The 66,513-nt window shown below is 34.6% G+C and overlaps 1 protein-coding gene across 1 annotated transcript; it reads right to left on the reverse strand.

Moving 5' to 3' along the window:
- Positions 1-407: 407 nt before the first annotated feature.
- On the reverse strand, positions 408-49,171 carry LOC129232370 (LIM domain-containing protein jub-like). Its single transcript, XM_054866521.1, has 7 exons — positions 49,069-49,171; positions 40,249-40,316; positions 31,787-31,849; positions 21,542-21,672; positions 18,744-18,795; positions 10,877-10,945; positions 408-609 (listed from the first exon to the last, which is right to left on the reverse strand). Exons 1-7 carry the CDS (start codon positions 49,112-49,114, stop codon positions 487-489), a joined length of 552 nt encoding a protein of 183 aa, XP_054722496.1. The 5' UTR covers positions 49,115-49,171; the 3' UTR covers positions 408-486.
- Positions 49,172-66,513: the final 17,342 nt, after the last annotated feature.

A 66,513-nucleotide genomic window follows, 5' to 3' on the forward strand; every position in this document is an offset into this window, starting at 1 on the left:
AACACGGTTTCGATGTAACACGATACATCTTAACCAAATTATTCTAATGCATGTGCATACTTAGTATTAAAAATAAGTAAAAATGCTATTTTTGAAAAAGTCTGGTACAGCACGGTTTCGATATAACACGATACATCTTAACCTGATTTTTCTCATGCACACAAATTAGTATTAACAAAAGTAAAAATGTTATTTTTAAAAAAAGTCTCGTATAACACGGTTTCGATATAACACGATACATCTTAACCAGATTATTCTAATGCATGTGCATACTTAGTATTAAAAATAAGTAAAAATGTTATTTTTGAAAAAGTCTCGTGCAACATGGTTGCGATACTACACAGAACGAATGAACCGTGTTATAGGAGGGACACCTGTACGTGCCACAATGAAAAATCAGACAAACTCTGTATTTTTACCACGGCGAGCACAAACAAAACAAAAGGCGCCGTATTCCTTCGAAGTCCGCAGATTCAACTTCAAGGATCAGGATAGGTCGAGGGAGGAGCCCACTTCCAGCCTGCGCAGGTGACAGTCCTGGCAGAGAAGCCTGCAGTCCAGGGGGTAGCAGCGTTTGTCGGGCTCGTCGGTCAACTGCAGCCCACAGTCCTGCGAAGGAAAACAGTCCCGATCAAAAAGGTGTACGAAACTACAACTAGGGTCCAGAGTTAGAAATCCTCGTAGGGGCTGAAGGAAGCATTTCAGCCCTCGGAAATAATTAGCAGAGTAGTAGTTTAAATAAGCACATGACAAACAAAGTCCTGAAGAAAAAATATCCTTTTATTTTAGCAGGGCTAATCCTCAGACAATGTATTTTACTTACATTGAATCCAGTTCAACGGAACATTAAACCTAAAACATTTATACTGAAGCGAACAACATCTCGTCAAAAATGGCTAAAAACTTATTTCGAATTACTGTAGAATAGATGCATCTACACCAGGGTTGGCAAGTTTCTGCCAAGGCGGTTGAAACCATTGGTAGAAAGCGGTTAAAACCGGCATGGCAAAAACCAGTTTCTGCCACATTTGCGGCAGAAACTGGCAAAAACTCACAAAATGGCAAAAAATTATTGACACACAGTAGAAAATACATGGAAAAAATAATTAATTGTTAACAAAAGCACAATCAATTGCTACATTGCAACAAATGTTACATTGTTTGGACCATGCAGTTGCCTCTTAGAAAAGGTGGTTTCAAAAATCCAAACAGTTTTCTCAATTTAATGAGCACAAATGAGGAACTTAAGAATATTCTTGCAACAGAAGAGCTAGCAGGCAATGCATCAAGGAACAAACAATGTTCGTGAAACTTTCATCTATTGTATATTTTTTCTAACCGGTCCACCATCTAGTAACTGGGAAAGTGGTAAAAATTTGACTGGAAAAAAAGTTTCGAGAAATGCGGCCAATTTGTTTTGCAAAGCTGTGACATTAGGTACATACAAAATCTAGGTTAATACTGGCAAGTAAAATTCTGACACTTTCTTCTTGGAGCACGAGTTAATTTCAATCACAAGCAGTTTAGATGAAGCATATAAAGCGAGCAAATTACCATCAGTAATGCCTATTTAGTTTTGTTACAATCGGGTAATTTCCTGTTTTTAGTTCTGTATGTCACTCCTCTTGCCCAAGAACCCATATGATTTTTGTCCTTTGTTAGATTAATGCAAATATTACAAGCATCTGCAGTTGAAAAGTTCCCTTTCTAAACTAAATCAAGGGAATTAGCATAGGATTTTATTTTTTACAATGATGAAATGATTTTTGATATCTCAGTTTATTCAAACGAATATCATTCAGTAATTACTTTAAAAGTTAAGTAAAGTTAAAGTTCTTAAAGACACTTTTAAGTTATTGCCAGTTTCTGCCAGTTTTCACCGGTTATAACCAGTTTCTGCCACTGGCAAGGCAAAAACTGGTTTCTGCCGGCAGAAAGCCAACCCTGATCTACACGAAATAACATTCCAATATAATTAAGCCATTTTCATCTGAACTGGATAGGACGACACAAACGTGCACACAACACACACAACAAAAATAAGGGAGAGAGAGAGAGAGCTCTCAAACCTGCAGCAATAAATACCGTGAAACCACACGGTGGAACAACCGACAGTCAGAATTTTAATCGCTTATGCAAAATAACAAGCACTGTTGCCACTCACGAAAACTTTAGAAAAACACCTCACGGTCATCACATGCAGGAACTGACCAATACGCAATCTAGATCAAATGAGTGAATCGCCCGAATGACGTCACTGCCGATTCAATGTTGTTTACATCGGAGCAATTTGTCCGAACAACGATCTGCGATCTCTGTGCGATCTGCATGGGGCAAAAACGTATTTTAGAAGGGAACTACTTTGATATACCCCCCCAAATCGGAAATTTGGCGACTTTTTTCTCGCCAAGCGAAATACCTGTTTTTGGCGTTGGCGCAAAATACCTGGTTTTCAACAACACTATATACAGTAGGCATATTGAAAGCTAAAAGATAAAAATAATTAACAAAAAAAAATATAATGGGAAAATGCAACCAGATTTGCCGCAAAATACAGCAAGTCAGACATCTGCTTGATCACTTCACAAAGAAATGGTGAATGAATGAAATGGCGCTAAAACATATATGAAATCCAAAAATTGTTGCCACAAAACTTTCAAAAAAAAAAAAAAACTCAAAAAATGGTACAAAATACAAGAAAATACTAAATTTGGCAACAGCAAATACCTAAAAGCTGAAAAAACCTAAATTGGCAACACCAAAATAAGAAACAGCAACCCTAAAAAGTCCGTAGGGAGTGCCAGATTTGGCGCGTAATTTTTTTTTTTTGGGGGGGGGGTATATCAAAGTTATACCTTTAGAAGAAATAACAATGGGTTATTTCTTTTTTTTTTATTTATCTAAATGAAAACTGACTAAAATACTAACAATCCTAAACTTCTGGTGGTCGGCAAACGAAATAACTGAAGAGTTTGGAAGCCAGTCAGCTCCAACTGAAAATAATTTCACAGGAGAGACAAAAAAACTACCGTACTACCCAGGGCCGGCAAGTTTCTGCCGGGGCGGTTAAAACCACTGGTAGAAACTGGTTAAAACCAGCATGGCAAAAACCACTTTCTGCCACATTTTCGGCAGAAACTGGCAAAAACTCTCAAAATGACAAAAAAAAAAATTAAAATATACAAAAAATATTTTTTGATGAACTCACAATCGCCCCTGGTTTTTGGAAGCTGATGATTTTTTTCTGGATTTTTGTGAAAGTACCTATTTTAAAATCAGATTTTTGTTAAGGGCACTGAAAAATGGTAGTAAAATCAGCTCGTATTGGGGCCCCTGGTAGAGGTGTCCCTCAAAGGAGATACTACTGTACTATAAAATGGTAACAGTGTCAGGGACAGATACAAGGGAAGGACGATGGGGACGATCGCCCTCGAGGGACTCTCCACCGGTAATTTTTCGAAAATGAAGTTCAAAAAAGGCAAATTTAGACTGACTCAGGGCTGGCAAGTTTCTGCCGGGGTAATTAAACCACTGGTAGAAACCGGTTAAAACCGGCATGGCAGAAACTGGCAAAAACTCTCAAAATGACAAAAAAAAAAAAAAAAAAAAAAAAAACTATTAACAGACAGAAGCAAATGCATGGAAAAACATAATTAGTTGTTAACCAAAGCACAGTTTAATTTACAATATTATCACAATTCAGAATCAAATGTTACATTGTTTGGACCCTGCAGTTGCTTCTTGGAAAAAGTGGTTCCAAAAGTCTAAGGACCCTTAACCTTCAAAATTTTTGATTTTCTGGAAAAAATATATGTTATGCATAGTTTAATTCTGAACAATTTGATACCTTATTTATTACCATACGCCAAAACTTTTCAAGTTATCGTAAAAATGCGTAAACTTTCCCCATAGAGATTTATGTTAACAGCAGCTCTTTAAGCCTCTTTTTCTCAGGTGCCGGTTTCTTCGTTTTTCTGGTTTTGCGCGCATGATATCTCAGAAAGTTTCTGAAATATTTCCGTGAAACTTTTCATGCATGTTTTTCTGGTATATGATTATGGTCTGAACCTAAATTTCAACTAAAAATAAAAGTTATTATTTAAAAAAAAAAATATTTTTGCCCAAAATTTTGCAAATTTTTGATATTAACTTATAAAATTTCAAAAAAATGAATAAATAATTTAAAATAAATAAATAAATTTAGCTTCAGGTCATAAATATAAACTAGATAAACATACATTAAACGTTTTACGGAAATATATAAGAAACTTTCTGAGATATCACGCGCGCAAAAAGCCGAAGAAACCGGCACCTGAGAAAAAGAGGCTTAAACAGCTGCTGTTAACATAAATCCCTATGGGGAAAGTTTACGCATTTTTACGATAACTTGAAAAGTTTTTGGCGTATGGTAATTAATAAGGTGTCAAATTGTTCAGAATTAAACTATGCATAACATATATTTTTTTCAAAAAATCGAAAATTTTGAAGGTTAAGGGTACTTAGATCCCTTAATTTAATATGCACGAATGAGAAACTTCAGAATATTCTTGCAACAGAAGAGCTAGCAGGCAATGCATCAAGGAACAAGCAATATTCATAAAACTTTCAAATTGTATATTTTTTAAAACTGGTCCATCATGTAGTAACTGGGGTAGTGGTAAAAATTCTACTGGAAAAACGAGTTTCAAGAAGTGGGGCGAATTTGTTTTGCAAAGCTGTGATATTGGGTACAAAATCTAGATTAATATTGGGAAGTAAAATTTGACACTTTCTTCTTGAAGCACATGATAATTTCAATCACAAACAACTTAGATGAAGCTTATTTGCAAGCAAATTACAAACAGTAATGCCAGTTTAATTCTGTATGTCACTCCTCTTTCCTAAGCACCCATATTGTTTTTTGTTAGATGAATCCAAATATTACGAGCATCAGCAATTGAAAAGTTCCCTTTCCGAACTAAATCAAGGGCACTAGCATAACATTTTATTTTTTACAATGATGAAATGACGTTTAATTTTTTAGTTTAAGCAAATATCATTTAGTAATTACTTTAGTTTTTCAAGACGATTTTAAGGTTTTGCCAGTTTCTGCCGGTTTTAACCGGTTATAACCAGTTTCTGCCGGCAGAAAGCCAACTCTGGTACTACACCACATGTCGCTGAATTTGGTGGTCGCCAGATTTTCAGCAACACTTGCCCAGTCAATTCACGCATGCCAGAAAAATCGAGGTGGGGAAAAAAAGTAATACTATAAAAAACATATGTTCAGCCTAAAAATGAATATAAGTCCTATACAAATCTTATTAGTATTAACAAACAGTTTCATTTTGTAAAAATATTTACTAACAATGTCATTTGTTATTTTAACAACAAAAATATTGTTTAAGAACGAGCAGTTGTATAAAAATTAAATCCAAACTAAGCAAACATTTAAACAGTAAGTGACCGCCCCGAAACCAGTGTTAAAGAATTTACCATAGCTTTTCAATAAATAAGAACAAAACATACTTCTCTAAAAGGAACCTATAATAATTTATTTAAAAAAATTATCAACAAATCGCAGTAACGATGATTGTTTCTGAATTTACCACTATCCCTATATGGTGGACCAGTTAAAAAAAATATGTATGTATACAATTCTAGAGTTTCTCATTTGTGCACGAGAAACTATTTAGATTTTTGAAACCACCTTTTCAAAGAGGCAACAGCAGGGTCCAAAAAATGTAACATTTGATTTTTAATTTTGATAATATTACAATTCAATTGTACTTTGGTTAACGGTTAATTATTTTTCCATGCATTTTCTATTGCATGTCAATAATTAATTTTGTGTCGTTTTGTGAGTTTCAGCCAGTTTCTGCTGCAAATGTGGCAGAAAGTGGTTTTTGCCATGCCGGTTTTAACCGTTTCTACCAGTGGTTTTAACCGGCTCGGCAGAAACTTGCCAACCCTGGTTAATAATAATCTGTTATAAATAACAAGCACAAATTATACATACAATACCCATTTATTTTTTTAAAGAAGGTTACTTTCGGGATTTTTTTTTTCCTTTGTGGTTTGCTTCCTGATTGGAACTGAATGGGGAAATTTACTTTTGTTTTGTTGCAAAATAAACCTCGAATTATCCGGCATGCCGGAAAATTCGAATTTCCCGGCATGCCGGTCAACCTCGCTTTTTTCCGGCATGTCGGATATTGCGGGGTAGTACGGTAAATGGTTCAATACTCAAAAAACACCGCCAGCTCAGTCATTTCCAGCCGAGGACTGCAGTTTCGTGCTTCTTAGCACTCATTAGCCCGGCATAGGAAGTGACTGAGCTGGAGGTGGAAAACCTCTTAAGGAAGCCAAGAGTGCCAAACAAATTGGTAGCTAATCACGGGCGCAACCAGAAAATATTTTTAGGGGGGGCACAATTTTTTTTTCACAACACTCTATCGTGTTCTCTCTCTCTCTTTACATCAATATATATTTATTCTTATTATTAATATTTAGTAAAATTGATTAAAATTGTATAAGTTTTGCAATTTATTCAAAAACTGTTGCAAAAACATTAATTGTTCTTATGCCAGAATTGAATTCACGTTAAGAATAAACTTTAAAGTACTTGAAACAACAGTATGGTGGTAAGATGTTCAAATTAATAAATGGAAATCGATACTTGTTATTACTTCGTTTACTATATTAATGAAAAAAATCAAAATGCACACGAATTTTTATCACCAAAAACTCTAAACTATTCATATTTTTAAGATCATTCAAGGAAAGAAAAAAAAAAGGAACAAATATAAATGGCATGAAATCACTTAAAAATACTACAAAATAATCAAGAAAATCACTTACACTTGATGAGTTCTAAATACCCACATTGCATATGTACACTTATAAAATTGTCTTATTGTCTACAATACAAAGTTTAACTGTCGTTGTTTCTTGGTTAGTTCTTAAATAACTTCATCTGGTTCTACAACTATATCTTTGGTGATACAAAGCTGTGCCAATCTATTTAAGCGTTCATGCATCATTCCTAACTACAGAAAAAATAAATGCAAAAAGGAGAGAGGGAGGGGGAAGTTTTAAATGACCTCTCGTCGTCCCTGCTTACTTTGGGACCACTTCGTTTTCTCAAAGCGCGTTCATCTTCGTTCGAATTAAAAAAAAATAGTGTTTTTGAAAATTGTTCAAACTAGCGTTCTGGGGGAGGGGGGGGGGCAAGGGCCCCCCTCTGGTTGCGCCCCTGTAGCTAATACAGAATCAGCACTGACCGAAGCAATGGTTTGGTTCAACTCGGATATTGAGGGCAAGGCAGGTATGTTCATTAAGCTACCGCCCTATAGCCAAGGCTAAGGCACAAATACATGAAATACACCACACTGCAGTTTCGTGCTTATTAGCACTCATCAGTTAAAAGTATTTTCTTTATTTTTCAACCAACTAAGCTGAATTTGGAATCCATTTCAAGCCAATACTTTTCTCTCTCAGTGTGAATGGCAGAAAGTACAGTTGGCTCTCTGTTTAACGACTTTCAAGGGACCACAAAAAATCGTCCTTAAGTAGAAAGCGTCCTTAAATACAGGGGTCGAAGTGGTCCTATATATCCTATATTTCCTATATTTTCAAAAATAGTATGAAAATCGTCCTATATTTCCTATATTTTTGGAAAATGTCCTATATTTCCTATATTCCTGTTTTTTATCCAATTTATTTCTTTAAAACAACAGTAAACAAACTATCTGACTTCGGATTTTTAGTCGAAAGTACGTGTGTAAACAAATTTCAAATTAAAAAACACAACTCACTAAATCCTGCAACAGGAAACTTCTCTCATTGGTCACAGCAATATGACGTCACTGTAGTGGGTGGAGTTTCGAGAACGAATTCTGAAGTTGGTTTTAGAATTTTGCGTTTGGCAACAGCAGTTTGTTTTGTTTTCCAGCGTGGTTTTTCTTTGTTTTTGTTTTCGTGGTTTTTTTTGGTTTTTGTTTTCACGGGTATATTTTTGTGTTCAGTGCATTTTCTGATCGGAATGTTATAATAGTCTTTTTGCTATCTTTTCTTTTTGTGGAATTTTATAGAACAAAATATCTGTATGTTTGTGCTACAAAGCATTGGTTATTTCCTGTTAGTTCTCAACACAAAGACGGTTTTTATTTATTTATAGAAGCTATGTTTGTGACACTTCTATCCCTGCAAAAAGTGTGAGTTGCCGTGTTAATTATCAATAAATTTCACGTTTTTTTTTTGTCTACAAAGAACACTTTTTTCAAAAATTATTCTTTCAACTACAGGAAAGTCATTTTAGGTGTAAGTTATAATTTTGTTTGAAGGTTTTTTTTTAAACAAAATCATTGATAAGAATAAATAAATAATATGTAAGTATTATTTCTTTTTTCATAGCGAAACTATTCATATAATGTGTCCTATATTTGTCCTATATTTTTTGTGGAAAATGTCCTATATGTGACAAGTCGATCACTTCTACCCCTGTTAAATAGAATGCTTTTAACACTACAGTGGACCATCTGGGACCATGAAAAGCTGTCGTTAATTAGAGAACGTCGTTAAATAGAGCGTCGTTAAACTGAGAGCCAACTGTATTCTGTGAGCGGTTGGGTGTTGCCACTCTTTATCTAAAGTCAGATTTTATGCTTTTTCGATTGGGAGATTGAACGAGTCTTATGTCCGGAGTACCTACTAGGATCTGCATCAAGTTTTCTTTTGTGGCATATTTAAATCAATCTCTTGCTCTGTAGAAAAAAGAAGTTGTTGTTTTGAAATAAAAAAAATAAAGTTTAATTTGAAAAAAAATACAAGTTTTCTATTACTTTAAATCCCTTTTAAGTTTAAAAACTTTTCAGAACAATTAATACTGGACTGTCAAACAGGGTTGGCAAAAACCCGGGTTTTTTTTTAAAAAACCCATGGACCCAGGGTTTTTTGGGTTTTTTTTAAAATAAAACCCAACTAAAGCTGGGTTTTTTTAAAAGAAATGTGGTTTTATTTTTGGCTTTTTTTTACGGAAAATGTGGGGTACTTGTAGCATATTGTAGCGTAAGTATATGAACAAAGTGTAAAAATTGTCTTGGGGTAAAAAAAGCTAGAAAACTAGTTAAAATTCAGCGTTTTCTGAAGAAAAGTATAAAAGACGACGAAACCCAAGAATGGTGAAGTTTCAGATTTTTTAGTTTCCAAGATTACATTTATTTTTTAAATCTTAGAAGTATTTTTTTAATGCTGTTAAGAGTTAAGAAATACTATTACATTTCAAAATTCATTTTTTATGTCCATTGTCTATGGTGCAGAACAAATATAAAAAAGTCTAAATTGTAAAAGTATTTAAATTAATTATTCTTTTTAAAAATTTGTCAGAAAATTTTAAAAAACCCGAAGGTGGGCTAAATAATGGGGTTTTTTTTAAATGGGGTTTTTCAAAAAAATCCATTGGGTCCAACCCAATTGGGTCCAATACGACCAACTCTGCTGTCAAAGGATTTGTATCAATAGTTCATCGCTAAAAAGTTGTTTACTTTGGAAAAGAATAGCGCAAAAACCTTCGTTTCAGAGTTCACAAAAACGCTTTTGATTGAAAATATACTAAATATTGACATAATAACAAGAAGAATGGTGTAAAAAACATTTCTGAGGGCATTATTTTGCTTATACAAAAATGACTAAATTTACATTCATCCAAGAGTGATCAAAATGAAAATTTAAATTGAAATTTGAAAGCAAAATCTTTTGTTAAGTACCCTAAAATCCCGAAAGTAACCCCCCTATTGATTATAACCCTCCCCCCTTTTCTGTGGAAAGTGAAATCACTTTAAAATCCTGAATATACCCCTCCCCCCCCCCCTTCACCTGAAAATTTTCCGATCATCTTCATTTGCCACTCCCTCCAAAAAAAGGACAACATTTTCTGCTTTACTTAGAAAGCATTTACAAAGGTTTAGTTTCCCGCTCCATGTGCAGTTTTGCTTTTCTAAAAAAGAAAGAAAAAACAATGATTTAAACAAAAAAGAAAAAAATGGTCTCCACGGTTTATTCCTTCCAAAATGTCTAGACTCCTTTTCATGCAAGGGTGCCTTTTCTTTCTTTTTTTTTGTTCATAAGTATTACAAAAGAAATTTATACGATTGTACTGCTTTTTCGTTATTTTGGAAGGAGCACTTTTGTTCTGATTTGTGAAACTGAAGATCTTCAACACGGCGCCATTTTGAAAACATGTTGCTTAAAAAGTAGCGCGAAACTTAAAAATAACCTTTTTAAAAGGAGAAATGATGTAATTGAAAGAGTTTAGGATCACCAGAAATTTAAATTTTACTAAATCGAGTAAGAGATTTGTCTGTGTTTGCGTTCGCAAACTTTGTAAAGCTCAGTTTTCGAAATTACGATCTTCGTAACGAATTCGCGGCCGTGATTGCAATTTTTGCTTCCATTCTGAAACAAGAACATTAAGATTTTGCTTCTTTTACTGTAACCTCATTACATTCAGTACATAATGAATTTTCAAGCGATAAATTATAGGGGTTTTGCCAACTTAAGGTGCAAAATCCTTTCTTTCGAAAAAAAAATGGCGCCCTCACGCAATTTATTACTTTTAGAAAAATATGACAGGTTTTTATTAATTAATTTCTCTCTTCATTAATATTATTTCTTATTTACTTATTATTTCTTTTCTGCACTCTAAAATTAATACTACTAAAAACAATTATTTTGGCTAATTTTTCAGAAAAATCTCGATTATAACCCCCCTTTTCTGAAATCACCAAGTTTTGTTTTGAAAATAGGGGAGTTGGGGGGGTACTTTCGGGATTTTACGGTATGCAAAAAAGCAAAAAAATGAAGTAAAAAGGTGAAAATTTCCGAACGAGTCACATACCTCACACACGTAGCAATCCACATGAAAATCACGATCCATTGATACAACTCGTACCGTCTCATCCGTGCCCTGAAAAAAAACACAGAAAGAAAAAAAAGACATTTAGTGTTCTTTCATTTGTTAATTTTTTTACTACTTCAACTCATTTAGAATGTCATATAAATAGGCAGGGTGTAAAATCAGATTTTTGATCATTTTTAGGAGATTTTAGGAAACTTGTCTATTAATTTTTTTATAATAAATACAGTGGCAGCCACTCACACAAATCACATTTGATCTAAACAGTGTTGATTTCATAAAAGAGGCAGATTCAACGAAGTGGCTAGTTTGGAGTATGCTGTTCAGTTTTGGTCTCCTTATCTTAAGAAAGATAAAAATACAAATACAAATACAAAAGTGACGACCAGCAACAGGCTCTGGGCCCAGCTAGACTGGTCCTAGTCCATTTACAATCCCCAGTGAAGATCAATGGCCCTCTTAAAACTATCTACTCCCTTGCTCACGACCACCTCTTCCGGTAAACTGTTCCACTACCCTGCTAAAATAATGATTTTTCCTAACATCCATGTTAGCCTGGGATTTAAATAGCTGAAAACAATGACCCCTCGTCCTGTTTTCAGTGCAAAACTTCAGCCCCGTAACATCTTTCATTTTAATAAATTTAAGCAACTGAATCATGTCCCTTCTTTGCTCGAGACTATACATTTTTAGTCTTCTAAGCCTGGAATCATAGTCTAAGTGAGAAAGCCCATTTATTAGCCTTGTAGCCCGCCTTTGAACCCTTTCCAATACATTAATGTCTTTCTTAAGATAAGGAGACCTTTCAAATGTATTGGAAAGGGTTCAAAGGCGGGCTACAAGGCTAACAAATGGACTTTCTCACTTAGACTATGATTCCAGGCTTAGAAGGCTAAAAATGTACAGTCTCGAGCAAAGAAGGGACATGATTCAGTTGCTTAAATTTATTAAAATGAAAGATGTTACGGGGCTGAAGTTTAGCACTGAAAACAGGACGAGGGGTCATTGTTTTCAGCTATTCAAACCTCTGGCTAACATGGATATTGGGAAAAGTTATTATTTTAGCAGGGTAGTGGAACCTCGGAACAGCTTACCAGAAGAGGTGGTCATGAGCAAGGGAGTGGATGGTTTTAAGAGGGCTACAAAATTCAATTTCAAAATTGCTTTAACTTCAACTCCTTTAGGGTGTCATAAAAATAGGCAGGGTGTATACTCACTACCAAACAGCACGAACTTGAGGGTCACGGATTTTTACAAAACTCTAGATATAGGTCCATTCCTATGAGGTATGAATCCAGGTAAAGCGGTTTGACTGCATAGGCTCTAGTTCGGCTGCAACAGGGGTCCTAAGTTGATAATTTGAATCCAGAAATGCAACGAAGTTTCCTTTAGAATTTCCATTTTTACACATTTTTCTGCTATTTTACTGCAGTATGGGCCATTAACATGCACTAATCTTTGAATTAATTCAGTTATAAGATAATTTTTAATAAGTGGTTCTCTAATTTAGGATACTACTTTTAATTTCAAAAACTTGAATGCCAAAATAGCATGGTAACAGTATATTTATCGTTTGCAAATGAAACTAATTATTTTTGTTTTAATATTAATCGTCTGCTGGAAAAAAGTATTTATCGTTTGCTAGTAAAAAAAAAACTTACTTTAACTGGATATTTATCGTCTGCTATCCAAAGATATCCCACAATGAGAAGCAAAAAATTGGAAAAGAGAGAAAGCTTTGATTTATAGCACATGGCACATAAAAAAACAAAAATACAAAATTGTTTCAACTTTATAAGTAACTTAAATATAGCTCATCAATAAATAGGTATTTTCACTTCCACTCGTTGTTCTAACAAAAGAGACCAAATATGTTCGGAGAACGAACATTCTGCCGTAGTCTGAACTTCCAATGGAAACGCCATTTCATTTCTATGGCCAAACTAGAAACTTTGGACCCTCGTTTCAGTCAAACTAGGGCCTATGCAGTCAAACCAGGGTTGGCAAAAACCCGGGTTTTTTGAAAAAAGCCCATGGACCCAGGGTTTTTTTTGGGTTTTTTTAAAATAAAACCCAAAAAAAAACCCAACTAAAGCTGGGTTTTTTTAAAAGAAATGTGGGTTTTTTTTTTTTTGTCTTTTTTAGGGAAAATGTGGGGGGTACTTGTAGCATATTATAGCGTAAGTATATGGACAAAGCGCAAAAATTGTCTTGGGGTAAAAAAGCTAGAAAACTAGTTAAAATTCAGCGTTTTCTGAAGAAAAGTATAAAAGACGACAAAACCCAAGAATGGCGAAGTTTCAGATTTTTTAGTTTTCATGATTGCCAACACTTAAGGCAAAGTTACTTCTCAAGTGAGAAAATCTATTGTTCGTTTTTAATTGCTACTACTTTTTTTTTTTGCATTTTACTTTCCTGTATTTCATTTTGTTATGCAAAACTACTGTAGAACCTCAAGTAGTTTTTACTCCCTTTTTACTGAATTCCAGCTTAATCAAGATATTTCTTTCAATTTTATGTTGCCAGTTTTTCTATTTCTGTGTACAAACTAAGAAATATTAAACTTTTTCGTAAAATAATGAAAATACTGTACATCCTGTTCTGTTTTCTGCCCGACCGTTTGAAAAACCTGTTAATTTCTAAAAAATATACCTTGTGTTTATTCGAGATTTGCGACGTGTTTGTTTGCAGGAAATAATTCACATGAAAGCCTTTTAGCTAGAGTAGTTTCCTCTGTACAATCTGCAAGTATTGGGAAAATCAGACGTGACAGGACTTAGTCAAAATAATTTGAGTCCATTTATTTATCAGTTAAAGAAAAAAGTTAAATATATTTATTTAAAATCTTTGAAACATTTTTTTAATGCTGTTAAGAGTTGAGAAATACTATTTCAAAAAATTCATTTTTTATGTCCAATGTCTGTGGTGAAGAAGAAATGAAAAAGAAGTTTAAATTGTGAAAGTATTTAAATTAATTTTTTAAAAAACTTCTCAGAAAATTAAAAAAACCCAAAAGTGGGCTAAATAATGGGTTTTTTTAAATGGGTTTTTTCAAAAAAACCCATTGGGTCCGACCCAATTGGGTCCAATCCGGCCAACCCTGAGTCAAACCGCTGTACCTTGTCTCATAGCTAGTGGGAAGGGACCTATATCTAGAATTTTGTCCAAATCCGCGACCCTCAAGGTCGTGCCGTTTGGTCGTCAGATTATTTTCTTTGTAGGAAATTTTAGGAAACTTGTCTATTAGTCAATTTACATCAGGGGTAATAGTGGACTCCGATAACATTTTCTGAAACTGTGAGGAAGCCTGCCCCCCCCCCCCTGCAGTAAAAATTCTTCAAATATGCATTCAAAAATCATTGATAAAAATCATTTTAAAATTTTTTTTAAAAATAATTTTTAGCATTAGAATGTTTTATGAGCCCAAATTTTTTGGAAATGGCAACCTAAAATTTCCAAAATGGCAAGTAAAAATCAGTAAATAAAATATTTTTAGCTTAGCAAACAAATAAGAGTATTCTAAAGCACTTTTTCTGGAGTAAATTACTTACAGAGCATCGCAGTATGGGACCGATGAAATAACTGAAGAAAAAAAAATATAAAACCAAGATCTTAGAAATGAAGGTTTTCAGAATTGCACAATTATGTTATTTCCACAGCTAGGCAGCCTTTTCCCAGTCCTCACTGTTTTTTTTAGAATGCTGTGTCATGTACAAAGTCTGGATAAAACCTTCGCACCATTAGGAAGCTTTCGCAAAAATTTGGATCTGCTGTGTTGACCAGGGTTGCCAGATTAAAGAAGAGTAAATACAGGACAGGCTTCTAGAACTGAAAAGGGGGGGGGGGGATAGTTTTGAGATTGAATGCAGTTACTGGTTATGGTGTATTTTTAAGGAGTGATAAACAACAATGTTTTTATAGCTTTCCGAAGATTCCTCTCAGTATGTTTATGGGTGAGTAGAATTTTGGAAGAACTATATTTCAGAGAATAAAGCAAGCAATAGAACGATGTTCACTGTACAGATCGACGTTGATAGGAACAGGTTCTAACTAGTTTTTTACTTGCGTATGCTATAAGAGAAACAGTGCAATCGAAATATTTTCTTGTTAAATGTTACTATTTTATCAAAAATAGTAATGAAGGAAACATGGAGCAAAAATTATTTTTTAATCGCCACACCAGCCAGTGGCGTAGCTAGACCCGACTTTCGGGGGGGGGGGGGGTTACTTCTTATATATATATATATATATATATATATATATATATAATATATATATATATATATATATATATATATATATATATATATATATATATATATATATAATCGCTTGGAATTTTTTCCTTTTCTTCTTTTTTTTTTCTTTCTCTTCTCTCTTCTTTTTCTCTTTTTTTTTGAGTCTAACTTTTCAGGGGGGGGGGGGTTGTCCCCAAAACCCCCCCCCTTAGCTACGCCCCTGACACCAGCCAATGTGGAAATCTGAATGAGTAAGCCTCATGGTCTGCCGCCGAAACAAAAACGTACAAACCAAATAAAAACGATAACAATTTTTGCATTCGCCACCAAATTATTTTCTTTTAGCCCTTTTTTTCATGTGTTTTGTTATTCCCCCCCCCCTAAAATAATGTCTCGTTTTGTAAAATACTGTTATTAGCCAGATACTGGTCTTGATATAAAGGAATGGGAGGGAGAAGCGACACTTGTACTGGACACAGGCTTAAAAAGGAAACACTTCATCAGAAAAAAAAAAGTTTTGGTTGCAATGCAAAAAAATGCAAATGCAAAAAAATTTCATAAATGGGATGATATCCAAAAAAAAATTTCGTGAAAGGCATGATATCCCAAACCGCATCAAAATAGAACCCGAAAGCCATGATATTCAAAAGTGCAACAAAAAATGGATAATTTACCAGTTTTAAAGGTACAGTAGAAGACCGTTATAACGCACACCTTGGGACCATAGCTTTTGCGTTATACAGGTTTTTGCGTTATATAGATCATTTCACAAATTTTGAACCTAACATTCAGATATATATCTATATATTAGCACTTCGGAATGAGTTTTATCTGCAATGAGTATTAAAGCACCAATATTACAATTAGTTATTCACAAATAAACATGTTTCACAATCAAAATCCAGCACTTCTGCTAGCTTCATGGTTTGCATAACAGCTGCATTTTCAAGAGCCATCTGGTATTTTCTGTTTACTATGAGTACTCATTTTCAATTCAAAAGCTTTGAAATAAGATGGAAATATGAAAAACTTTCAAAATTTAATTTGCCTAACCATTTTTATTTTTGCAAAGCCAAACAGAGGGAGTTTTTTTAAACTTCAAAACCTATTGTTTACTTCTAAAAAGTAGTGCGGTTTATAGGGAATTGCATTATACAGGTCGGCGTTATAACGGTCTTCGACTGTAATACATATTTAATTAAGTATGAGTAATAATTTTGTACAATTTGCTGCATTGTACCATTTCTTTGCAAGAGTGTTGATTCCTAAATAAATCTAAATTTTGAAAAAGAGGCAACAATTTCTAACCCTTGAGTAATTGAACATAGTGTTGGGGGACCCAGGGGTCAATTTTGGCTGCACCACACAATAGTGTCAACTTTTCATATTTTTTAGAGAAAAATACATTTTTTTTCATTAAAAACATTTGAGTTTATAGTGTTAAACGAGTGAGAACATAAATTTTAAAATTAAATCTGTTTGTAAAGTAAAAATTTACAACAGAGAGAAAAAGCTAAAATTTCTTTATGTGGTAGAACATACTTTTCATAGTAAGAATTGAAAATAAATAAATGTATATGTATATAAACGATTGCTTATCTTTTTCCTTGCATTGGAACCCAAAATTTGTTTTTGAAAACTTCCTAATACAATTTTGGAATAAAAAGAACTCGCAGCTGCTTCATTTAATCATGAAATTTCAAAACTTTTAACGGGTTGTAAAGCCTAAACGATTTGAGATTCACCATAAATATTTTTTACCCTTTCTTAAGTACACAAAAAAAGTAACCATGCCAAGTTACAAAAAAATTCGAGACTGTGGATGCTAAGCCACATTTTTTGATCGAGTTTTGCATTTTTTCTAAAATAAATTTAACAAATAAAAATATTATTGAAATGACGAATAAAATAAGCAGATATAAGGTATTACATAGTAAAAAACCACCCAATGTTAAATATAATTGAAATACATGCAAGATGCAAAAAGATTGAAATCTCAAACGAGGCATGCAACTTTGAGCGCAGCACGTGTTTGATGTCGTTGGCAGGATTCCAAAACGTATGTTTTCGGTAGATATCGCGGAAGATGAAGATTCAAAGGGGAAAAAAAAAAAATAGAACAAATAAAAAATCGGGGACCGAAAATTTCAAAAAATCGTATTTTTTTCCGATTTTTAAGAAAAATAAGGCCTGAAAGAGGCGAGGAAAAGGAGTTAAGATTTTAAAAACCAACAGAAAAAGCGGGAAAAATATCATCCCTGAATTTTAGAACTCGGGAAAGCTTTCCGTGTCCTGGCTTAAAAAACATGGCCACAGTTTTGTCGACTCTGCTAATAGTAATGATGCCCAGAAATATGTTAGGGGTCGATCCACATCACATTTTATGATTTGAAAAATGATCAATTCATATTTCCCTATTTTGTGAAAAAAAAAATATATATATATATATATATATATATATATATATACATTTTTTTGTGCATTTCTTTTCTCTAAGAAAACAGCTATATTATATAAAAATTTAAACGGACACAACAGTTAATCTTGAATTTAAAAAAAATAATAAAATATTTAAAATGAAATGATTTTAAAATTTTATCACATCCTTAGTTAACTTTTTAGACTAATTTTACTTTCAAAAACCCTCTGTAAATTAAAGATCAACACTGCTTAATCTTAAGACTGGTTTGTACAGGCGTTTGCCTATGCACTTGGGTAGACAATTTCTGACAAGGAATTTCGTGAATCAGCCAAATCGAACCCGATTCGGGTCTGGGTGGACCCCTGTACGGCAATCTCCTTTCTGCGAAAGATTCCAGTTTATATTACAACTAGTGATACCCGCACGGCTTTGCCCGTAATAGAAAAATGAAAAGGTCTTTTGGTTCGCCTGTATATTTACAAATTATGTATGGGGAATTCTCTCGCCAGTTGGCCTGTACCCATGTTACGGTTCCACGTTATGATCATTTCGTAATTCACTCGTCCATCTTATGATTTTTTTTTTCTTAAAATTGGAATAGAAAAAGAACCACATCGAATTTTCGAAACATCGCTTCGAGGTGCACACCCCCATGCTACATACTAACTTTGTGCCGAATTTCATGAAAATCGGCCGAACGGTCTAGGCGCTATGCGAGTCACAGACATCCTACAGACATCCTCTGGACAGAGAGACTTTCAGCTTTATTATCTTTACTAATAATAAAGCAGAAAGTCTCTCTGTCCGGAGGATATCTGGATGTCTGTAGGATGTCTGTGACGCGCATAGCGCCTAGACCGTTCGGCCGATTTTCATGAAATTCGGCACAAAGTTAGTATGTAGCATGGGGGTGTGCACCTCGAAGCGATGTTTCGAAAATTCGATTTTGTTCTTTTTCTATTCCAATTTTAAGAGAGGGGGAAAAACTATTGGCGAGATACGAAATTATCATAACGTGGAACTGTAACGTCGGTACAAGCCAATTGGCAAGAAAATTCACCATACATTATTTGTAAATATACAAGCGAACCAAAAGACCTTTAATTTTTCTATTACGGGCGAAGCCGTGCGGGTGCCACTAGTTAATAATAAAGACTACAAGCAGGGAGAGAAAATCTACACCACTCACTTCGACTGGTGTGATGGCTTGGCCACAGGAAGCACATTTTGGAGCAAACATCCTGCAAGAAAGAAAAAAATTAATTTGAATTTTGTCATCTGGAATTCAAATTATGTTTTTCGCAAACACGAGTGTGTATGTCTGTATGTAGGCGTGTGTGCTTGTGTGTGGGGGGTATGTGTGTTTTTGTGTAGGGGGTATGTGTGTGTGTAGGCATGTGTGTTTGTGTGTAGGGGTATGTGTGTTTGTGTGTGTGCAGGTATGAGTGTGTGGGTAGTTTTGTGTATGAATGTGTGTGTGAGGGGTGTGTGTGTGTGTAGGCATGTGTGTTTGTGTGTGGGGGTATGTGTCTGTGTGTGGGTGTATGTGTGTGTGCGTAGGCATGTGTGTTTGTGTGTGTGCAGGTATGAGTGTGTGGGTGGTTTTGTGTATGAATGTGTGTGTGAGGGGTGTGTGTGTGTGTAGGCATGTGTGTTTGTGTGTGGGGGTATGTGTCTGTGTGTGGGTGTATGTGTGTGTGTGTGTAGGCATGTGTGTTTGTGTCTGTGTGCAGGCATGAGTGTTGGTAGTTGCGTGTATGAGTGTTTGTGTGCGTGGGGGCAGGGTATGTGTATGTGTGTGTAGGCATATGTGTTTGTGTGCATGCATGAATATGTGGGTAGTGATGTGTATGTATGCGTGTCTGTATGTGTGTGTGTAGGTATGTGTGTTTGTGTGTGTGTATGTGTAGGTGTCTGTACGTGTGTGTATGTGTAGGTGTCTGTATGTATGCGTGTCTGTATGTGTGTGTGTGTAGGTATGTGTGTTTGTGTGTAGGCATGTGTGTTTGTGTCTGTGTGCAGGCATGAGTGTTGGTAGTTGTGTGTATGAATGTTTGTGTGCGTGGGGGCCAGGTATGTGTATGTGTGTGTAGGCATATGTGTCTGTCTGCGTGCATACATGAATACGTGGGTAGTTGTGTGTATGTGTGTGCACTACTTCAAAGATATCATAGATGAAATAAAATTTTTATTTTCAAACTGGAGATGAAACACGCTGGGGCATTTAGAAAGACATGAGAATACATAACATTTTAGCACTTTGATAAAACTTTCCCAACAATTTTAGCTTTTATGCTGAAGAACGTTTGAACCCAGCTTAAACCCTGTCGGAGACATGCATGAAAGGTGACAACCTGCTCATGGTCTCGCCTCAAAAATGCTGCTTACTCGTGTAATTGGCTATTCCATAGTTGTATGAATGTTGTGGAATGTATACTTGCCAACCTTCGAAGAAAAAAAAACAGGAGATTCCACTAGAAATACGTGGCGACATATCTTCACAACCTAATTCTTAAGCTATGTATGTTTTTAAATACAGTATACTCCCGATTATCCGTGTGCGGATTATCCGTGCATCATTTCGGAATCACACTTTTCTGAAGCTTCGATGATGTTATCGATAATATCGATAACATCATTGAGGAAGTTGAAGAAATCAAAGGTTTCGAATCAGTGGACGCTGAAAATGTCGAAGAGTGGTTCAAAAGCGACGAATGTGAATCAGGATTTTAATGCCTAACTGACGAAAATATCATTGAACTTGTTACCGAATCAAACGCAAGTGATGATACCGAAAATGAAGATGAAGAACAAGAAGAAAATACAATTTCACATTCTACTGATCTACAATCTGTGGAACATTTATTGGATTACATGAGTGAAAGAAGTTACGATTACGGAGAAATAATTGCAGGGGCATTCCACGGTATTTTTGACATTTATGTAGAGTCCGTAACGTGAACTTTTTTTGCCATAACTTTTTAATTTACCATTTGATTTGCAAATTATTTTATTTTGAGCTGGTGTGTTGGTAGGAAAAGATCAAAAAAAAAAAAATAATATGCTAATCAAACAGTAAATTAAAAAGTTATGGCAAAAAAGGTCACGTTACGGACTCTACATAAATGTCAAAAATACCGTGGAATGCCCCTGCAGTAAAAAAAATTCGTACGGACATAAGCAACAGTTTAAACAAACAAAGAAAACAAATATGTATCACTGATTTTTTTAAGCAATAAATTTCGAAGAAAAGTTTCTGGTTTGTGTGAGTATATATATATATATTATTTAGTTTTTTCTGATTAGCCCTTGAATAGTTACCCTGCACATTCCTTAAATGATTTTTCGGATTATCCATGTTTTTCGATTATCCGTGATACACCGCCCGGTGATTAGCATAGATAATCGGAAGTATACTGTAACATAAATACTAAATTTAAAGCGAAATGGGATTTTTTCGCAGATGTAAGCTCATTGGTAGCAGCAAGAAAAACATACTGCAAAGGAAAAACCAAATAATAAGGAGAATTTGCTTAAAGTTTCGTACATTCCCAGTCTCCACCAAAAAAAGTAGCTACAAACATTTAATTACTAAAATCCGAAAAAAAAATCAATATATAATGAAAATAAACTTTAAAATAAGTGGGTATAGGGTAGCACATGTTAAAATACCTTCAAACTTTCAAAATAATTGAAATAGTTTCAAGATGCAAAAGGATTGAAATCTGCTGCCGTTTTCGGCAAAGCACGTGCTTCGTTGAACATGCAATGTGGAAAGCTCCCAAAAAATTTATTTTTACTAAATGAGTTATTGATTGGAAAAGATCTTATCCCCCGACATTGGTGGATGATTATTAAAGGGCGCCACCTATTGGGAAGAAAGTGAAACTTTTTGATGATTGACTGAAAAGAGAGAATGGTAAAAAACGGGAAATCGGAAGACGGAAGCGGAAAACGGGAGTCAGTGGAGTTGGCAACGAATCTCACTTGTGGTAGTCGTTGACGCAGTAGATCTTGTTGTCCATGTCGATGGTGAAGGGGACTCCATCGAGGCACTCGTTACAGATGCAGCAGCGGAAGCAACCCGGGTGGTAGGACTTGCCCATGGCCTGCAGGATCTGGAAACAATAGGGAAGTTTTCCATTTTTCAATTTTATTTTTATATGATAGAGTAACATGTGTGAACATCATAGGTGAAAAAAATTTTGCGATACGATGAGTAGTTTTTTTTTAGTTAATTTTTAAGTTCAAGCTCTTGTGACGTCATTTGGCACAGGAAGTGACGTCATGCCCTCTTCCGATAGGGGAGAAGCCGAAGGTCACGCATTCGACTTCGAAGAGGAAACGTGAAAGGCTTATCTCCTCGCGTTTCTGGAACACTAAACCTCTCATCCCTCTCGGAAGTACTCGATTATCCTCATTGATGTTACTTGAGGAAGATTATTCAGATTGTGCTTTAACGAACCCGGCCTCCATAGTGTGTTCAAAAGGATGATTAAATTTCTAAAAAATAAAAATATCAGCGCGCTCAAAATGTCCCTAGCGAAAACAAGGGATCTTCGGCGGAAGTCTGCCCATGAGTGCCCTGTGACGTAGGCTCGTGACGTTTCAGAAGAACGTACTTTAGCGCGTGGATTTTTAAAAATTCATTAAAAATCAACCACGGTGTTTTAAAGTTCGCGATGGTGAATTTTTTAGTTTTGAGGGTCAATGAACAATATCAAATAGCCAAAATATGAACATTTAATAGGTTGCAACTTCCCTATTCAGCCCGGATGAGTGGGGAAGGCGAGAATAGCACAGCGTGGTTTTTTTTTAAGCTTCCATACAGTTGACGACCGTTATAACGCACACCTTGGGACCCGAGCTTTTGCGTTATACAGGTTTTTGCGTTATATAGATCATTTCACAAATTTTGAAGCAAATATTCAGAATATATCTATACATTAGCACTTCGAAATGAGTTTTATCTGCAATGAGTATTAAAGCACCCATATTACAATTAGTTGTTCACAAATAAATATGTTTCACAACCAAAATCCTGCACTTCTGCTAGCTTCATGGTTTGCATAACAGCTGCATTTTCAGAGCCATCTGGTATTTTCGATTTACTGTAAGTACTAATTTTTCTTTAAAAGCTAGCTTTAAATTAAGCTGGAAAGATGAAAAACTGTTTCAAAATTTAATTTGCCGAACCATTTTTATGCTTGCAAAGCAAAACAGAGGGATTTTTTAAACTTCAAAACCTATTGTTTACTTCTGAAAAGTTGAGCGTTTTATAGAGAATTGCGTTATATAGGTCGGCGTTATAACGGTCTTCTACTGCACTGCTTTTTGGGGCCGAAATGCGCAAACCTTTCGAGACGGAAATTTTCCAAACTGAAAGGGGGCGTGTCTCATCTCGTTTTCAAGCAAATCATTGAATATACAGAGCTTTATACCAGGGGTGATTGTGTTCCGGTATTTTACTGAATTTCCGGTACTTTCGGACGTATTTCCGGTATTTTCATGTCCGAAAATACCGGAATTATGTTTTTTTTTGTTATGCTTTTATCTCCCTACCTCCGCAATTTTTTTAAATTATATAATACTCATCAAATATACCTGCAAGAGCCTTAAGATGGACACCTATCCCTTAAGATGGACAAATAAATGTCAAGATAATTTGTATAACACCAGCTCAAAAGTAACTTTGTAACCCATTAAAAATTTAATCACATGTACACACACTATTTTGACTCAGAACTATTTAATACTATGGCAAAGGTGCACTTAAGTAATAAGGGTCAAAGATTACCCCCCCCCCCCCGTTCTCGCTTTGAAACTTTCAGGTATTTTTTGATGAAATCACAATCACCCCTGTTTATACTTAAGAACTAAAGCTTACGACCAAACGGCACGACCTTGAGGTTCACGGATTTTGACAAAATTCTAGATATAGGTCCATTCCCACTAGCTATGAGCGCAGGTAAAGCGGTTTGACTGCATAGGCCCTGGTTTGGCTGCAACGAGGGTCCAAAGTTGCTAGTTTGGCCTCAGAAATGCAACGAAGTTTCCATAGGAATTTCAGACTTCGACACTATGTTCGATCTCCCGACATCTTTGGCATCTTTTGTTAGTAAATTGGGTATGAGGGAGAACACGTATTTATTATAGGCACTATCTAAGTTACATGAAAAGTCAAAACGATCTTTTTTTTTTGAGCAATCACGATGGCTTATTGTTCTCACTTTACTGTTTTGATGTGCTATCATTTTATTTTCCCGCCAGCACTCTCTGCAGCATCACCGGCTCCTCACGATGCTGCTCCTCTAGCGAAAACAGTCTCCAGGTTGCATCCATGTCCTACACACACGCGCATACATACACAACTACACACGCACGCGCGCACATACACACACACAAGCTCATATACACATACACCTATACACACATACACCTATACACACATACACATACACACAAACACATACACACACAAACACACATACACACACATACACACACAAACACACATACACACACATACACACAACTACCCACACATTCATACACCTATACACACATACACCTATACACACATACACACAAACACATACACACACCTATACACACATACACCTATACACACATACACATACACACAAACACATACACACACAAACACACATGCATACATACACACACATACACACAACTACCCACACATTCATGCCTGCACACAGACACATACGCATACATACACACACATAACTACCCACACATTCCTGCCTGCACACAGACACAAATACATATGCCTACACACACATACACATACCCCCCGCCCCCACACTTATGCCAGCACATAGACACAAACACATATACCCCGTACACACAAACACCCCCCCCCCCACACACAAACACACATGCCTACATACACGCACTCCTGATTGCGAAAAACATAATTTGAATTCAAGATGTCAAAATTCAAATTAATTTTTCTTTTTTTTTTTTTTTCTGGTGCCGTGCACAATATATCATAGCTGTTTCTCCTGTCCCATTTTTTGCTTATCAACGTGGGATATCTTTGACAGCAGATGATCAATATCCAGTTAAAGTAAATGTGTTTATTAACAAACGATAAATACTTTTTACTAGCAGACGATTAATATAAAACGAAAATACAGTAGAATACCTTTATAACGCTGACCTATATAACACAATTCTCTATAAACCGCACAAATTTTCAAAAGTAAACAAAGAGGTTTTGAAGTTCAAAAAAAAAACTCTGTTTTGCCTGGCAAACATAAAAATGGTTAGGAAAATTAAATTTTGAAACACTTTTTAATTTTTCCATCGTAATTCCAAAGCTTTTAAATGAAAATGAGTATTCACAGTGAAAGAAAATACCAGATGGCTCTTTAAAATGCGGCTGTTATGCAAACCATGAAACTAGCAGAAGTACAGGATAACTCACTTTCTTTTGATTGCGAAACGTATTTATTTGGAAGTGATTAACAGAGCCCGACTAACTAAAAGTGAGACCCTAGGCCCACATTAATTTGGAGGCAGCATGAAGACTATGCAGTGTTTGATTTACATTTTTAAAGCACGAATGCACTTTTGGAGGCTTCTTTGTCTAATCCCACAACTATGTATAAATAACTTATGTGCATTTATGAATCCCCTTTGGGCCCCCTCATCATCGTGACCAAGTAAATTCGTTACTGGCAGAATGATTAAAAATTCCTCTTCGAAGAAGTTTTTTTTCCAATTAATAAGTCATAATTTTTTTTATATATTTTTTAAATACATGTATTTTTTATATCGTTGCAATGCTATGCATAATTCTTTTAAAAATGTAGGGCCCCTTAGGAACATGGCGCCCTAGGCCTAGTCAGCCTGTGTGGTAATCAGGCCCTGGTGAGTAATTAGTGCGTTAATGCTCATTGCAGATAAAGCTCATTCTGAAGTGCTAATATATAGATGTATTCTGAACATTAAATTTGTGAAATGACCTATATAACACCAAAACCTGGATAACGCAAAAGCTCTGGCCCCAAGGTGTGCATTATAACGGTTTTCTACTGTAATTAGTTTCATTTGCAAACGGTAAATATCCTGTAACTATGTTAGTTTGGCATTTAAGTTATTGAAGTTAAAAGTAGTAGCCAGTTTAAATTTGAGAACCGATTATTGAAAACTAGTATTCGACATAATTAATTCAAAGGTAAGTATGCAAATGGCTCATACTACAGTACAGTAGCAGAAAAAGAGATAAAAATGGTAATTTTAAAGGAAACTCCATTGCATCCTGGGCACAAATTAACAACTTTGGACCCGCAGTCAAACCGCTTTACCTGTGCTCATATCTAGGGAGAATCGACTCATACCTATAATTTTGTCCAAATCCGTGACCCTCAAGGTCGGGCCATTTGGTAGTTAGTTATCCATCAAAACCGTTCGAAAACATAAAATATAAACATAGTTGCCAACATGCCGACTTAAAAAATCTTACAATGTACCCGGTGACTATAATTCAATGCTTTTTTTTGACCATTATAAAGCAAAGTATTAAAATTTAAAATGTTATAATACTTTCAAATCCTTACCTTTACTTGATCTGTGCTATTATAAGCAAAAAAAAAAAAAAATAAAGTAATTAAATAAACTTTTTTTTTCTTTGACCTTAAACTTTTAAAAGTTGCTGATTTTGCAGCTTTCAAAAATGGTCTATCAAAAACTTGTTCAAAATAATAGATTTTCTGTAAGTTCTTACAAAAATGTTCTCCATGCATATCCGAAAATCTCAGAATGTACTGCTAAATCCTATAAGTTGGCAGTTATGTATAAATAAATACACTGAAAAACGATGAAGATTGCTTGAGAAATAAAATTATAACTGATTACCGCACATTAATCAGGAATAATTTTATTTTTATCAGTAGATAATAAAGATTGAATCAAATAAAAAATGGCTTTGGCTGAATTTTCTCCATATTTAACTCACTCAAATTATTCATCACTTTCTAACTCGTTGCATGCTCATTAAGTAGTAAGTGCCGTAAACCGCGGGGCAGAAGGAGGAAAACAACTCAACAGTCCTGAGGGGGCGTGGTCGTCCGCCATCTTGGATTTTTCTCGTAGTCTTCTACGAGGGTATTTTTAGGATGACGTCACCGATTTCTTGTCGTTTTTTACGAGGGTATTTTAGGATGAAGTCACTGATTTCTTATAGTCTTTTACGAGGGTATTTTTAGGATGACGTCACCGATTTCTTGTCGTTTTTTACGAGGGTATTTTAGGATGAAGTCACTGATTTCTTATAGTCTTTTATGAGGGTATTTTTAGGATGACGTCACTGATTTCTTGAAGTCTCTTACGAGGGTATTTTTAGGATGACGTCACTGATTTCTTATAGTCTTTTACAAGGGTATTTTAAGGATGACGTCACTGATTTCTTGTCTTTTTTACGAGGGTATTTTTAGGATGACGTCACTGATTTCTTGAAGTCTCTTACGAGGGTATGATGACGTCATCTATGACGTCACGCTTTTGAACGACGCCATCTTGTTCTACGTCATAAAACATGTTCTTTCGTGCCTGAGCTTCAATGGCTTAATTTAATCAATTTTGTTTTTTTAATTGTGTAATTAATTCGTCTGATTTATTTTATTGAATTTATTCTGAAATATTTACGAGGGTAATATTCTAAAATGCTCTCCCTGGGAATCGAACCACTAGACCGGACTAGGCAGTTAGTAGGGAAGGATAATAAAGCTTTAAATGGAACTGTGTGTAATGGAATTGTGCGAGTTCTGTTTTGTGGAAAATTACACTATATGATTCAAAGTGCATCAACGCACATTCAAAAGTGCACATTCGGGATTCAAAAAATTTATTCGGGTAAATTTATTTTCCAGTTGTTTTTTCTCCATATTTATTTAATGACACCATTTCGAAGAGTTGTAGCAAGTTACTGCAAAAAAATATTTCATGGGGAAGAATTTCACACATGACCCATGACCAACAGAGGGTTAAGTTTATGAGAAGAAACCATATAAATTTTTCATTGCAAATATTTTTTTTTCAATAATCACAAAAAGTGCAGAAAACGAAAAGGAATAAAAGTCTGACAACACTTTTTTCGGGGGGCTAAACAGGAAATTTAGAACTACACAAATGGCAAGAATGAAACGTGCAAGTCATAAAAATTTATCACAAGTAATATGTTACAGAAACATAAGAATTGATTGTTACATTTTCGATGTGCAATGTGGCAAGGAGCTGAATTTGACATATTTTTTCATTTCTCTTCAACAAAAAAAAAAACCTCTTTCAAATTCAAGCTTTGTAGCCGCACTTTTCAAGATTTTCCATGGTTTTTAAGCACTTGAAAATGAAAGTAATTTTTCAAAGTACTTCCCATCTTCCTTAGGAACGAATCACACAGTTTTTCACGAGTTGAGGGCCCCGACAAAGCGGGGGCCCTGAGCTATAAGTTGCTCAGCTCATGCATAAATCCGGGCCCGTCTACACCTAAATCTACACAAAGAAATATTAGCCAGAAAGCACAGAGTAAAGGACAGGGGTGCAACCAGAGGGGGGGGGGGCACAGGGCCAGTGCCCCCCCCCCCCCCAGAACGCTAGTTTGAACAATTTTCAAAAACACTACTTTTTTTTTTATTCGAACGAAGATGAACGCACTTTGAGAAAACGAAGTGGTTCCAAAGTAAGCAGGGACGACGAGAGGTCATTTAAAACTTCTCCCTCCCTCTCCTTTTCGGCATTTATTTTTTCTGTAGTTAGGAACTCATTATAAACGTTAGTCGTGTAACCTCATCAAGTGTGTAAGTGATTTTATTGATTATATTTTGTTGTATTTTTAAGTGATTTCATGCCATTTTAACGTGTTCCTTTTTTTTCCCCTCCTTGAATGATCTTAAAAATATGAATATTTTAGAGCTTTTGGTGATAAAAATTTGTGTGCATTTTAATTTATTTCATTAATATAGTAAACGGAGTAATAACAAGTATTGATTTCCATTTATTAATTTGAAAATCTTACCGCCATACTGTTGTTTCAAGTACTTTAAAGTTTATTCTTAACGTGATTTCAATTTTGGCATAAGAACAATTTTGCAACAGTTTTTGAATAAATTGCAAAACTTATACGATTTTAAGGAATTTTACTAAATAATATCAATAATAATAATCTTACTAATATTATATATGCGAAAGTTTGTCTGTATGGATGGATGTATGGATGTATGGATGGATGTATGGATGTTTGTTACTCTTTCACGCAAAAACTACTGAACGGATTTTGATGAAACTTTACAATAATATAGCTTATGCATCAGAATAACACATAGGGTAGTTTTCGTCCCGTTATGGGGGGGCAAAACCCCCTTAGGGGGGCAATAAAACACAATTTTTGTATAAATTCTCTAATATTGGGATGAAAAAATACTTGCACATATTTACATTATATCTCCATCGAAAGCTCTGATTTTTCTGCTGAAGATGGCACCTGTTCGAAATTTCTAAGTAGAATAAAAAACGAGTTATGAGCTTTTTAGATCCATGTTCGAAGGCTTTCCTCAACTCAATACAGTATTTAGTGTATCATCTCAACTCCCTGTCGATAGCGACAATTGTTGTATTGTTGACTTTCTTTGCTTTTCGTGATTGTTCAAGGCTTTTCTCAAGTCAAATCTTGAAGTAAGTTTTTTGCACAAGATTGGCAAATAATACATGATTTGGCTGATGATTTTCCATTTAAACGAAACTTTAATGTAATTAATGGTTTTTATTATTGTTTATGCTGATTGAACACTTACTCATTATCCAAACAACCAGCAGATCGCCAAAATTTTTGCAGAAAGATTTCCGTAGCTGATGCATTTGGCAGTTTTTTCAACGTTGCTGTTTTTGAAGCCGAAGACTACGTCATAATGTTTCTCAGCTTTCACCATGTAAACAAAATATCGCCAATCAAAGAATTTTCAAAAGACTTTTTTTACTGTGTTAAATAATCCAGCAACTAAATTAGGCAAATCCATAAACAGCACAAAAACTTCCATTAATTTTCCTTTTTGCACAATTTCAAACAATCACCAAATTTTATTACTTATTTTGGAAACATTTCGGATGAAACTGTTTAGCGCCATTTTATGGTGACCAAAAATATCTCAGCATCTGGCGACGATATCTCTGTAACGAAAATTAATATCATATCGTTTTACAAAGTAAGGAAAGAATGGGGGTGCATCATCGAAGGTACCCCGAAACGACTTTCGCAAATTCGGTAAAATCGCACCAAGAGCCACAATGATTGAAATCTCCCGAAATAACTAAAGCAAGTATAAGGGGATTACGAGCGCAGCTACTTTTTTTTTAATCACTTCGTACTTCATTAGCCATACAGAGAAGGTTTTAGACTCCGTGTTAAAAAAAAAAAGTATCAACAGATTAATCTTTTTAAACATGAGAAGATTAATTTCATGTTTTTTTAAATTTGCATATGCTTAAATATAGTGCTTTCGGTTCTAAATCAATACTACTTTGTTCTTTATACTTATTGCTATTTTAGTTTTATGGGTAAGGAAGAAACTCGATTTTTAATCACGTCAAAAAGATGTGTTTTAAATTCTTTCACTTAAAACAGAAAACAAAAGCACGTAACGATTTTTTCTAATAATTATTACTGACCCAGGCAACGCCGGGTATTTTTGCTAGTAAATATATATCCATGTAAAGAGAGAGAGAACACGATAGAGTGTTGTGAAAAAAAAAATTGTGCCCCCCCCCTAAAAACAGGGTTCATACTCTATTTGGATGAAAAAATTCCATGACTTTTCCAAGACTTTTTCATGACTTCAATGAAAATTTCCATGACCTCGTTACAAGAAGAGAATAGCACTATTTAATCTCAAACTTGGTAATATTTGGAAATCAGCATTAACAAAATGTCTATATGAATGCCACAGACTCATTGAAGCACTTACTCGTAATGGAAAAAATATAAGTGCACACTTAAAAAACTATTCTTATTTGCCTTCAACATATAAACTTTCGTAAAGTAAAAATGCAGTGAAACAAATATGATGATGCTTAAATGTTTTTTTTTTTTTAAACAGGCAGAATGATATTGAATGGGACAAAGGCTGAATGAGTCATCACTAAGTTTCAATCAATTTGCTTCAAAAGTTTCCTTTTAGTGTCAACAGCGCCTTTAATCATCCAGGTAACTTGACAGTATTTTGGTTCTTTAAAGTAAAGCCACATTACTTAGTTCTTTATGTTTCTAAACCAGATCTTTTTTGAAAAAAACATTCAGTAATGAATCAATCTTCTGCTTCAAAAGTATATTTGTTTTGTTTAAAAATTTGCATATTTTCAAATGCATGTAAATTAATGGGTACAGAAATTCCAGAACACGTTTAATTCCCCACATTGAACATAGGAGTGGGTCGCATGGATTAGTTTTGCGTGCCGTATGTTGGGCACTACTGTTTTAGAGCATTCGAATTCCTCTTTTTCTGTATTCTGTCACCTCACTTAATATCTATATTTTCTAAAACATTCAACAAATTAAGATAAACTCTGAAAAATTTAATAATAAAGTCCTTACGAGTGATGGAATCGAACTCGCATGCAGTTGAATTGCTTTTTTTTTGAAAGGGCTTGGCGAAACTAAGAACGTAAAATTTTGCTACTACAGAATAAGAAACATAAGAAGTGTTGAAAATAACAGTAAATTCAAAATAAGAGATGTCCAAGCCAGTAAAATCACATCACAAAACAGGCAAGCGGCTGCGACAGAAGTGGATGCAATGAGATTTAAAAATTCAGATTTGATTTTTGAAACATTCAGTTTTCCACTTTTAATAGCTTTTATGTTCTATTGCTTTCTAATGCTCCTTTAGCTACTGTTCCTTTCTCTTTGTCCAGGACATTTCTCCATGACTTGAAAAAAAATTCCATGACTTTCAATGAAAATTTCAATTTTCCATGACTTTTCCAGGTCTGAAATTCTGTTAATTTTTTTCCATGATTTTCCAGGATTTCCATGACCCGTACGAACCCTGTAAAAATATTTTCTGGTTGCGCCCCTGGCAAAGGACGGGAGAATTAGATTCCTAAGAGACAGATACAAGAGACTGCTTTAATGAGAACAATGGTTCCGTATGGAACATTGAAGTTGTAGTTAATGATGTTGGCTACACATTCGTAATTTTCACAACTCACCATGTCCATGATTAGGTGTCCACACACCGCACATTTTTCCGCCGTTTGTTGAAATCCAGAGTACTAAAACAAGGAACGCAAGAGTTAGACATTAATAAGCAAATGACTAAAAGTTCATGTAGGGGAATGTGGAAATGGTTAAGATGACTGAGTATTTTCAAAATGAACAAATCGGAAATTTGTTTCGAAAATTACACTACATAAAGAAAGAACATTGTATTTTAAAATAAAATTTGCGTTGAAACAGTATTCTTAACGTATTTTTCTGCGCATTATCCGCGGACGGCCTATAATCCGCAGGTCCTGAAATCGGCCCGAAGAAAAAAGAGCTTTGTATAATCCGCGGATAATACGATGTAAAAAGATAAAGTTTGAATTTAACACACCATTTGAGCAACTAAACTAAAAACGTGAAGAAGTAATTACTTTGAAGGCATAATCAAAATTAATCTGAAATATAATCTAAAGTATAATGATTTCTTCCTGAAATCTTGATTATGGTACGCTAATTACTTGAAAAACAAAGAGTCGAGTCAAAGGAGCAAACGGTCTAATCTTGCGCAAATGGCTACCTATTTCACTGTAAAGTTGCTTATTTTACATGACCTGAATTGCCAAGAGGAACATTCAAGCAACGTAAAATAACCAACATACAGGCAGGCAGCAAGGAAGAACACGCATGCTTCGTAAAATAAACAACATTCAGTCGGCGTACGGTCTTGATCGGTGAATCCTACTGTAAAAAAATATTGAGGTTCAATGCGTTGGTGTTAAGGGGGGAAAAAATCACAGATAATCCGCGGCTGCGTATAATCCCCACCTCATAAACTTTGCCTTTTTTAGCAGATAATCCGCGGATTATACGCAGGAAAATACGGTAATTTTTGGCAGTAAGTTTGAGTCTTCAAGAAAAAGTGGAAAGATGTCACCCTTTTTTTTCATGGGGCAAAGTGAAAAATAAAATATTTTTCTAAATGAAATATTTTCTATTCGACTGCAAAAAATATTTTTGATCAAAAGAATCAGTAAATAAGAATTTAAATGAATAAATGAAAAGATAATGAAACGATAAACGAATTAGAAAGAGTAAAAGCAGGGTTGGGTTTTTTGCCGGTGGAAAAAAACCATGGCAAAAATGGAAAAAAACCATGGTAAAAATGGAAAAAACGGCAAAAAACCTAATTGCAAATAAAGTAGTATTATAGTGCTAATCAAGAAATAGTGACACTATAATATAAATAATGCACTTTAATATTTTAGTTATGTCTCTCCATGTTACTTCTCATTTATAAGGTGAAAAATAAATAAAAAACAAATGTTGGGATTGCAAAACTTAAGATTTTAAATGTTTGCTAAAACAATTTTTTTCAGAATGAGCCAATTCTTTCAATGCTAAAACAAAGAATGTTTACTTAAACTTAGTAAATTAATAAAAAAATGAATTCTAATTATATATATTTAATTAATCACTTTTTTTGATCCCACTAAGATTTTTAAGCTATCTTATTAATAACAGAATATTTACTTGAATATAGAAAAATATTAACTTTTCTTCACTAAAGAAATAATGCATTTTTTCTCACTTACTGGGAAAATGGAGAAGAATTTAAAAAGAAGAAAAAAAAAAAAGCTGATCAATATGTGCATTCTACATTCACTCTACTTTTTAGTCATACTAACTCACTCTACAGAAAATGGCAAAGCCTTTTATCAAAATCTTTTCATGCTTTTACTTTTATATAAAAGGAAAAAAAAACTGTCCGTAAGTTGTTAACACGAAATCTATTTTTGCCACTTTGGCAAAAACTGGCAAAAACCTATTTTTGCCGGGCGGTAAAAACCGTGGTTTTTTCCGCCTCCGGCAAAAACTTGCCAACCCTGAAACAAAGGAATGTAAGTAAATTTTTTAATGAAGACATAAGTGATTCATATTAAATGATTGAGTGAGTAAATGAAACAAACGATTTCACTTTGCCCCGTATGTACTTGACTCACTGTACAACTTATTTAAAATACAAATAAGCTCAGCATCAACTAAATTAATACTTCATTCAGGGCCCGATTCGGAAGTGTGGAGGCCCCGGGGCAGCAAAGGAGTGGAGGCCCCTTATCAGGGTTCGAGAAGATCATCATATTTTTGAAAATATCCGATATATATACAGTACAACCTCGATATCTCAAATCTCTCGGAACGGAAAAAAATTCGAGATATCGAGTTTTTGAGTTACAGTAGAAGACCGTTATAACGCCGACCTGTATAACGCAATTCTCTATAAACCGCACAACTTTTCAGAAGTAAACAATAGGTTTTGAAGTTTAAAATATCCCTTTGTTTTGCCTTACTAAAATAAAAATGGTTAGGAAAATTAAATTTTGAAACAGTTTTTCATCTTTCCAGCTTAATTCAAAGCTTTTAAATTGAATATTAGTACTCATAGTAAATAGAAAATACCAGATGGCTCTTGAAAAGGCAGCTGTTATGCAAACCATGAAGCTAGCAGAAGTGCAGGATTTTGATTGTGAAACATATTTATTTTTGAACTATTTGTAATATTGGTGCTTTAATACTCATTACAGATAAAATTCATTCTAAAGTGCTAATATATAGATATATTCTGAATATTAGCTTCAAAATTTGTGAAATGATCTATATAATGCAAAAACCTGTATATTGCAAAAGCTCTGGTCCCAAGGTGTGCGTTATAACGGTCTTCTACTGTATCAAGGTTTTAAAATAATTACGCTAGTAACTCTCACAATTACACACACGTACGCTATATGCATTTATATATGTACTATAGGACCACTTTGAATTACGATCAATAAAGTAGCATTCAGTATTTTACTAGATTAGAAATTTTATAATTGTCGAAAGTGCACAGGATGAGATTTTAAAATGAACAACCATTTCAACTTGGTTTTTTCACCTAAAAATTTAAAAATTCTATAATTTTATCTTCAACCAGTAACCCCACATTCAAAAAATTCTCAGCAACCATTTTGTAGGAGTCAAAAAAGCAAAATGATGAAAATGAGGAATGCATTTTCCGTTTTCGCTCGAAAACTGACGGACGAAAAACCGACCCCCTTTCCTCAAAGTGGACAACAAATGCACAAAGATTCTAAACTCTGGGGGGGAAACACAGCCCCTCCCTCATACCAACACTCCCCTATTATCTTGCCCCAATCCTCTCTTCACAAAATTTCCAAGAAAAGGGATGGAAAACGTTAAGCAATTGTCCCTGGAACTGGTTTTATTACAAAAAGTGGCCAAAGAAAAACGAGAATTGAAACTATCTTCTGTGCAAAAATTTCGACATATCAAGGCTTTCGAAAAATAAATTTCGAGATAACAATGGAAGATACATAGGAGTTTTATAGAAAATGCTGGGGAATTTTTTTTTTTTTTGAGACATCAAGGGTTTCAAGATAAAGAGGTTCGAGATATCAAGGTTTGACTGTATATCCAAATATTTTGATATATATGTATATATCCAATATTTTTGATCTGTGAAAGTTAGGATATTTTGTAAAAATTTTTATTGTGGAGAGGTCAGGGTGCCAGATAATACGAAGCAGCCCGATATTGCAAGCATTCGACTGTACATCTGGTCTGAAATTCTATTATTGAGAAACATGACGAATATTTAACAAAAAAAATGTAGTAACGTTATTTAATTAACATTTATTTTAACGTTACACATATGTAATATTTCTGAAACATATCGTTTCATATAACTTAAAGGAAAGATAAGTTTTTAAAAAAATACTTTCTCACAGAGATGGGAATCGTCGGGGTAAAAGACAGGAAATTTTGGGGAAGTATTTTTTTCTTCTGTTTATTCCCCTGAAGCAGGTGTGCTCACGGGGGGGGGGGGGATTATGGCGCAAGGTGCCCCATCAAAACTTTTTTTTTGGGTGGGGGAATTTTAAAACTTTTTAAAATTCATTTATTGAAATTTTGTTATTAATTTATTTTAAACTTATTTATTTTATTTTATTCTATTCTGTTTATATTTCATGTCATTTATTTATTCAGTTTGTATGTGTGTGTATGTCATTAAAAGTCAAAACTTTTCTGATAAAATAATAATAATAGTAAATAAGAATTAAAATAAATGAATAAATAAAAAATATTTTTTAAAAATAAATTAATTAAAAAAGAGAGCTAAAAATCGAAAAAAATGGAAAGAGGGTTGAGAAAAATTTGAGGGGGAGGCACCCCTGCCCTGAAGGGGTTCATTTATGTTTGGGAAAATAGGAAACTTTCCAGCACAAAACATTGCGCTCAGAAATTGATAATACAGTTGGCTTTCTGTTTAATGACTTTCAAGGGACCACAAAAAATCGTCCTTAAATAGAAAGTATCCTTAAATAGAATGCTTTTAACACTGTAGTGGATCATGTGGGACCGGGAAAAGACGTCGTTAAATAGAGAGTCGTTAAGCAGAGAGCCAACTGTATTTCACATTTTTTAAGGATTTCTTTCTTCAAATAATTTTTTATGTTCAGGGAGCTTGAGAGGAGGGAAGGAGGAAGAAAGACATTTCAATGTGCACAGGAAAATAAATTGTGACGGATGTGGACATAGAACATAAAATAGCAACGTTACCCATAATCCTCAAGGCACAGACCTGAATAGAGATGCAAAAACTCACATAAGCCAATTAGAATAGCAACAAATACACACAGTACTGTTTGGCCACAGATTGTATGCAATTTGGCAATCGGCCAAGTTAAAACGATTCCACCTGAACGAATCCAGCTGGGGGAGAAGGAAAAATAGCGATGAGATTCTGATGCACGCGTTTTGTAATTTAACTAGGGCCTTATTTATTTATTGCGTTCATCGAGAGGAAAATGAGTGAAAACAAAATGAGTTTATATGGGAAAAAAAAAAAAAAAAATGTTTTCATTTCATTGGCAAATATAAAAGCAAAACGGTAAGCTCAAAAATATGTTGTAAAAATAGATAAATCAATTAATTTTTGAGTGAGAATATAGATCGAATACGCTAGTATTAGAATAAATCAAAACTATAGTTTTGATTTGAAAATTATTGAAATGAGTAAATTGCCATTTTTAAAAAACTGAGCCGAAGCAACTAAGAGGTGAACTCGCACATCTGTATCAGAGAAACAACCATCTCCGAAAGGTAACAGGCGCATCCATTTCCGCCTGTAAACCGGAAATTAAACTTTCCATATAATCGGTGGTCAGACAGTACATATAGTCATTAGGGGACCATTTCATAGTTTCAACTTTGAATAAAACTGTATACACTCTGATTTGGGCGTCACCAGGTTTTCAATAACACTTCCCTGGTCTATTTTGGCATGCTGGAAAAATTGAGGTTAGGTAACAAATAATAATACTAGAAAAAATACATGTTCAGCTTAAAAATGAATATAAGTTCATATCTTATTAGTATTAATAAACAGCTGAATTTTCTAAAAAATATTTACTAACAATGTCATTTGTTATTTTAACAAGAAAAATATTGTTTAAAAATGAATACAGTCGAACCTCCATATATCAAAATTTTCTATGTATCGAAATCTCAGCAAATTTCTATGTTCATTGCATAGAAAAATTGTTTCTATATATCGAAAAAAAATCTCTATGTATACAGTGGCTCCCAAAAGTGTTCGTACACCTACGATTTTCAATGAAATAGGCCATTATCCATTGGTTAGAATTAATATTTCGGAATAGGTATTTTATTATAAGATCTATGATCTATATTTAACAAAACTACATGAAAATTTTTAATAAAACATTAAAACATAATTTTTTAAAAATCAAAAACCAAAAACTGCCGGAAATTTTATCTCACAAAAGTCTTCGTACACTTTGAAAAAATGTCAAAAAATTAGTAAATATTCTAACTTTTTACAAAGTTATTATTTAGTAGAACATCATGCAGTATCAACAAGAGCTTTTAAACGTCTGGGAATAGATTTCATTCTTTTTTCTTTCTTTTTTGCGCAATTTCTGAGTAAGTGTTCAGCCGCATTTCGAGTCTTACTGTTTCTAGTTCGCTTTTCGTTTCAATGATGTATTTTCGTAATCTAGCCCCCAGATATCTCTAAATATGTTACATTAAGTTCAAATCTGGAGATTGAGGGGGTATTTCTAAGCTTAAGGACAATTTTTGAGGCACCAAATGCAAACGTGTACTTCTTATCGTTATTTCGATAAAAAACAAAGTTGTTTCCGATTACCAAATTTTGGGCTAATAGTTTAAAATTGCTTTTTAAAATATTTAAATGAACAGCATGAGTCATTATTTAATCAAAAAATTCCAAATTTCCAAGTCCTGATGCTGTAATGCACCTTCACACTGAAACACTTTCACCGTCCTGATTAACTGATCCAACTAAGTTCTTCAGATTAAATTCCTCATTTTTTCTTTTATTTACAATTATACAACAATTTAACCCAAAATGTTAAATTTATTTTCATCTATAAGTAAGACGTTGTTCCAAAACGTTTTGAGCTTATTTATCATTGATTTTGCGACGGAAAGCGTAAGCTTACTGTTATTCGCACGAACAAGAAAATTTCTGCAGGAAGAGGTCCCATTTAATCCAGTTAATCAGAGAACTTGGCGAACAATTTTAGGTGAAAATTAAACGTAAAATGTTTCATTCAATTCTGCAGAAATTTTTTCAGCACTCAAATGTGTATTTTTATAATTTTTTTAACTGTAAACCTCCGATCACGCACTGTTAACTTTGCCAGTTGACCTTTTCTTACCCTGTTTTTGATCCTATTCTTGTATTTAAAGCATTTTATCAAGCACTTCACTATAGAATGGTATAAATTACCTAATTTAGAGACATTTAAAACCAATTTACCGCTACTGTGAGTAAACAATTCAAATTTCGAATGGTGTTTGTGGTGTTTTTTTCAAATACCAGTCATTTTAAAGTAATAAGCACAATATTAAGGAATAAATAAACAAAAAATTAAAGCCAAATGACTTTTAAGGGTCAACACAATGCAAAAATAATAAAAAAATGACATATGATAGTTTTAATCATGAATTTATTCGAAAAAATTTGAGTGTACGACGACTTTTGTGGCGCATTATTTCTCCGTCTCTTCATTTCTTGACAGATTTCAAAATAAAATCTGGCAATATTTTGAAAAAAAACTACTGAGTTTTATTCAGAATGGCATAAGAATGGTGTGAAAAAAATTGGACTTCATATTCAAATTCAGTTTTGCATCATTTTGGTTTTACTACAAAATTTCAAGGTGTACGAACACTTTTGGGAGCCACTGTATATCGAATTTTTTTCCACTTTAGACTGTTTGTTTCATGAAAATTGAAGGTTAGGGGAGAAAATTATGTTCACTAAAGGTTGCTACGAAACTCATAAGGAATCTGGGGTTGAGGGGTGCGTAGATAGGTCGTTGTACAGTTCTGGAGTTCTATAATTCCTTCGAGTTTATTTCAAATCTAAGTTGCAACCAGTAACGCTGTAAAATCAGTTTCAAGTTATCCCTTTTGTCTGTTGATTATCGTTCCTTGCCTTTTTAGCTTCAGTAAAAATCATTCAAGTTAGGTAGATTGATTTTTTACTTTTCTCTCAATTACATCGTCAAAACGAAAATCCCCTCATGTTGCGAATCAAGTTGAATTGCCGAAGAATGAAGATGTATGAAGGCCCAAAAATGTAATTTCTGTTATTTTTTTAATTATTAACTTTCATTAAATCCGATGCTCGTGTAATTAGAAATTGGGTTTCATACACGAAAATTAGCTTTAAGTTTTATGTTTTACGAGATTTTAATGATAAAATAAGATTGTTTCTATATATCAAAATTTCTATACATTGAATTTTTAAACAGCAATTTGCTACTTCGATGTATGGAGGTCCGACAGTAATTTTACAAAAATTAAATTAAAACTAAGTAAGCAAACATTTAAGCAGTAAGTGACCGCCCCTAAACAAGTGCTAAAGAATTTACCATAGGTTTTCAGTAAATAAAAATTAAACTTATTTCTCTACAAGGAACCCAAAATAATTTATTTAAAAAAATTATCAACAAATCGCAGTAACGATGATTGCTTCTGAATTTATTACTTTATTGGAATATAATTAAAAATCCATTAATAATAACCTACTATAAATAACAAGCACAAATATATATACAGTACACATTTATTTTTTTAAATAAGGTTACTTTCGGGGGTTTTTTTCCCCTTATGGTGGTTTGCTTCCTGTTTGGAACTGAACGGGGAAAATTACTTTTGTTTTGTTGCAAAAGAAACCTCAAATTATCCGGCATGCCGGAAAATTTGCATTTCCCGGCATGCCAGATAATGTGGGGTAATACGGTAATCTTAATCTCACTAAACATTATTTTACACACAAAAAAAAGTTTTGACAAAAATATTCGTAGAAACATTTTATAAGACAATCGTAGACGGAAAAGTCCGAAGAACTCACCAAATAATCCTCTTCACAATACACTTTGCCATGAACATTGTAAAAAGCTTTGCCTCTCAACGCTCGACCTACAGTACGAAAAAACAAACAAAAAGACATACATTAATTTCATACACTTAAAGAAAAAAGATAAATTAAACTTTGACATAATCCTTAGTTTAAATAAATTGTGTTGAGCCCCATGAAAAAAGAACTGTGTGGTAAAAACTTTAGCTTGCCAAGGGCTAATCAAACTTTAGAATAGGAAGGAGATGGCATTCATTCCAAAAACATTCTACAGTAGAAGACCGTTATAACGCCGACCTGTATAACGCAATTCTCTATAAACCGCACTACTTTTCAGAAGTAAACAATAGGTTTTGAAGTTTGAAAAATCCCTCTGTTTTGCTTTGAAAACAGAGAAATTGTTAGGCAAATTAAATTTTGAAACAGATTTTCATCTTTCCATGTTAATTCAAAGCTTTTAAATTGAAAATGAGTACTCATAGTAAACAGAAAATACCAGATGGCTCTTGAAAATGCAGCTGTTATGCAAACCATGAAGCTAGCAGAAGTGCAGGATAATTCACTTTCTTTTGATTGTGAAATATATTTATTTGTGAATGACTAATATTGTAATATTAGTGTTTTAATACTCATTGCAGATAAAACTCATTCAGAAGTGCTAATATATAGATATATTCTGAGTATTAGTTTCAAAATTTGTGAAATGATCTATATAATGCAGAAACCTGTATAATGCAAAAGCTGTGGTCCCAAGGTGTGCATTATAACGGTCTTCTACTGTATTAAAAAAAAAAAAAAAAAAAAAAACATATTTTATTCAAAAATTTGTACTAAAAGAAGTTTCATATATTATATCGAAGTCACTAAGTATGGACATGATCAATACAAAATCGTGTCCGTATTGAATACCAAATGTTTTAAAATATCATTCATAATTTTTATGATAGAGCAGAAAAAGGCGAATGATTTGGTACAGGTGTTTCATTTGAAATTTTTTGGACAGAGAATAAAGTTCTTACACTTGTTAACCATGCATATTTCAGTTTCCTTGGAGATAACATTGTAATAATGGCCATTCCTATCCATGTCCATGGTTGGCTGTCATCCTCCTTTTTTTTAAAAAACGATGCATTTTAAGTATTTACTTAATTTTTCTCCAAATGTGCAGCAATAAGATTAACACATCCAGACTAAGGGAATAAATATCCAGAGGGAGGGGGAGGCAAGGGAGGGCAGCTGCCCCCCTCCCCCTCCAAAATCCTTTTTTTTTAAAAATAAAACCAAAAAAAAAAAAAAAGAAAGAAAAACTACTTTTAAAATGACAATTAATTTAATTTCTAAATTTACCAATGAGATTGGCTGTAGTAACTGTCACCTAGTTTCAAAGTGTATATACATCATCTTTGGGAGCTCATTAAAAAGGAAAAGTTATTGGTATTTAGTTCAGTTAGTCACCGCTACCATTTTAGAATTATACATTGGCTTCCAAAATCTTGGAAGAAGGGGGAAGGGGGAGGGGAGCAATCAGGGCCCAACACAGGCTGATTTTGCTACCGTTTTTCGGTACCCTTCACAAAAATCTTGTTTTGAAATCGGTACTTTCACAAAAATCAAGTAATAAAATCAGTGGCTTCACAAAAACATCGAAAATTTCACAAAAATTCGCATTTTAAAATATAAAATTTGTTTTTCTATTTAAAACAAAATTTACTCATAAAATAAAATTCTAATCAAATTTATATGAAGAATCGCTTAAATAGAAAACTTTTTGTAATATTTTAACTTATTTTTAGCTGTTTCTCGCCTAAGTGTATTTATGCAATATTATCGCAATCTTTCAACATCTGTTTTGGGAAACCGTTTTTCTCATAATTTCCTATTTTGTACACAGTACATAGCTCATTAAGCTGAAATGACGATGATATTTTTCGTACTTCTTAGGTTTTTTGCTCCCCCCCCCCCTCCCCAAAAAACGAAATCTGTTAAAAATAATACTAGATGACATTTGACATGTATAGCCTGGAGCAAAGGAGAGTCAGAGGGGACATGATTCAGTTATTTAAATTTATCAAAATGAAAGATGTAAATGGATTAAATTTTTGCGGGGAAAGCAGGACGAGGGGTCATTGTTTTAAGCTATTTAAATCTCAGGCTAACTTGGAAATCAGGAAAAACTATTACTTTAGCCGGGTCGTGGGCACTTGGAACAGCTTACCGGAAGAGGCGGGTAAAGGGGGTGGATAGCTTTGAGAGGGCCATTGATCTTCATTGGGGACTAATTAATTGGCTAGGACCAGCCTAGCTGGGCCCAGAGCCTGTTGCTGGTCGTCACATTTGTATTTGTATATTTACACTTTTCGAACTAAAATTTCACTTTTTCTACTTCTCTTTTACAAAAATTAGGATGCCTCTAAAATTTCAAAAAAAAAAAAAAAAAATGCTGATAAAAAAAAAAACTTTCTCAAAAATAGGTAGCGAGAAAAAAATCTTGGATTGGCCCTTGGCAATAGACCCCCCCCCCCTTAATTGCCCAAATGATGGACCTGCCCAGGGGTGCCCAGAACGTCTTGGAAGGGCGGAAACTCCCACTTTGCAGAATAGAACTCCAAATTTCGCCAAATCAAACAAAATCTGTTGAATACGAAAAATTTTGGGAGATCACAGCGAGGGCACAGTGACCTCCCATCAGGGTTCCCCTTGGTTTGTCCTCTCTTCCATGTTGAGCTGTATGCACCCTGGATCCAGACAACGTTTATTAGTAATATTAAATAATACCTAAGTTTTTTTTTTAATATTGAAGGTACAGTATACTCCTGATTATCCGTGTGCGGGTTATCCGGTTTGCGGATTATCCGTGCATCATTTCGGAATCACACTTTTCTGAAGCTTCGATGATGTTATCGATAATATCGATAACATCATTGAGGAAGTTGAAGAAATCAAAGGTTTCGAATCAGTTGACGCTGAAAATGTCGAAGAGTGGTTTAAAAGCGACGAACGTGAATCGGGATTTCAATGTCTAACTGACGAAAATATCATTGAACTAGTTACTGAATCAAACGCAAGTGATGATACCGAAATTGAAGATTATACAATTTCACATTCTAATGCTCTACAATCTGTGGAACATTCATTGGATTACATGAGTGAAAGAAGTTACTATTACGGAGAAATAATTGCAGTAAGAAAAATTCGTACGGACATACGCAACAATTTAAAAAAAATGTATCACCGATTTTTTTTTAAGCAATACATTTCGAAGAAAAGTTTCGGTTTGTGTGAGTATATATATATATTATTTAGTTTTTTCTAATTTCCCCTTAAAAAGTTAACCTGCATATTCCTTAAATGATTTTTCGGATTATCCGTGTTTTTTCGATTATCCGTGCTAGGCCGCCCAGTGATTAGCACGGATAATCGGGAGTATACTGTATTTTTTTCAATTTTAACTGGCTATCTTTACAAATAATAAAGCTGAAAGTTTGTCTGTATCACTGGGACTTGCAAAGCGCCTAGATCGTACGGCCGATTTTCATGAAATTCGGCACAAAATTAGTTTGTAGCACGGAAATGTGCACCTAGAAGCGATTTTTTGAAAATTTGTTTTTCTTCCTTTTAACCCCCGACACACAATGGAAGGGGGGTAATAAGTTTGAAGTATCTGTGTCTGTCTGTGGCACTCTAAGGCCTAAACGGATGAACCGATTTTGAAAAAAAAAAAATTTTTGTTCGAAAGGAGAATTGATCGAGAGTGTTCTTAGCTAGGTTGCATCTTAGGATGACATTCATTAACGAAGATATCAATTAAAAACCTCTAAAAGGCTTTTCGCAACTTTTGCAGTGAAAACATAGTTGAAAATTTCAAAATTTAATACCAAATTAAAGAGAATGTTTTTCTGCGTCTGATAGAATGTGTTTGAAACTTCCATGTTTCATAGAATTTGAATTATAACGCGTTTTCAAAGCAGCTTTTAATAATGGCTAAGCGTTCAATCGCGCGGTTGATAACCGAATTCGTTGTTGGCTGACAAGGAAATTAAAAGCAATGATTTAAAATTTTTATCAGGGTTCATACTCTGTTTGGATGAAAAAAGTGCATGACTTTTTCATGACTTCAATAAAACTTTTCATGACCTTGTTCACGAAGAGAATAGCACTATTTAATCTCAAACTTGCTAATTTTTGGAAATGAGCTTTAGCAAAACGTCTACATGAATGCCACAGCCTCATTGAAGCATTTACTCGTAATGTAAAAAATATAAGTGTACACTTCAAAAAACTAAACTATTCTTATTTGTCTTCATCATATAAATTTAAGTAAAGTAAAAATGCAGTGAAATAAAAATTATGATGCTTAAATGTCTAATATATTTTTTTATAAACAGGCAGAATGATAATGAATGAGACAAAAGGTTGAATAAGTCATCACTAAGTTTCAATAACTTGGCTTCAAAAGTTACTTTTCAGTGTCAACAGTGCATTTAATCATCCACATAACTTGACAGTATTTTGATTCTTTAAAGTAAAGCCACATAGTTTAGTTCTTTATGTTTCTAAACCAGATATTTTTTTGAAAAAAACATTCAGTAATGAATCAATCTTCTGATTCAAAAGTACTTGTTTTGTTTACTTATTTGCACATTTTCAAATCCATATAAATTAAGAGATTCAGAAATTCCAGAACATGTTTGATTCCTGACATTGAACGTAGCAGAGGGTCGCATGGATTGGTTTTGCGGGCTGTATGTTGGGCACTACTGTTTTAGAGTGTTAGGATTCCTCTCTTTCTGTATTCTATCGCCTGAGTAAAGGTCTTTACTTTTTAAAAACTTCAACAAATGAAGATAAACTCTGATAAATTTAAACACAAAGTTCTTACGAGTGATGGAATCGAACTGTGATGCAATGGAATTGCTTTTTTTGAGTGGGCATGGCAAAACCAAGAACGTGCAAGTTCGCTACTAGAGAATATAAAACATAATATGTGTTGAAAATAACAGTAAATTCAAAATGAGAGATGTCCAAGCCAGTAAAATCACATCACAAAACAGGCAAGCGGCTGCGACAGAAGTGGATGCAATGATTTTTCAAAATAACTCAGATTTGATTTTGGGATCGTTCAATTTTCCACTTTTAATAGCTTTTGTGTGCCATACTGTTAAATCACTCAAGATTTCTAATGCTCTTTTAGTTACTGTTACTTTATCTCTGTGCAGGACATTTTTCCATGACTTGAAATAAATTTCCATGACTTTCAATGGAAATTTCAATTTTTCATGACTTTTCCAGGTCTGAAATTCGCTTATTTTTTTCCATGACTTTCCAGGATTTCCATGACCCATACGAACCCTGTTTTATCTGTTGCCAGTCTCTATTTAATAGCAAATAAAATACTGGAAATTGATTTTTAATAACATGAGGCTTTTAAAAGGAGTTTTAATTTTCCCTATTGATTCTACAGTTGCGACTCAGTCAAGGTTTTTTTAAATTTTTAATTTTACCGTTGCCTTGTTACATTCCAATTTCTAGAGCATTAAATGTTGCTAGTTTTTATGTATAAGTTTAACTTTAATATAATTGTCAGGTTTCAAATCTCTACTTAATGATTTTGGTACATTTTTGGATTTGGGATCAAGTATACCCAGTCTCCTCTAACTAGAACTTTCTTCAAAATAATATGCAAAACCTATATATGTGTACCAATAAACAAATTGTTATTGTGAAAAAAAATTATAAAATTGTTTGAATAAATGAAAATAACACATTTTTTATACAGTAAAACCTCGTTAAGTCGTCACTGAAGGGACTAAAAATTTTTGACCACTTATGCGGAGTGACTACTTATGTGGAGTGGAAGTTAAGGAAGAAAAAAAAAAGCCTTACAAATATTCATGAATAGCAGTAGAATTCTGTGAGAAAAACAATAGCCTATGCAATAAATGCCTATAAATTAGTGGAAATTTTAAAAAGGGGGAAAAATACTAATGATAGTTACTTTGTTTTGTTTTCTCTTACTTATACATTACTTAATAACAACATCTTATTTTATTGTAGTTACGGTACATTAATACCATCCTTCAATGTTGACTGATGAAGTTGTTGCTTAGGGAAAAGAATTATCTCTTCTAACATACATCAAGCTTTAAATTCTGTGTTTGTGGTTCTTTGAACGGATGTTAAATACTGATTAACTTTCACCAGGTATTAGATTTTGTCGTCTTGCTGGAAGGAATTAGATTCATATTCTCGACACTTGGCAGAGTCACAGCAAGAATTATGCTTTGAATGACCAGAACCGAGGATCCTGATTTCAAGGAAAAATGAATATCAAACAGCCTTTCAACTAAGTCCGACACTATTTTCTAAGATCCGATAAGGAAAAGGAATTTTAGAAAACAACTTTTGAGTGACTAGTTAAGCGGGTAAAATTAAATTTGGTGACCAGTAAAGGAGAGGATCATTTTACATTACTGTGAATGAGACCTTTTCGGGACCAAAGAGAAACGACCACTTAAACGGAGTGACCACTTAACCGGTCGACTACTTATTGAGGTTTCACTGTATTTATTCTGTCGAGAAACTTTTCGTTTCAATGAAAACAAGAAAGGAACAACGTCGCAGCATTAACATTTTGTGCAACAAAGTTAAAAGAAGTTCAGCACTGCACACATACGTTTCAAAGTTTGTATTCAACGTGCCCTGATTAACGCATGGGCCTAGAGTCAGCCCCCGAGGTTTAGGATCCCTATCTTATTCAAAGTTACATTACATGTAATAGAATTTGCATTTATTAGACTTCAAAAGATAAGTCTAACAGGACTAAGCAAAAAGGTATTTAACATGGATTACCTACACCAAATTTTCCAGGACTACAAATTGACGCTCAACAATAATAAGTAAAGGAAAAATAAAATAATAATAATATAGAAAATTTTTTTCATCAGGGGGGGGGGGTCGTACTAAATTTCAGTAATAAAATGGAGGAGTTTTGAAGGAGTAAAATGATATTTTGAAGGAGTACTAATGGGCTGTCATTAAATGATGTTGTGCACTTTTTTTCAACATATTTGACCCCCTTCCCCTTTTGTCACACTTCACCTTGCTCCTCCTCTTGTCACATGTCATATTTTTTATAATCATATTGATATAATAACTGTATGGTGTCACTTATTGTCACCCTCTCTCTTCCCCTTGTCACAATTTCATGAACCCGTCTCCCCTTCAAAGCATTGACCTTTCTACAATATCACAACTGCAATTTACTAAATTATTGTTTTTTTAAACACAATCACTTAATGCAGTACATCTTCTTATGTATTTTTGAATAGTTAATAATGATTAGAGAACCTGACTTATGTTGTCAGAGTGTGGTGGAGAAAAAACAATCTCTACCTAGTATAAAATGAAGTCTCCAAAAAGCGTCTGTGTGTTTGAACTCGCAAAACTCGAGAACTACCCGGCCGATTTTTCTGAAATTTTCACAGTTTGTTCCTTTAAGTCCTGAGAAGGTTTGCAGACCAGTTTGAATAAAATTCAATAAATAGTTCTTTTTTTATTCCAATTTACGTCCAATTTTCACATAAATTCTCAAATATGGGGGAGAAAAATTACTTGCACTTATTAATATTACACATCGTTAGAAAGGGTAGAATTTTCCGCGTTCTACGCCATTTGTTTTAATGCTCTAACTTTATTACGGCGGGAGTCATTTGCGTTTTTAGCTCGAATTTTTTTAGGCTTAGCTGAAATTCAGTCACTACTTTCTTCGGTAAATAAATCAATAAAAAGTGAAGGAACTGTCCCACAGCTTTCCTTTTGACGCCATTGGAAAGAGCGACCTTTTTTACTCCAGATCTAACTCGACCTATGGTCGAAAAAATAAGCTTTTATCTCGAAAGGAAAAAAAGTTACAAGCCTTTTTAAATCAAGTTTAAGAAATCTCGATTCCATTCAAACTGTGAACCATTTTCTTTCGCATTTTAATTCCTTAAACTTATTTTATTTTGTGTTTCCATGGTTACGCATTTTAAATCCATCTTTCTGGATTTAATTTCTTAAATGTATTTTAATATCTGTCGTCATTGTTTGTAAGGATGATGTTTTTTTAATTTATTTTTTACGCCCGATTGTTGAATATACGTCACTTGACACAATTTTTGTTTTCAAGGTAGTCCGGGCAAAGCCGGGCAACGCAGCTAGTATAATCATAAAACTTGAAAAAAAAAGCCAAGCATCATTTAAGCATGTTTTATTTCACTTATGAAATGTCTTTGTCATATAACAATATTTTCACCTTCAACTTTTATGACTTCTATGATCAATTTGTAAATCACATCTTTATGAAAAAAATAAAAACACAAAATTACTACATTGAAAGCACCCTTATACCTTCACACTTGTGACGAAGTTAAGTTGTCGATCGAAGTATTTCAAATTACTGTCATAGAGAAGAATTATGTAGTCTTAAACTGAAAAAGAAGGAGTTTTGAAGGAGTTAAAACAAAAAAGAAGGAGTCTGAAGGGCCCTTCGGAAAAATTTCTTAAATGAGGGAGTATTGGAGGAGTTTTGAAGGAGAGTACGAACCCTTGTGTCATTGGCGTAGAGCAGAACCTTTCTAATAAAATAATAATAATTAAAAATACACAAAAAATGAATAAAAAATATTAAAAAAAAATAAATAAAACCAAAAAAAAGAGCTAAAGAAATAAATAAAAAAAACAGAAGGGAAAAAGGGTTGAGAAAAATTGCGGAGGCGAATTTGCGCCATCGCCCCCCCCCCCCCAATAATCGAAAGGACTGAAAAGCCGACTCACCGCAGGAACAGCAGATGAAGCAGTTGGTGTGATAGAGGTTGCCCATCGCCTGGCAGGCCTGTCCAGCTCCAGTCACCTTTTCCCCGCAGGTGTGGCAGATGCCTGTAATACAGAGGGACAAGCAGTCAGTGAACTCTTCAAGGACACATACAGACATTTTTCAAGGCGACTGATTTTTATTAGTTACTTTTTACCGTGTATACCGATTTAAAAAATATTGATGACAAAGGTTTTGGACTTGAATCCCGAAACCGAACCCAAGCCTCCCTTCAGCCAACATCAATAAGAGTCAGTCTAAATTTGACTTTTTTAAACTTCATTTTCGAAAAATTACCGGTGGAGAGTCCCTCAAGGGCAATCGCCCCCATCGTCTTTTCCCTTGTGTCTGTCCCTGACACTGCTACCATTTTATAGTACAGTAGTATCTCCTTTGAAGGACACCTCTACCAGGGCCATAATATTGGCTGATTTTACTACCATTTTTCAGTACCCTTAACAAAAATCTGATTTTAAAATAGGTACTTTCACAAAAATCGAGAAAAAAATCATCAGTTTCCAAAAACTAACTTTGAAAACCAGCAGTCACAGAACAATATTAAAAGATAGAAAATTTCGCAAAAATCTCTGCGTTTTAAAAACAAATAACTTCTTTTCTGTTTAAAACAGTTTACTCAAAAACAAAACGCTAAGACGATTTATATGAACAATCACTTAGGTTAAAACCTTTTCATACTACTTTAACTTCTTTAAAGTTGTTTTTCGTCAAATTGCATTTACGTAATCGATCAGCATCAGTTTTGGGGTACCGTCTTTTTGATGATTTCCTGGGTTGTACACAGTGCAAAGCCTGTTGAGCTGAGACACAATGGTTTTTTTCTAGCAATTACGTTTTTAGCCTCTCCCCCCCCCCCAAAAAAAAAACCTGTAAAAAAATAATAGTAGATGACATCATTTACACTTTTCAAACTAACGTTTAAGTCCCTCATATTTCCTTTAACAAAAATTAGAATGTTCCTTTAAAAAATCACAAAATCAATGTCAAATTTCTAAAATGTAATGATTTCTTCTTGAAATCATGATTACAGTTGGCTAATTACTTGAAATACAGTCAAGAAAGACAAAGGAGCAAACGACCTAATCTTGTGCAAATGGCTCCCTAATTCACTGTGTTCTTGTTTATTTTACATTGCCTGAATCGCGTACGAGGAACATTCAAGCAAAGTAAAATAACCAACATACAGGCAGGCAGAGAAGAAGGATCATGCATGCTTTGTAAGATAAACAACATTCAGTTGGCGTACGGTCTCGATCGGTGTGAATCCTACTGTACATATTGAGGTTCAATGCGTTGGTGTTCAAAAAAAAGAAATCACAGGTAATCCGCGGCAGCGTATATTCCGCACCTCATGAACTCTGCCTTTTTCAACAGATAATCCGCGGATTATGCGCAGGAAAATACGATAGGAGGTGATGCTCGTACGCCTCCCCCCACCCCCCACACTCTCAAAAGCAAAGAGGCCTTGCCTCCTCACTTTGCGGAGTTGAAAATCAACGATGAATTGCACAATGATATATTTCTCAGCGGATTGACCTATTTCACGAAAATAAAAACTTTCCAAATAAATGGTGTTGTCTCATGTTATTTCATAAGAATGGAACTCTGAATTGGATAGGGGAGGCTTTAGTGGCCATCCGCTCCAAATTTCTACGCCAAATTCCGCATTTTCAGAGGTCATTTAGTCAGTCATGTTAATCCAATTATTCAGATTAATTTTATTTTTAATGAGCAGATGTGTGCATCACGAATTCCTTTTACGCCAATTTAATGATAATAGTGCCTTAGAGTAAGCAAAGAAACACTTCAAATATTTTTACTCCAAGTTTATTGCAAACTGAAGCAAAAAAAAAAAAGTTTCAAACAGATTCCCAATATTGGACATTTGAATGTGATTCAATGGTTAACTCTATAAATATCACCAATAGTGGCCAAAATGAAACCAGATTAAAAAAAAAAAAAAAACACGGCAAATTTGTCGCCAAGTTGGCGATAAAACGTGGCGACCAAAAGCTTGGCGATATATTGCAAAGTGTTTGCAAAATTATAACACCACTTGGGTTTGCATCGAAATGAACACGGACTTCCCCACAAAAAGGTGAGAAAGATCCCCATTTGGAACATCCGAATGCAACCAAAAGAGGAGGTCCACAACTAGAACCCACTAGGAGCCTCCGTACCAAATTTCAACTTCCTACGACATACCGTTTTTGAGTTATGCGAGATATACTATACGCACATACATACGGACCGTCACGAGAAAACTCGTTGTAATTAATTTGGGGCTCGTCAAAATGGATACTTCGGGTGTCTACACGTTCTTAGGCAAAAATCCACGTGTGGTCCGGTTGAAAAAAAAAAAAAAACTCAATATCCATTCGGGGGCGAGCAAAATGGAAATGCAGGCCGATTTTTGGGTGAATTTTCTTTTCGCGAATACAATACTTCCTTCACTTCAAAGAACGAAGTTAAAAAAAAAAACAGATTTTCAGGGCGCTTCTCCAACTCCCTACAACTCTTTTGACAGGGTTGCCAACATAGGGGTTTTCCCCCTAAGTTTAGGGGGAAAATTTTAGAATGGGATTTTTTTAGGGGGATAAAATTTTTAGAGGTAAATTTAGGGGTTTAAATTTTAGGGTTTTATTAGGTAAAAATGTTCTTCTTTTACCTATGAAAATGCTATTTTTCGATTGTTTCATGCATTTTTTTACTTACATATACTTTTTGAGTTTTTGTAACCATTGGTTTTGATGAGAAATGACACAAAAATGATAAAAATGACTTTATTCCACTCAGCAACGAAAAATATCAATGGTCACGTGATCTTTTAATCCCATGTGTGACGTCACAGTTAAAGAATCACGTGACTTTCTGACGTCATAGGGGTTTTATGAGTTGAGGTTAGGGAGAAAATTTTTTAGGAGTTGGCAACCCTGTCTTTTGACTCACCCCCCTCCTCCTCGTTTTTGGTGAACCAAATCAGGTCCAAACAAACTGAATAGCGTTTTTAAAAAAATTGTTTAATTAAAAATAAAAACAAACATCATAGGATTACAATTTGTCAGATAACATTTTGTCTTTCCTTTGCGCTGCAATCTCACGTTCTCTTCGGGAGGGAGGGGTCGAAATGCGCGGCAAAGGTCAACCGAGAGGTCACTTTCCGTTTCTGCTAGAGAATGGAAAGGACATGCAAATCCGAATCGTGGGCGACGAAACAGGTGCGGTTGCGGCGAAAAAACGAGGTCGCGAAGGTCTGACTTGCGGTCTGAGAAACAATTACAGTATACTTCTGATTATCCGTGTGCGGATTATCCGCGCATCATTTCGGAATCACACTTTTCTAAAGCTTCGATGATGTTATCGATAATATCATCATTGAGGAAGTTAAAGAAATCGAAGGTTTCGAATCAGTTGACGCTGAAAATGTCGAAGAGTGGTTTAAAAGCGACGAACGTGAATCGGGATTTCTATGTCTAACTGACGAAAATATCATTGAACTTGTTGCTGAATCAAACGCAAGTGATGATACCCAAAACGAAGATGAAGAACATGAAGAAAATACAATTTCACATTCTACTGCTCTACAATCTGTGGAACATTCATTGGATTACATGAGTGAAAGAAGTTACGATTACGGAGAAATAATTGCAGTAAGAAAAATTCGTACGGACATACGCAACAATTTAAACAAGCTAAGAGAACAAAAATGTATCACCGATTTTTTTAAGCAATACATTTCGAAAAAAACATCCTGGTTTGTGTGAGTATATATACACATCATTTAGTTTTTCCTAATTTCCCCTTTAATAGTTACCCTGCATATTCCTTAAATGATTTTTCGGATTATCCGTGTTTTTCGATTATCCCTGCTACGTCGCCCGGTGATTAGCACGGATAATCGGGAGTATACTGTACTTTATATTTTTATCTGACTCTGCCGAGCACGACCCTGCCCACAGGGAACAACACCATGCGCAAATAATAGAGTCGCTCTCTAAAGTTGTTGTGAATGATACACAAGAAAAGAAATAAAAAGTTGAAATCATTTTCTTTTTCCCTCTTTTAATTTTGTCCTCATACACAATTGCTTGTTCTCAAAAAAAAATTCTGATGCTGGGATTTGAGAAAGAAAGGGGGGGGGGGGGGGGCGGAATGACTCGCCGGCCCATCGGCGCCTATGCACCCTTTCGTCCTCAAGCCTAAAGACCATTTTTTAAATATTTTTTTAGTTGCTATTTTTATTTTTTGGTGCAACTTCCTTTTTTTTATTATTATTATTATTTTACGCTTACAAACCTGTACGCCTGAACTTCGCTTTTTTTTTTCTTTTCTTTAAACTTGTAAACCTGTGTAACATCTTTTTTTTTCTTCTAATTTTCTTTGCATTTTTCTCTCTTTCTTTTTTTTTTTTTTTTTTTTGCGCTCTCTTGCGGGACCAAGTCCGTCCCTGGAGGGAGGGGGGGAGGAGTGCTGCAGCCCTTCAGCCCACCTCCTGAGCACGCCACTGATACACTAGTGCAGGGCTCTCCAACCTACGGCCCGCGAACAGATTTTGTCCGGCCCGCGGAAAGCTTACAATTTTTTTTTCTTTTTTCGGAACAGAGACAGTCTCGTTGGAAATATAATTGAGACATTATTTTTAATCAAAATCAATTAATTAAAATCTTTTTACCGTTAATTTTAATCATTTTTTACTGTTAACTACGACAGGGTTGCCACTCAATTTTGGAAAAAAAATTCCCTGTGTTTTCCCTGTATGAAAATAAAACATTACAAACGAGCGAGCACTGATTATTTGGAAAAGAACATTAATATCTTGATAATTTCACCACAGGGTAAAAAAACGAAACAAATTTCTAAATAAATAAGGGAAAATAAATATGAATTCATAATAACTGAAATAATAGCATGGTGGTTGAATATATTCAACTTTTTATTCAAAAAAAAAAAAAAACTTCTCTTAGCCATGGACCTAAAAGTGTATAAGTGACCCAGTACAATGATTATCGACGACTCATTTCATACACTCTAAATTAGCATGAAATTCAAGATTCTATTTTTATGATAAATATTTTAACATTTACTTTAAAAAAAAAACTTTCAAGCAAAATTACCATTTTTTATTTTACTTTATTTTGAACTTTATTAATATTCTCATAATAATTATTACTATTTATTTAATTTTTGGTAGTTTATATATTTGGGAATTGATTTTTGTAACTTTAATTTAAGAAGGAAAAAACATTCCCTGTATTTTCCAGGTTTTTGAGGAAATTTTTGAAATTCCCTGGATTTTCCCTGTTTTTTTGTTGATTTTTGAATTCCCTGTGTTTTCCCTGTTTCTTCAGGTTTCCCTGTGGCGTGGCAACCCCGTACGAGTGCAGCATCCATCTCTTTTTTGCGTTTTCCGAGAACAAATCTCTTTTCTCATTCTCCCGTTAGTTCCCTGGCATTGGGCATTTATTGGCCCCAGGGAAAACACATGCCCACTCCTGTCTTCACCAGCGTTTAATTTGTGGTCAGCTCAGCCTGACAGGGAGGCTGAAACCAGATTTAAATGTTCATTGCCAAACTTTAATGCTAGATTCTCAATTTTGAGGAAAAAACTTGATAACAGAAATCGAAAGTCTCCCACAAATAGCTTTGAAGACTTTGATCGCGCATCAAACGAAATTCAACGCTTTTAAAACCCTCTTAAGTGTGATATTGACAAGGTGCCTTCTGAAATGCAACTTGGAAGTTTGTCTCTGAATTGAACCAGCTGCTTTAATGAATCAAATCGTCAAAAACAGAATGAATAGCCGTGTCCAAGGGGAGGGTTTTAGGGGTTAAACCCCTCCCATTGGAGGAAAAAATAATAAACCAAAAGAAAATTTATTGCTGACTTTTATAGCTTTAATATGAAAGTTTGTGTGCTACGATTCAAAAAACCCTTTCTATCTTCTTTATCTTTACTAATAATAAAGCTGAAAGTCTCTCTGTCCGGAGGATGTCTGTGACGCGCATAGCGCCTAGACCGTTCGGCCGATTTTCATGAAATTTGGCACAAATTAGTATGTAGCATGGGGGTGTGCACCTCGAAGCGATGTTTCGAAAATTCGATGTGGTTCTTTTTCTATTCCAATTTTAAGAAAAAAAATTTCATAAGATGGACGAGTCAATTACGAAATTATCATAACGTGGAACCGTAAGATGGGTACAAGCCAACTGGTGAGAGAATTCACCATACGTTATTTGTAAATATACAGGCGAACCAAAAGACCTTTTGGTTTTTCTATTACGGGCAAAGCCGTGCGGGTATCACTAGTATTATATAAAATTACGGTTTTTAAACTTCAGTATTGAAAATATACAGAAAGAAATTTCCTGTCCCTCCGCTCTTGTATCCGTCCTTGGTGTGCAGACAGAACGAGTCGCCCCTCTTGAATAATAATCAAAGAGAAAGTTCCGTTTCGTGAGATCCGGATGTGCAACAAAAGATCTCCTCCCACACTTTTTATCGGCGAAGCTTTCAGTGGCGCGTTCTCTGACATCGGCAATGAGGTTTTGCGACTTTTTCCACAGAGGGGATTGCCGTCAATCAACAGTGGTCCGACCAAAACATCCATCTGTCTACCAGAATATAAATATTAGTGATTCATGGGACCAGTGGCGTAGTGAAAATTTTTTCATGCTTATGTGTGTGGTTGAAATGTTTCGAAATTAAAGGCCGAAAGGCGTAACTTCAGCCAATTGCATGTGTGTCCATAGCATTAATTATGTAGCTTGATGGGAGCAGGGCCTTGGCCACAGCATGGGACCAGTGAAGTTTTATTCCTGTTTTCTTTTCAAAAATTTCAAGCACCATCATTTTTACTTTCTTCTATATCTCTACATAGTATAAAATGAAGTGTCCCAAAAGCGTCTGTTTGTTTGAACTCGCAAAGCTATAGAGCTACCCGGCCGATTTCGCTGAAATTTTCACAATTTGTTCCTTTAAGTCCTGAGAAGGTTTGCAGACCAGTTCGAAAACAATTCGATGAATGGTTCTTTTTTTTTATTCCAATTTAGGCCCAATTTTCACATAAATTCCCTAATATGGGGGTGAAAAATGACTCGCAATTAGTAATATTATATACCGTTAGAAAGAGTAGAATTTTTCGTGTTCTACTCAATTTGTTTCAATGCTCTTCCTTGATTACGGCGGGAGTTATTTACGTTTTTAGCTCGAATTTGTTTAGGCTTAGCCGAAATTTGGGCACTACTTTCTTCATTAAATTTATCAATAAAAAGCGAAGGGGTTGTCCCACAGTTTCCTTTTTGACAGCATTGGAAAAAGCGACATTTTTTACTCCAGATCTATTTCGACCTTTGGTCGAAAAACCTAAGCTCCTATCTCCAAAGGGAAAAAAGTTACAAGCCTTTTAAATCAAATTCAAAAAATCGCATTTCCATTCAAATTGTTAACCATTTTCTTTCGCATTTTAATTCCTTAAACTTATTTTATTTTGTGTTTCCATGGTTACGCATTTTAAATCATTATTTCTCGATTTAATTTCTTAAAAGTATTTTAATATCTAACGTCATTGTTTGGAAGGGAAATTTTGCATGATGGTTTTTTTTTATTTATTTAAGCCTGATTTTTGTATATACGTCACTTGACACAATTTGTATTTTTAAGGAGGACCGGGCAACGCAGCTAGTCTAATATATAGAAGAAAGTATTGGATTCGTGCAAATTTTCGAATTTCGACGGATTCGAACGTTTTGAGGTGTGCCGAGTCCATTTCGACCATTTCTGGAAAATGTCTGTCTGTCTGTGTGTATGTGTGTCACGTCTGTGTGTGACCAGTTTTTTGTGGCCGCTCTACAGCAAAAACTACCGCATGAAATCGAACGAAATTTGGTACACAAATGTGCCCCTACGTGAACTTGTGCCCATTGGTTTTTAGCGCGAATTCCTGACAGGGCTGTTTAAACTCTGCGTAAAACGAAGGTCTACTGTACACAAATCTACACTGCATATAAAATGATGACTGGATGTAAAAATTCCGATCGTCAAATTAATTTTTTTATAAAAAGTTTGGAAACAAAAAGGATATTTCATGTTCAACAAAAACCATCAGCTGCTGCGCAAAGTGTTCATTTCCGTTCAAGTCTAATAACAAACAGACTACGCATACAGGGTTGCCACTCAATTTTGGAAAAAAAATTCCTTGTGTTTTCCCTGCATGAAAATAAAACATTACAAACGAGCGAGCAGATTATTTGGAAAAGAACATTAATATCTTGATAATTTCACCACAGCGTAAAAAAACGAAACACAAATTTCTAAATAAATAAGGGAAGATAAATACGGATTCATAATAACTGAAATAATAGCATGGTGGTTGAATATATTTAACTTTTTGTTCAAAAAAAAAAAAAAAACTTCTCTTAACCATGGACCTAAAAGTGTATAAGTGACCCAGAACAATAATTATCGACGACTCATTTCATACACTCGAAATTAGCATGAAATTCAAGATTCTATTTTTATGATAAATATTTTAATATTTACTTTAAAAAAAAACTTTCAAGCAAAATTACCATTTTTTATTTTATTTTATTTCTGAACTTTATTAATATTCTCGTTATAATTATTATTATTTATTTAATTTTTGGTAGTTTATATATTTGGGAATTGATTTTTGTAATTTTAATTTAAGAAGGAAAAAAAATTCCCTGTATTTTCCAGGTTTTTGAGGAAATTTTCGAAATTCTCTGTATTTTCCCTGTTTTTTTTTTTTTTTTTTTTTTTGATTTTTGAATTTCCTGTATTTTCCCTGTTTCTTCAGGTTTCCCTGTGGCGTGGCAACCCTGGCATAAGAGCGCGGCGCATCGTTGCCTGGCAACGCCACGCGATTCCTCTTCCGGTGGAGCGATTCGCGCGCGTCACGTGGCTGACGTCAGAAGATCCCGCCTGATCAAACACCAAAGGAATGTTCGGAGTTCGAACGCGCGGAATGCGGTGGGAGGGGGGGGGAGACCGACACAAGAAAACGACACATTTATTTTGGCGCGAATGAGGAAGCCAAAGCCACCAGCACTTGGTGAGCGCTTTTCTCAAGGTTGCACACTTAGGGGTTTTCCCTCTAAATTTAGGGGGAAAATTTTAGAATGGGATTTTTTCAGGACGATAAAATTTTTAGGGGTTTAAATTTTAGGGTTAATGTTTTTCTTTTATCATTGGAAATGCTATTGTTCGATTATTTCATTTATTTTTTTTACTTTTATGTGTGTGTTTTTTAAGCTTTAATAACCATAAATTTCGTTCAGAAATGACAAAAATGATAAACATGCCTTTACTCACTGAGCAACGAAAAATAGCAATGGTCACGTGACCTTTTCACCCCATGTGTGACGTCACATTTAAAGGATTATGTGTCTTTCTGACGTCATATAAATTTATCCAATCGCATTTAGGGGTTTTATGAGTTGAGTTTAGGGGGAAACATTTTTAGGAGTTGGCAACCCTAGCTTTTCTATGCAGTTGCTACAATAAAAGGAATCTCAAACGAACCCAACGCTTTGCTCAGATTCGGAGGGGAAAGCAAGCCTGTCATTTGGGTGATCAGGGGGGGGGGGGGCAACTAATTCGGATTTTGGAAACACGATGAAATAAGGCATTTTTGTACGTCTGTTTTTTTGAAGCAAAATCTATTGAACAAAAACCCTTTGCCCCCTCCAAGGCCGCCCATATAGGGGGGCTCGAGCCCCCCCCCCCCCCCCCCCCTTTGAAATGAGAACTTCCTTGCTTTTAGTGCTTTTTTCATTTCAAAAATGTATAAAAATTTCTTTTTCGCCCATTAATGAATGAGTTATTAAAAATATCAAATTTTAATGTCTCTAATCGGTTTCCATGGGGAAAATATTCTGCTAAACCATGGGGAAAATTTTTGAGCCCTCCCCCCCTTAAAATTTTCAGGGGTGATTGTGAGTTCATCAAAAAATACCTGAAAGTTTCAAAGCGAGAACGGGGGGGGGGGGGGAGTAATCTTTGGCCTTTCTTACTTAAGTGCATCTTTGCCATAGTTTTAAATAGTTCTGAGTCAAAATATTGCGTGCACATTTAACTAAATTTTTAATTGATTACAAAGTTACTTTTGAGCTGGTGTTATACAAATTATCTTGACATTTGTCCATCTTAAGGCTCTTGCAGGTATATTTGATGAGTATTATATAATTTAAAATAAATTGCGGAGGTAGAGAGATAAAAGCATAACGAAAAAAGAACATAATTCCGGTATTTTCGGACATCAAAATACCGGAAATACGTCCGAAAATACCGAAAATTCGGTAAAATACCGGAACACAATCACCCCTGACTCTTGAATTCAAATTATGTTTTTCGCAATCACGAGTGTGTGTATGTAGGCGTGTGTGTTTATGTGTGTGGGGGGGATATGTGTGTGTGTATGTAGGCGTGTGTGTTTGTGTGTAGGGGGTATGTGTGTTTGTGTGTAGGGGGTATGTGTATGTGTGTGTAGGCATGTGTGTTTGTGTCTGTGCGCAGGTATGAGTGTGTGGGTAGTTGTGTGTATGAGTGTTTGTGTATGTGTAGGTGTCTGTATGTATGTGTAGTTGTCTGTATGTATGTGTGTGTAGGTGTATGTATGCGTGTGTATGTGTTTTTTTTTGTGTGTGTACGTGCGTGTATGCATGCGTGTAAATGTAGGATATTCACGCAACCTCGAGACGGTTTTCGCTAGAGGAGCAGCATCGTGAGGAGCCGGTAGACGGTGATGCTGCAGAGGGTGCTGGCGGGAAAATAAAATGATAGGACATCAAAACAGTCAAACGAAATCAATAAGCAATCATGATTGCTAAAAAAAAGGGGGGAGGGAAAACTCCGAAAAGAGAAAACGTAAAGATTAAGTAAAATTTACGCTTTTGGTGTTTGATGTTGTGGCACTTAAAATAGGTTTTCTAGTAAGCAGTTTTGACTTTTTTCTCCCCCCTTTTTTTTTGGGGGGGGCGAGAAGGCCCCGTTGACATAACTGATAAGGGGCTCGCCTTGGCTCTCTACGGCCCTTATACAAAACCAGAAACTGAATGTGCTCCTAACTTATTTTTTGCAAAGAGGAGAAATTTTTTCAATTTACCGAATGATAAAATACGAGGATTTTACGTACAGTCTCGAAATTTGCCGAATTAGGAAATTTCCTGGGTGATCACGGGGCGACCTCACCGGGATGATCCAGAAAGTAAGTTTTCTCGGGGGAACAGTAGGGCTGAGTTGGTGCCACAACTAAGAGCACCCCCCCCCCCAGAGCCGTCCGAAGAGCTGACGGCGCCACCCCCCTATACACACAGAAAAATCAAGTTAGTTATAACATCAGTGCATAATGCATACTTGATTTTTTTTTACATATTAATAAACAGAACAATCAAAGGGTTATGCATAATAACACAAATTAAATCACAAGCAATAAATCTGTTTCTAATATTTGTGAAACATTAATGCAGCAAAAACTTTTCGAAAAATGGAAATGTTGAAGATCCAAATATTTATCTAGTAAAATCTTATCCCACTAGATAAAAAACTGAGTTGGTTATTCATATTGGTCAAACTAAGAACACGAACAAATAATTTGCTGATTATAAATAGAAAATGTATTTATCGAAGTAAATTACATCAAAATTAAATTTCGATCTGGACTCATCCAATGATTCTGTTCAAGAGTTTTTTAGTTTTACTCGTACCAACTTAATACCAACTTTCATGTGTGTTATAAACAAAGATGTTATTATTTTGCTTCAAAGATTTGTAAGTTTTAGGAATAAGCCCACAAATACTCAACAACATCGAAAATCGCTCGAGTTTTGTTTTTGGAGCTCTTATTTCGAAAAATCACTGGCCTTAATATTACAAAATATCGCCTTACAAATTGCTTTTAAGACTTGAGTTCAAGAAAATATTCGTGCAAGGGTCCCCTTACCGTCTTTCTTTAATATCACAAGCAATGAGTTTTTCAAACGACACTTCCGAAAAATTTAATTGGTTCAGCACCTGAAAGTAAAACATTGCTTGAATTTTTTGAACCATAATTTTGAACAATTTTCCTGGGAATTGCTCCAGATCCTCCTATTCATAAAATCTTCAAAGTTTGTCTAAAGTTGCGTTTTTGAAACTTCAATTTTGAAAACTTGCAGGGGGAGAAGGTTGGTTGGTTGGTTGATTTGATTTTTATGGCGCAAGCAGCAGGGGGAGAAGGAATTGATTTCAATTTATTTAAAAAAAATCGATCGGAAACAGTCTCTAAGCTCCCTCCCATACCCTAACGTCAATAAACATGGCCGATAATAGCGTTTTAAGGCTAAAATTGCGTTTTTAAAACTAAAAGTTTCAAAATTTTGACCGGACACCTTCAATCCGATCGAAAAAAAAAAAAAAACTTTTTTTTTTTTTTTGTTTTTTCAATGTACCCCCTTAAAAACTTTTTTCTGGTTACGTCAGTGCATGCAGGGTCAGAATTCAAGCAATTTTGGTGAGAACTAGACAAATGAGAAGTGCCTTTTGTTTGATTTTAAACAGTTATGCTCTCAGAAATTGTATCTGTTTCAATGATGCAAAGGAAACGAATGTTTTGAAAACTGGCCCTGCTCCCCCCCCCCCCCCCAACAACAAGTTTGAGCGCAATACCGAACGAAACTGAAAATTTCACCGTCTCCCTCAAGTACGCGCGTCCATCCTGCATCCAGAGATATTTTTGACAGTTCTGTAAGCGTATTTCATATCCATGCTAAAAATCGAACATACCCAACTCAAGAATCGACACTTCGCGTTTTGAATGCCGTAAAAACACTTATTTCCGCGAAAATAGAGATACCGGCTATTTCCGCGAATTCTATAAGTACTAGCTGCGTCGCCCGGCTTTGCACGGTGCACCTCGAAAATAATAGTTATGTCTAGTGGCGCGTGTTCAACAATCAGGCTTGAACAAAAAAAAAATCGGTAAAACTTTGCGGCAGATTGCGGGAAAATAACCAAAAAGTAAACATTTTAAAACCCCCGATTACAGGAAAAGCCTCATAACAAAAACCAATTTTTTTTTTTTTCGTTTATATTCGAGAAAAAAATGGCAACACATCTTTCATTTAACGATTTTCTTCACGCTACAACTACAAATTTTTAATAAAAGCACTGTTACGGAAAGTGGAGAGGAAGCACTGAATACAGGGTTCGTACTCAATTTCAGAAATAAAATGAAGGAGTTTTGAAGGAGTAAAATGAGATTTTGAAGGAGTATTGATGGGCTGTCCTTAAATGATGTTGCACTTTTCTTTTCAGCATGTTTGACTTTGACCCCCTTCGTCACAAAGTGCCACACTTCATCTTTTGCTTGTCACATGTAATATTTTTTTATAAACATTTTATTATGGTAAAGTAACTGTGTGATGTCACTTTTTGTCACCCTCTCTCTTCCCCTTGTCACAATTTCATGAACCCGTCTCCTCCTCAAGGCATGACATCACTTGTGGACGACCCATTTTACAATAGCATAACTGCGATTTGCTAAACAATTGTTTTTTTAATAGAATCATTTAATATAGTACATCTGCCTATGTATTTTTAAATATTTAAATAATGATTAGACAACCTGACTCTAGCTGCTGAAAGTGTGGTGGAGGAAATAAAAAAATTTAGAAAAAAAATAGAACCGACTTCAAAATTGCTCTAAAAAGTGAAAAATAATTTTATTCTTTAAACACCATCGATAATGCTTTTAAACATAATTTTTGAAGTTGGCGCAAAAACAAAACGTAAAATCCAGTGTAACCATGCTTCGTTCATATTTTTTTTTTCAGAAAAGCATCCAACATTACGAACGAAACATTTATATCGCTATTCAAATATGCTGTCATCAATGCATAATGTATGTGATAGTGAAGAAACTGGTCCTGGTTAAATTTATAGTTGTATTTGAGTTATGGCTGTGAATGATTTTATCTATCGTTTTTGCGCCAACTTCAAAAATTATGTTTAAAAGCATTATCGATGGTGTTTAAAGAATAAAATTATTTTTCACTTTTTAGAGCAATTTTGAAGTCGGTTCTATTTTTTTTTCAAAATTTTTTTATTTCATTCTTTTTAGTGTAAATGTAAGTATTTCAGAAATAATAAGAAGTTACCATCACGAAACTTCACATTTTTTTCTTAAAAATGCTCCATACTAAAAAAAAAACTATTGACACGCGTTAAACTTTAAGCGATTGGCACTAAAAACTTATCTTTGTTCCTCTCTGGAAATCATGCGTAGTTAATTTAACTATAACCATTTAAGTATTATGTTTTTCCTAACTAATTTACATTCCACAGCATCTAAGTTGCTCATGATGCAATCCTGTATTTTCTTACTTAGCCCCGATCATCTGTTATGGGCATAGATGATAACGATAAAAATACTACAGAGTAGTTGAGTCAAACCTAATGGTAGCATTGTGAAGGCTAAGCAGATCCTAATCACTGCATCACCTCGCTTCCAGGTTAGGTTTACCCCTACTATGGAGCAATATTACTGAAGAAAGGAAGATTTTGATAATTCACATAGGGTTACTATAAATCAACAGGATTACTAAAATAAAATTATGTACGCCAAAAATGAGACGACAACGCCAGATTCCCTATGATCGAAATATCCCTCGAAGAAATTTGATGCTTGCTTCAGAGAAGCCTTCATTCAAAATTATCATTACAATTACTATTAATGTTACTGTTATATGGCACCAAACTTTTATAACAATGAGTTTCATATTGTCGCGTAGATGAAGATAGCGAAGACAATGTGAAAGCCAAATGAAGCGAATACTCGTTAGTCTCAACTCGAGATCTTTATTCAGAACCACGAATGAACGTTACATCTCCTTATATACAACTTGAGAAAGTGCTGGAACCTTCCAGACTTGGAAAGATACAGAAATTAATAGAAGATTCGAGAAAATACGGGAAACAGTAGAAACGAAATTTTAGTAAAATTCACTTTGTCCTAGTCGGGATTTGAACCCGGGTCGCTCGTGTGGGAGGCGAGAATTCTACCACTGAGCCACCGTTATCCACGGATGAAAAGTGCGAACTTCGCTACAATATCATTTAATAGGGAAATTGCATAAAATTTACTGTTTTTTGCCCATATTTTTTTTTCTAAAGAACAAATATGGTCAAACAAAGTAATGGGACCTAAGTTGATTCATCCCCTATCCATTAAAAAAAGAATCATCAAAATCGGTTCACTAGGTGAGACGCTATGAGTGGACAAACAAAAAAAAACATACATACGGTATGAATTGATAACCGCCTCCTTTTTGAAGTCGGTTAAAAACAATAATCATAAAACTTGAAAAAATAACCAAGCACCACTTAAGCATGATTTACTTCACTTATGAAATGCCTTAGCCATCTAATAATATTCTCACCTTCAACTTTTAGGACTTCTATGACCAATTTGTTAATCACATCTTGATGAAAAAAAAAATAAATGTAAGAAATTATTACATTAAAATCGCTCCCGTACCTTCGCCTTTGTGACGAAGTTAAATTGTCGATCGAAGTATTTTAAGTTACTGTCATAGAGGAAGATTATGTAGCGTTGAACTAAAAAAAGAAGGAGTTTTGAAGGAGTTCAAACCAAAATGAAGGAGTTTGAAGGGCCGTTCGAAAACATTTCCTAAATGAAGAAGTATTGGAGGAGATTTGAAGGAGCGTACGAACCCTGTGAATAATAATTTGAATGGAGGAAAGCCTTCGAAAAATAGGGATTTTATTTTGAAATCTAAGAGTCATAATAAATAGTTTTTAATCGATATCCCCGCGAATTATTATCGGAGGATTATGTTAAATCGCCAAACATGAAGGCGGGAAGATGACGAATCCATCGATACCTGGTTCGATGGTCAGTTCACTGTCGTTCGGGAGAAGAAGCTTGGACATACATAGATACGCTCAGTTTTTAATTATATAAGAGATAAACAGAACAGAAAGTAGAAAAAAGAATAATAACGAGGCTTATACAGTTAATATTAGCACCGTGAAACAAAATCGGATACAAGGGAGGGTCGTTGAGACAAGGTAAAAGCATTGGAGTAAACTAGGAAGGGGGCTTATAGGGGGGCAAGTGCCCCCTACTTTTTTTCCAGTCATGGGCAGAGCTGTTATTTTGACCGCCTAGTTTTTGAGCAAAGGTTTGTTTTTCATTTGCTTGTCAAATGATCTATATCTTATTTTAAAACGATAACAAAATGTAATTTGTATATAACCAACTAGCTGCGTTGCCCGGCTTTGCCCGGACCACCTTAAAAATAAAAATTGTGTCAAGTGACGTAAAATCAGGCGTAAAAAATAAATAAAAAAAAACATCATGCAAAATTTCCCTTCCGAACAATGACGACAGATATTAAAATACTTTTAAGAAATTGAATCGTGAAAGATGGATTTAAAATGCGTAACCATGGAAACACAAAATAAAATAAGTTTAAGGAATTAAAATGCGAAAGAAAATGGTTCACAATTTGAATGGAATGGAGATTTCTTAAACTTGATTTAAAAAGGCATGTAACTTTTTTTCCTTTCGAGATAAAAGCTCATTTTTTCGACCATAGGTCGAGTTAGATCTGGAGTAAAAAAGGTCGCTTTTTCCAATGGCGTCAAAAAGAAAGCTGTAGGACAATTCCTTCACTTTTTATTGATGGATTTGGTGAAGAAAGTAGTGCCTAAATTTCAGCTAAGCCTAAAAAAATTCGAGCAAAAAACGCAAATAACTCCCGCCGTAATAAAGTTAGAGCACTGAAACAAATTGCGTAGAACGCGGAGAATTCTACCCTTTATAACGATATGTAACATTAATATGTGCAAGTAATTTTTTACCCCCATATTCGATTATTTATGTGAGAAGTGGGCCTAAATTGGAATAAAAAAGGAACTATTCATCGAATTGTTTTCGAACTGGTCTGCAAACCTTCTCAGGACTTAAAGGAAAAAACTGAAAATTTCAGCGCAATCGGTCGGGTAGTTCTCGAGTTTTGCGAGTTCAAACACACAGACGCTTTTTGGAGACTTTATTTTATACTACGTAGAGATGCAATTGTTATGCTTTTATTAAAATTGATAGCGTGAGAAAAATCACCCAGGAAAAAGATCTGTTGCCAATTTTTCCCTCGAATATGAAGAAATAAAATTCTGACTTTTGATTTAAAGGCTTTACCTGTATTCGGGGGATTTTAAATGTTTCCTTTCTGATTATTTTTCCGCATTCTGCAGCAAAATTTTGCTGATTTTTTTTTTTTTTTTTCCAAGCCTGAGTGTTGAACACGTGTCATTTGACATAACTTTTGTTTTCGAAGCAGACGACGCAGCTAGTAAAAACAAAAATGAG

Source organism: Uloborus diversus, unplaced genomic scaffold (assembly GCF_026930045.1).
Source record: "Uloborus diversus isolate 005 unplaced genomic scaffold, Udiv.v.3.1 scaffold_12, whole genome shotgun sequence".
Taxonomy (NCBI): domain Eukaryota; kingdom Metazoa; phylum Arthropoda; class Arachnida; order Araneae; family Uloboridae; genus Uloborus; species Uloborus diversus.

What these genes read in the sequence shown, in the direction of transcription:
- LOC129232370 (XM_054866521.1), bottom strand. Translation starts at nt 49,114, where the DNA reads ATGGGCAACCTCTATCACACCAACTGCTTCATCTGCTGTTCCTGCG. An exon ending in CTTCATCTGCTGTTCCTGCG is followed by an intron (nt 40,317 to 49,068) that starts GTGAGTCGGCTT and finishes TTCGTACTGTAG; the next exon opens with GTCGAGCGTTGAGAGGCAAA. An exon ending in GACACCTAATCATGGACATG is followed by an intron (nt 21,673 to 31,786) that starts GTGAGTTGTGAA and finishes TATTGTTTCCAG; the next exon opens with ATCCTGCAGGCCATGGGCAA.